Genomic DNA, 72,089 nt, shown 5'->3' with positions numbered 1-72,089 from the left:
GATGGTTATGTTTCCTAACCATAAACAAAAGAGTTGTTATTTGATTAACGGGATCACATCATTAGAAGAATGATGTGATTGACATGACCCATTCCATTAGCTTAGCACCCGATCGTTTAGTATGTTGCTATTGCTTTCTTCATGACTTATACATGTTCCTATGACTATGAGATTATGCAACTCCCGTTTGCCGGAGGAACACTTTGTGTGCTACCAAACGTCACAACGTAACTTGGTGATTATAAAGGAGCTCTACAGGTGTCTCCAAAGGTACATGTTGGGTTAGCGTATTTCGAGATTAGGATTTGTCACTCCGATTGTCCGAGAGGTATCTCTGGGCCCTCTCGGTAATGCACATCACTTAAGCCTTGCAAGCATTGCAACTAATGAGTTAGTTGCAGGATGATGTATTACGGAACGAGTAAAGAGACTTGCCGGTAACGAGATTGAACTAGGTATTGAGATACCGACGATCGAATCTCGGGTAAGTAACATACCGATGACAAAGGGAACAACGTATGTTGTTATGCGGTCTGACCGATAAAGATCTTCGTAGAATATGTGGGAGCCAATATGAGCATCCAGGTTCCGCTATTGGTTATTGACCGGAGACGTGTCTCGGTCATGTCTACATTGTTCTCGAACCCGTAGGGTCCGCACGCTTAAGGTTTCAGTGACAGTTATATTATGAGTTATGAGTTTTGATGTACCGAAGGAGTTCGGAGTCCCGGATTAGATCGGGGACATGACGAGGAGTCTCGAAATGGTCGAGACGTAAAGATCGATATGTTGGACAACTATATTCGGACATCGGAAAGGTTCCGAGTGATTATGGTATTTTTCGGAGTACCGGAGAGTTACGGGAATATGTATTGGGCCTTATTGGGCCATACGGGAAAGAAGGAAAAGGGCCTCAAGGGTGGCCGCACCCCTCCCCTTAGTCTGGTCCGAATTGGACTAGGGAAGGGGGGCGCCCCCTTCCTTCCTTCTCCTTTTCCCTTCCTCTTTTCCTATTCCATATGGGAGGTGGAATCCTACTAGGACTAGGGAGTCCTAGTAGGACTCCACACCTGGCGCGCCACTCCTAGGGCCGGCCTCCTCCCCCCTTGCTCCTTTATATACGGGGGCAGGGGGCACCTCTAGACACACAAGTTGAACTTCAAGATCGTTTTCTTAGCCGTGTGCGGTGCCCCCCTCCACCATAGTCCTCGATAATATTGTAGTGGTGCTTAGGCGAAGCCCTATGACAGTAGAACATCAAGATCGTCACCACGCCGTCGTTCTGACGGAATTCTTCCCCGACACTTTGCTGGATCGGAGTCCGGGGATCGTCATCGAGCTGAACGTGTGCTAGAACTCGGAGGTGCCGTAGTTTCGGTGCTTGATCGGTCGGGCCGTGAAGACGTACGACTACATCAACCACGTTGTCATAACGCTTCTGCTGTCGGTCTACGAAGGTACGTAGACAACACTCTCCCCTCTAGTTGCTATGCATCACCATGATCTTGCGTGTGCGTAGGAAATTTTTTGAAATTACTACGTTCCCCAACAGTGGCATCCGAGCCTAGGTTTTATGCGTTGATGTTGTGCACGAGTAGAACACAAGTGAGTTATGGGCGATATAAGTCATACTGCTTACCAGCATGTCATACTTTGGTTCGGCGGTATTGTTGGATGAAGCGGCCCGGACCGACATTACGCGTACGCTTACGCGAGACTGGTTCTACCGACGTGCTTTGCACATAGGTGGCTGGCGGGTGTCAGTTTCTCCAACTTTAGTTGAACCGAGTGTGGCTACGCCCGGTCCTTGCGAAGGTTAAAACAACACTAACTTGACAAACTATCGTTGTGGTTTTGATGCGTAGGTAAGAACGGTTCTTGCTCAGCCCGTAGCAGCCACGTAAAACTTGCAACAACAAAGTAGAGGACGTCTAACTTGTTTTTGCAGGGCATGTTGTGATGTGATATGGTCAAGACGTGATGAGATATAAGTTGTTGTATAAGATGATCATGTTTTGTTGAAGTTATCGGCAACTGGCAGAAGCCTTATGGTTGTATCTTTATTGCATAAGATGCAAGCGCCAAATAATTGCTTTACTTTATCGCTATGCGATAGCAATAGTTGCAAGAGCAGTAGTTGGCGAGACGACCATGTGACGACACATTGGTATAGATCAAGATGATGGAGATCATGGTGTCATGCCGGTAACGATGGAAATCATGACGATACTTTGGAGATAGAGATCAAAGGCACAAGATGATGATGGCCATATCATGTCACATATTTTGATTGCATGTGATGTTTATTTTTTATGCATCTTATCTTGCTTTGATTGATGGTAGCATTTTAAGATGATCTCTCGCTAATTATCAAGAAGTGTTCTCCCTGAGTATGCACCATTGCGAAAGTTCTTCATGCTGAGACACCACGTGATGATCGGGTGTGATAGGCTCTACGTTCAAATACAAAGGGTGCAAAATAGTTGCACACGCGGAATACTCAGGTTATACTTGACGAGCCAAGCATATACAGATATGGCCTCGGAACACGGAGACCGAAAGGTCAAGCGTGAGTCATATAGTAGATATGATCAACATAGTGATGTTCACCAATGAAGCTACTCCATCTCACGTGATGATCGGGCATGGTTTAGTTGATTTGGATCACGTGATCACTTAGAAGATTAGAGGGATGTCTTTCTAAGTGGGAGTTCTTAAGTAATATGATTAATTGAACTTTAATTTATCATGAACTTAGTCCTGGTAGTATTAGCATATCTATGTTGTAGATCAATAGCTCGCGTTTAGCTCCCCTGTTTTATTTTTGATATGTTCCTAGAGAAAACTAAGTTGAAAGATGTTAGTAGCAATGATGCGGATTGGATCCGTGATCTGAGGTTTATCCTCATTGCTGCACAGAAGAATTATGTCCTTGATGCACTGCTAGGTGACAGACCTATTGCAGGAGCAGATGCAGACGTTATGAACATTTGGCTAGCTCAATATGATGACTACTTGATAGTTTAGTGCACCATGCTTAACGGCTTAGAATCGGGACTTCAAAGACGTTTTGAACGTCATGGACCATATGAGATGTTCCAGGAGTTGAAGTTAATATTTCAAGCAAATACCCGAGTTGAGAGATATGAAGTCTCCAACAAGTTCTATAGCTAAAAGATGGAGGAGAATCGCTCAAGCAGTGAGCATGTGTCAGATTGTCTGGGCACTACAATCGCTTGAATCAAGTGGGAGTTAATCTTCCAGATAAGATAGTGATTGACAGAATTCTCTAGTCATCACCACCAAGTTAGTAGAACTTCGTGATGAACTATAATATGCAAGGGATAACGGAAACGGTTCCAAGCTCTTCGTGATGCTGAAATCAATGAAGGTAGAAATCAAGAAAAGCATCAAGTGTTGATGGTAAACAAAACCACTAGTTTCAAGTAAAGGGACAAAGGGAAGAAAGGGAAACTTCAAGAAGAATGGCAAGCAAGTTGCTGCTCAAGTGAAAAACCCAAGTCTGGACCTAAGCCTGAAACTGAGTGGTTCTACTGCAAAGGGACTGGTCACTGGAAGCGGAACTACCCCAAGTAATTGGCGGATAAGAAGGATGGAAAAGTGAACATAGGTATATTTGATATACATGTAATTGATGTGTACTTTACTAGTGTTTATAGCAACCCCACAGTATTTGATACTGGTTCAGTTGCTAAGAGTAGTAACATGAAACGGGAGTTGCAGAATGAACAGAGACTAGTTAAGGGCGAGGTGACGATGTGTGTTGGAAGTAGTTCCAAGATTGATATGATCATCATCGCACACTCCCTATACTTTCGGGATTAGTGTTGAACCTAAATAAGTGTTATTTGGTGTTTGCGTTGAGCATGAATATGATTTGATCATGTTTATTGCAATACGGTTATTCATTTAAGTAAGAGAATGAATTGTTGTTCTGTTTACATGAATAAAACCTTATATGGTTACACACCCAATGAAAATGGTTCGTTGGATCTCGATAGTAGTGATACACATATTCATAATGTTGAAGCCAAAAGATGCAGAGTTGATAATGATAGTGCGACTTATTTGTGGCACTGCCATTTAGGTCATATCGGTGTAAAGCGCATGAAGAAACTCCATACTGATGGACTTTTGGAACCACTTGATTATGAATCACTTGGTACTTGCGAACCGTGCCTCATGGGCAAGATGACTAAAACGCCGTTCTCTGGTACTATGGAGAGAGTAATAGATTTGTTGGAAATCATACATACTGATGTATGTGATCCGATGAATATTGAGGCTCGTGGCAGGTATCATTATTTTCTAATCTTCACAAGATGATTTGAGCAGATATGAGTATATCTACATGATGAAACACAAGTCTAAAATATTTGAAAAGTTCAAAGAATTTCAGAGTGAAGTGGAGAATCATCGTAACAAAAATAAAAGTTCCTACAATATGATCGCAGAAGTAAAATATTTGAGTTACGAGTTTGGCCTTCAGTTAAAACAATGTGAAATAGTTTCACTACTCTCGCCACCTGAAACACCACAATGTAATGGTGTGTCCGAACGTCATAACCGTACTTTATTAGATATGGTGCGATCTATGATGTCTCTTACCGATCTACCACTATCGTTTTGGGGTTATGCATTAGAGACAGCTGCATTCACGTTAAATAGGGCACCATCTAAATCTGTTGAGACGACACAATCTGAATTGTGGTTTGGCAAGAAACCAAAGTTGTCGTTTCTTAAAGTTTGGGGTTGTGATGCTTATATGAAAAAGTTTCATCCTGATAAGCTCAAACCCAAATCGGAGAAATATGTCTTCATAGGATACCCAAAGGAGACTGTTGGGTACACCTTCTATCACAGATCCGAAGGCAAATTATTCATTGCTGAGAATGGATCCTTTCTAGAGAAGGAGTTTCTCTCGAAAGAAGTGAGTGGGAGGAAAGTAGAACTTGATGAGGTAACTGTACCTGCTCCCTTATTGGAAAGTAGTTCATCACAGAAATCTGTTCCTGTGACTACTAGACCGATTAGTGAGGAAGCTAATGATGATGATCATGTAACTTCAGATCAAGTTACTACTGAACCTCGTAGGTAAACCAGAGTGAGATCCGCACCAGAGTGGTAGGGTAATCCAGTTTTGGAGGTCATGTTACTTGACCATGACGAGCCTACGAACTATGAGGAAGCGATGATGAACCCAGATTCCGCGAAATGGCTTGAGGCCATGAAATCTGAGATGAGATCCATGTATGAGAACAAAGTATGGACTTTGATTGACTTGCCCAATGATCGGTGAGCCATTGAGATTAAATGGATCTTCAAGAGGAAGACGGACGCTGATAGTAGTGTTACTATCTACAAAGCTAGAATTGTCGCAAAAAGGTTTTTCAACAAGTTCAAGGTGTTGACTACGATGAGAGTTTCTCACTCGTATCTATGCTTAAGTCTGTCCGAATCATGTTAGCAATTGCCGCATTTTATGAAATCCGGCAAATGGATAAACAAAACTGCATTCCTTAATGGATTTATTAAAGAAGAGTTGTATATGATACAACCAGAAGGTTTTGTCAATCCTAAAGGTGCTAACAAAATGTGCAAGCTCCAGCGATCCATCTATGGACTGGTGCAAGCATCTCGGAGTTGGAATATGCGCTTTGATGAGATGATCAAAGCATATAGTTTTATACAGACTTGCGGTGAAGCCTGTATTTACAAGAAAGTGAGTGGGAGCACTACAACATTTCTAATAAGTATATGTGAATGACATATTGTTGATCGGAAATAATGTAGAATTATTCTGCAAAGCATAAAGGAGTGTTTTGAAAGAAGTTTTTCAAAGAAAGACCCCGGTGAAGCTGCTTACATATTAAGCATCAAGATCTATAGAGATAGATCAAGACGCTTGATAAATTTTTTCAATGAGTACATACCTTGACAATATTTTGAAGTAGTTCAAAAATGGAACAGTCAAAGAAAGAGTTCTTGGCTGCGATACAAGGTGTGAAATTGAGTAAGACTCAGAGCCCGACCACGGCAGAAGATAGAAAGAGAATGAAAGTCATTCCCTATGCCTCAGCCATAGGTTCTATAAAGTATGCCATGCTGTGTACTAGATCTATTGTATACCCTACATTGTGTTAAGCAAGGGAGTACAATAGTGATCTAAGAGTAGATCACTGGACATTGGTCAAAATTATCCTTAGTGGAATAAGGAAATATTTCTCGATTATGGAGGTGACAAAAGGTTCATCGTAAAAGGTTATGTCGATGCAAGTTTTGACACAGATCTGGATGACTCTAAGTCTCGATCTAGATACATATTGAAAGTGGGAGCAATTAGCTAAAGTAGCTTCGTGCAGAGCATTGTAGACATAGAATTCGCAAAATACTTACGGATCTGTATGTGACAGACCCGTTGACTAAAAATATCTCACAAGCAAAACATGATCACACCTTAGTACTCTTTGGGTGTTAATCACATAAATGATGTGAACTAGATTATTGACTCTAGTAAACCCTTTGGGTATAGGTCACATGACGATGTGAACTATGGGTATTAATCACATGGTGATGTGAACTCTTAGTGTTGAATCACATGGCGATGTGAACTAGATTATTGACTCTAGTGCAAGTGGGAGACCGAAGGAAATATGCCCTAGAGGCAATAATAATGTTATTATTTATTTCCTTATATCATGATAAATGTTTATTATTCATGCTAGAATTGTATTAACCGGAAACATAATACATGTGTGAATACATAGACAAACAGAGTGTCACTAGTATGCCTCTACTTGACTAGCTCGTTAATAGAAGATGGTTATGTTTCCTAACCATAAACAAAAGAGTTGTTATTTGATTAACGGGATCACATCATTAGAAGAATGATGTTATTGACATGACCCATTCCATTAGCTTAGCACCCGATCGTTTAGTATGTTGCTATTGCTTTCTTCATGACTTATACATGTTCCTATGACTATGAGATTATGCAACTCCCGTTTGCTGGAGGAACACTTTGTGTGCTACCAAACATCACAACGTAACTGGGTGATTATAAATGAGCTCTACAGGTGTCTCCAAAGGTACATGTTGGGTTGGCGTATTTCGAGATTAGGATTTGTCACTCCGATTGTCGGAGAGGTATCTCTGGGCCCTCTCGGTAATGCACATCACTTAAGTCTTGCAAGCATTGCAACTAATGAGTTAGTTGTAGTATGATGTATTACGGAACGAGTAAAGAGACTTGCCGGTAACGGGATTGAACTAGGTATTGAGATACCGACGATCGAATCTCGGGCAAGTAACATACCGATGACAAAGGGAACAACATATGTTGTTATGCGGTCTGACCGATAAAGATCTTCGTAGAATATGTGGGGGCCAATATGAGCATCCAGGTTCTGCTATTGGTTATTGACCGGAGACGTGTCTCGGTCATGTCTACATTGTTCTCGAACCCGTAGGGTCCGCATGCTTAAGGTTTCGATGACAGTTATATTATGAGTTTATGAGTTTTGATGTACCGAAGGAGTTCGGAGTCCCGGATGAGATCGGGGACATGACGAGGAGTCTCGAAATGGTCGAGACATAAAGATCGATATATTGGACGACTATATTCGGACATCGGAAAGGTTCCGAGTGATTCGGGTATTTTTCGGAGTACCGGAGAGTTACGGGAATACGTATTGGGCCTTATTGGGCCATACGGGAAAGAAGGAAAAGGGCCTCAAGGGTGGCCGCACCCCTCCCCTTAGTCTGGTCCGAATTGGACTAGGGAAGGGGGGCGCCCCCTTCCTTCCTTCTCCTTTTCCCTTCCTCTTTTCCTATTCCATATGGGAGGTGGAATCCTACTAGGACTAGGGAGTCCTAGTAGGACTCCACACCTAGCGCGCCTCTCCTAGGGCCGGCCTCCTCCCCCCTTTCTCCTTTATATACGGGGGCAGGGGGGCACCTCTAGACACACAAGTTGATCTTCAAGATCGTTCTCTTAGCCGTGTGCGGCGCCCCCCTCCACCATAGTCCTCGATAATATTGTAGTGGTGCTTAGGCGAAGCCCTGCGACAGTAGAACATCAAGATCGTCACCACGCCGTCGTGCTGACGGAACTCTTCCCCGACACTTTGCTGGATCGGAGTCCGGGGATCGTCATCGAGCTGAACGTGTGCTAGAACTCGGAGGTGCCGTAGTTTTGGTGCTTGATCCGTCGGGCCGTGAAGACGTACGACTACATCAACCGCGTTGTCATAACGCTTCCGCTGTCGGTCTACGAAGGTACGTAGACAACACTCTCCCCTCTCGTTGCTATGCATCACCATGATCTTGCGTGTGCGTAGGAAATTTTTTGAAATTACTATGTTCCCCAACAACAAGGAGTGGCAAGAGCCTAAGCTTGGGGATGCACATGGCACCCCCAAGATACTCCAAGGACACCAAAAATTTAAAGCTTGGGGATGCCCCGGAAGGCATCCCCTCTTTTCGTCCACTTCCATCGGCAATTTACTTGGAGCTATATTTTTATTCACCAACATGATATGTGTTTTGCTTGGAGCGTCTTGTATTATTTGTGTCTTTGTTAGCTAGTATACCACAATCATCCTTGTTGTACACACCTTTTGAGAGAGCCATACATGAATTAAAATTTGATAGAATACTCTATGTGCTTCACTTATATCTTTTGAGCTAGATAATTTTGCTCTATGTGCTTCACTTATATCTTTTGAGCTAGATAATTTTGCTCTATGTGCTTCACTTAGATCTTTTAGAGCATGGTGGTGGATTTGTTTTAAAGAAACTATTGATCTCTCATGCTTCACTTAAATTATTTTGAGAGTCTCTTAATAGCATGGTAATTTTCCTAATAATAATATGCTTGGTATTCTAGATTTGTGAAACTTTCTTTTGAATGTGTTGAATACTAAGAAAAGATTGAAGCATTATAATTGTTTTGAGATATGGAGGTGATAATATTGAAGTCATGCTAGTTGAGTAGTTGTGAATTTAAAGAATACTTGTGTTGAAGTTTGTGATTCCCGTAGCATGCGCGTATGGTGAACCGTTATGCGATGAAGTCGGAGCATGATTTATTTATTGATTGTCTTCCTTATGAGTGGCGGTCGGGGACGAGCGATGGTCTTTTCCTACCAATCTACCCCCCTAGGAGCATGCGCGTAATACTTTGCTTTGATAACTTCTAAATTTTTGCAATAAATATATGAGTTCTTTATGACTAATGTTGAGTCCATGGATTATACGCACTCCCACCCTTCCACCCTTGCTAGCCTCTCTAAATACCGCACAACTTTCGCCGGTATCATACACCTACCATATACCTTCCTCAAAACAGCCACCATACCTACCTATTATGGCATTTCCATAGCCATTCTAAGATATATTGCCATGCAACTTTCCACCATCTAGTTCATCATGACACATCCATCATTGTCATATTGCTTAGCATGATCATGTAGTTGACATAGTATTTGTGGCAAAGCTACCATTCATAATTCTTTCATACTTGTCACTCGTGATTCATTGCATATCCCAGTACACCACCGGAGGCATTCATATAGAGTCATACTTTGTTTTAGTATCAAGTTGTAATCATTGAGTTGTAAATAAATAGAAGTGTGATGATCATCATTCAATAGAGCATTGTCCCCCAAAAAAAGAAGAGAAAGGCCAAAGAAAAAAAGAAGGCCCAAAAAAATATAAATAAATAAAAAGGGGAAATGCTACTATCCTTTTTTCCACACTTGTGCTTCAAAGTAGCACCATGTTCTTCATATAGCAAGTCCCATATTTTGTGCTTCAAAGTAGCACCATGTTCTTCATATAGAGAGTCTCATATGTTGTCACTTTCATATACTAGTGGGAATTTTATGTTATAGAACTTGGCTTGTATATTCCAATGATGGGCTTCCTCAAATTGCCCTAGGTCTTCGTGAGCAAGCAAGTTGGATGCACACCCACTAGTTTCTTTTGTTGAGCTTTCATACATTTATAGCTCTAGTGCATCAGTTGCATGGCAATCCCTACTCACTCACATTGATATCTATTGATGGGCATCTCCATAGCCCATTGATACGCCTAGTTGATGTGAGACTATCTTCTCCTTTTTTGTCTTCTCCACAACCACCATTCTATTCCACCTATAGTGCTATATCCATGGCTCACGCTCATGTATTGCGTGAAGATTGAAAAAGTTAGAGTATGAAACAATTGCTTGGCTTGTCATCGGGGTTGTGCATGATTTAAATACTTTGTGTGGGGAAGATGGAGCATAGCTAGACTATATGATTTTGTAGGGATAACTTTCTTTGGCCATGTTATTTTGAGAAGACATAATTGCTTTGTTAGTATGCTTGAAGTATTATTATTTCCTATGTCAATATAAAATTTTGTCTTGAATCTTTCTAATCTGAATATTCATACCACAATTAAGAAGATTTGCATTGAAATTATGCCAAGTAGCACTCCGCATCAAAAATTCTATTTTTATCATTTACCTACTCGAGGACGAGTAGGAATTAAGCTTGGGGATGCCTGATACGTCTCCAACGTATCTATAATTTTTGATTGCTCCATGCTATATTATCTACTGTTTTGGACTATATTGGGCTTTATTTTTCACTTTTATATTATTTTTGGGACTAACCTATTAACCGGAGGCCCAGCCCAGAATTGCTGTTTTTTTGCCTATTTCAGTGTTTTTGGAAACGTGATTTTCTCACCGAATGTGATCCAGGAGACTTGGACCCTACTGCAAGGGATCAAAGAGGTGGTCACGAGGGTGGGGTGCGCCCCCCCTAGGGCGCGCCCCCTGCCTCGTTGGCCCCTCGGTGCTCCACCGACGTACTCCTTCCTCCTATATATACACACGTACCCCCAAACGATCAGAACAGGAGCCAAAAACCTAATTCCACCGCCGCAACTTTCTGTATCCACGAGATCCCATCTCGGGGCCTCTTCCGAAGCTCCGCCGGAAGAGGGCCGTCATCACGGAGGGCTTCTACATCATCCTAGCCCCTCCGATGAAGTGTGAGTAGTTTACCTCAGACCTTTCGGTCCATAGTTAGTACCTAGATGGCTTCTTCTCTTTCTTTGAATCTCAATACAAAGTTCTCCCCCTCTCTTGTGGAGATCTATTTGATCTAATCTTCTTTTTGCGGTGTGTTTGTTGAGACCGATGAATTGTGGGTTTATGATCAAGTCTATCTATGAATAATATTTGAATCTTCTCTGAATTCTTTTATGCATGATTGGTTATCTTTGCAAGTCTCTTCGAATTATCCGTTTGGTTTGGCCAACTAGATTGGTAGTTCTTGCCATGGGAGAAGTGCTTAGCTTTGGGTTCGATCTTGCGGTGTCCTTACCCAGTGACAGAAGGGGCAGCAAGGCACGTATTGTATCATTGCCATCGAGGATAACAAGAAGGGGTTTATTTCATATTGCATGAATTTATCTCTCTACATCGTGTCATCTTGCTTAAAGCGTTACTCTGTTTTCAACTTAATACTCTAGATGCATGCTGGATAGCGGTCGATGAGTGGAGTAATAGTAGTAGATGCAGAATCGTTTCGATCTACTTGTCACGGACGTGATGCCTATATACATGATCATGCCTAGATATTCTCATAATTATGCACAATTCTATCAATTGCTCAACAGTAATTTGTTCACCCACCGTAGAATACTTATGCTCTTGAGAGAAGCCACTAGCGAAACCTATGGCCCCCGGGTCTATTCTCATCATATCAATCTCCATCACTTCTATATTGTTTTGCTATTTACTTCGCCTTTACTTTTTTGCTTTGCATCTTTATATCAAAAATACCAAAAATATTATATCTATCAAATCTCACTCTCGTAAGTGACCGTGAAGGGCTTGACAACCCCTAATCGCGTTGATTACGAGTAGCTATTGCTTTGTGCAGGTACGAGGGACTTGAGCATGGGCTCCTACTGGATTGATACCTTGGTTCTCAAAAACTGAGGGAAATACTTACGCTAGTCTGCTGCATCATCCCTTCCTCTTCGGGGAAAACCAACGCAAGCTCAAGACATAGCACGCGCCACCGCGCCGCCTTGGCCACTACGGCTGCGCCCGCCGCCCGCATGCCCGCTAGGCCCCTGGGGCCTATGACAGATGGGCCCCATGCCCAGAACGTTTAAAAAAGAGAGGATTTTTTAAAAATAATAAAAAATAAAATTAATAATTAATTAATTAAATAAATTAATCTTAATTAATTAATTAAAATAATTAATTAAACTAATTAATCTTGATTAGATTATCCTAATCAATTAACTAAACCCTAATTAACCTAACAGAGTATGACAGGTGGGTCCCACTAGACCCACGCGTCAGTTTGACCTAGTCAACCCCTGTTGACTGCTAACGTCAGCATGACATCATGCTGATGTCTTAAATCCAATTTCGAATTAAATTAAATAATTAATTAAATTCCAGAAATTAATAAAATCTTTAGAAAATCACATCTTTTAATCCGTAACTCGGATTAAATTATTTTCAACATGAAAGTTGCTCAGAACGACGAGACGAATCCGTATACGCAGCCCGTTCGTCCGCCACGCATCCCTATCATAGCAAACACGCAACTTTCCCCCTCCGGTTCATCTGTCCAAAAACGTGAAACACTGGGAATACTTTCCCGGATGTTTTCCCCCTTCACCGGTACCACCTCGTACCGCGTTAGGGCACACCTAGCATCACGCTTTGTCTTTTCATGCATCGTCATGCATTTGTTTTCATTATATTTATTGTTTCTTCCCCCTCTTCTCTGCTAGACACAGAGACCGACGCTGCTGCTACCCAGTACGACTACGGTGTTGACGACCCCTCTCTCTTGCCAGAGCAACCAGGCAAGCCCCCCCCCCTTGATCACCAGATATCGCCTACTCTCCTCTATACTGCTTGCATTAGAATAGTGTAGTATGTTACTGCTTTCCATTAATCCTATTCTGATGCATAGCCTGTCATTGTTGCTACAACTGTTGATACCTTACCTGCAATCCTAAATGCTTAGTATAAGATGCTAGATTATCATCAGTGGCCCTACATTCTTGTTTGTCTGCCATGCTATACTATCGGGCCGTGATCACTTGGGAGGTGGTCACGGGTATATACTTATACATAATATATGATACTTGTGGTGATTAAAGTCGGGTCGGCTCGTAGAAGTACCCGCGAGTGATTCCGATGTTGGGGGCTGAAGGGGCAGGTGGCTCCGTCCCGGTAGAGGTGGGCCTGAGTTCCCGAAGGCCCCCGACTGTTACTTTGTGGCGGAGCGATAGGGCAGGTAGAGACCACCTAGGAGAGAGGTGGGCCTGGCCCTGGTCGGCGTCCGTGGTTATTTCAAAATAACACGCTTAACGAGATCTTGGTATTTGATCTGAGTCTGGCTACTGGCCTATATGCACTAACCATCTACGCGGGGACAGTTATGGGCACTCGACATCGTGGTATCAGCCGAAGCCTTCGTGACGTCAGCGACTGAGCGGCGCGCGCTGGGTTGGACCGCGTAATGCAACTTCCTTTGTAATGGAGGTTGCTAGGTCTGCTCTCCGGCCGCGTATGCAATGTGTAGGTGTGCAATGGGCGATGGGCCTAGACCCCTGCGCCATAGGATTTAGACCGGCATGATGACCTCTCTGTTGTGCCTAGGTAGGGCTGCGACGTGTTGATCTTCCGAGGCCGGGCATGACCCTGAAAAGTGTGTCCGGACAAAGGGGATCGAGCGTGTTGGGAAATGTGGTGCACCCCTGCAGGGAAGTTGATCTATTCGAATAGCCGTGTCCCTCGGTAAAAGGACGACCCGGAGTTGTACCTTGACCTTATGACAACTAGAACCGGATACTTAATAAAACACACCCTTCCAAGTGCCATATACAACCGGTGATCGCTCTCTCACAGGGCGACGAGGGGAGGATCATCGGTTAGGATTATGCTATGCGATGCTACTTGGTGAACTTACCATCTACTCTCTTCTCCTGCTGCAAGACGAAGGTTACCAGAAGCGTAGTCTTCGATAGGACTAGCTATCCCCCTCTTATTCCGGCATTCTGCAGTTCAGTCCACCTATGATACCCTTATTCCATTTGATACCAGTGCATACATATGTAGTGTAGCTCTTTGCTTGCGAGTACTTTGGATGAGTACTCACAGTTGCTTTGCTCCCTCTTTTCCCCCTTTCTATACCCGATTGTTGCGACCAGACGATGGAGCCCAGGAACCAGACGCCATTGTCGATGACGACTACTACTACTCGGGAGGTGCCTACTACTACGTGCAGCCCGCTGACGACGGTCAAGAGTAGTTTAGGAGGATCTCAGGCAGGAGGCCTGCGCCTCTTTCGATCTGTATCCTAGTTTGTGCTAGCCTTCTTAAGGCAAACTTGTTTAACTTATGTCTGTACTCAGATATTGTTGCTTCCGCTGACTCGTCTATGATCGAGCTCTTGTATTCGAGCCTTCGAGGCCCCTGGCTTGTAATTTGATGCTTGTATGACTTATTTTATTTGTAGAGTTGTGTTGTGATATCTTCCCGTAAGTCCATGATCTTAATCGTACACGTTTGCGTGTATGATTAGTGTACGATTGAATCGGGGGCGTCACAGGTTACTTGCTAGTTTTTTTTCTTGCTAGCATCTACAAAAATGTTCATGAATTTAAAAACCTTTGACCATTGTCCAGCAAATGTTGACTGTCGACTTTAAAAACGTAAATTTGAAAATAGTTCATCAAAATAAAATAAAACAAAATTTTAGAAGTTCAGGACTAGAAAATGTTAGTGATATTACAAAGTTCGTGAAAATGAAAAGGTTCACGAATTTTTTTTAAAAATTCACAAAAAAGTTTGCCAATTTAAAAAAAATAATGAATTTGGAAAAAAAATCACGACTTGGCAAAGCTCGTAACTAGGACAAAAACAACTACATGCCTAGTTGGGAGTCAAGGATGGACTTGCAACTTGGAAAACAAAAAAAATTGGCCCAATTACGAGTTGAGGGTGGGCTTACAACTAAGACGGAAACAACTACGGGGCCTAGTTGGGAATTGAGGCTGGGCATGCAACTGAGGCAAAAATAATTATGGGGTTGAGTTGCGAGTTGAGGATTGACTTGCAACTGGGATAACAACAAAACTATGATCCTAGTTCTGAGTCGAGGGTGGACTTGCAACTAGGACAACTATGAAACTACGAGCCCAGTTGTGAGTCAAGGGTTAACTTGCAATTGGGATGAAACAAACAATGAGCCCAGTTGAGAGTGAAAGAAGGCCTTGCAACTGGGATGAAAAACAAAGCACATGCCTAGTTATGAGTCGAGGGTAGGCTTGCAGTTGGGAGAACTACGAGCCCAGTTGCAAGTCGAGGGAGGACATACAACTGGGACAAGTACGAACTACGAGCCCAGTTACAAATCAAGGGTCGACTTGCAGTTGAGATGAAACAAGTTTTGGTCCTAATTGCGAGTCAAGGGTGGACTTACAACTGGGATGAAAGACAAAACACATGCCCAGTTGCGAGTCAAGGGTGGGCTTGCAAGTAGGATAAAACAAACTACTGTCCTAATTGCGAGTCAAGGATGGACTTGTAACTAGGAAAACAACAAACTATGAGCTCAGTTGGGAGTTGAGGGTTGACTTGTAACTGGGATGCAAACAAACTACGGGTCCAATTACGAGTCGAGAGTGGACTTGTAACTAGGACAACTCTGAGCCTAGTTGTGAGTTGAGAGTGGAGTTACAACTTGAATGCGTTCATCAATGCGACGCGCTCGTTTGAATGTGTTCATAGGGGCACTTCATCCACTAATAATGGCTATAATAGCCCACCAGAGCCCTACGCGTTTTTCACGCTGAAACGGGGCGTGCCAGTCAGTAAATCTGCGTCTCTAGGTTCATAAATTGCCACGATGCGATGACGTTGCGTCTGCGTTGGATGGCTACGCGCGCATGCATGTGTAATGCCCCGAGACCGATATGCCACGTGTCTTCCAGTTATTCGCTGTTGTTGCCTTGTCATTTTCTTGCGTGTCATGCATTTCATATCATGTCATCATGTGCATTTCATTTGCATACGTGTTCGTCTCATGCATCCGATCATTTTCCCCGTTGTCCATTTTGCGATCCGGCGCTCCTATGTCCGCCAGCGTCCTCCTTTTGCCTCTTTCGTGTGCGCGTGCTAAACGTTCTCGGATTGGACCGAGATTTGCCAAGCGGCCTTGGTATACTACCGGTGGACTGCCTGTCAAGTTTTGTGCCATTTGGACTTAGTTTGATACTCCAACGGTTAACCGAGGAGCCGTAAAGGCCTCGTGTGTGTTGCAGCCCAACACCCCTCCAAAGTGGCCCAAAACCCACCTAAACCTCCTCCATCCTCTCGGTCGTTCGATCACGATCGCGTGGCCGAAAACCGTGCTCAATTTGGAGTCCCCTAGCTCCCTCTACCTATATATATATATGTGTCTCCCTTCGAATTTCTCGCGCAGATCAAACCCTAGCCAACTCCCTCCTCGCGCCGCCGGACACGTCCAACTCCGACCGGACATGTCCAGCCTCCACCTCAACTCCACCAACCAGAAGACGCCACGTCACCCCGCCGCCGCTCTCCACCAACCAGGAGACGCCACCTCATCTCGCGCCCGCCTCCTCTCTCTCCTCCCCGCCGCCAGGCCCGCCGGGCCCATCGCGGGCCCTTACGGCCCGGGGCGCCGCCCGCTGTGGCCAACCGCGCCCGCGCCTCCTCCTTCGCCGTGCCTCCTCGCCGGGCGTCCCGCGCCACCGCTCGTCCTTCGCCGGCGCGCCTCGCCGCGCACCCACGCCGCTGCCTCGGCGGTCGTGCTCCGCCGTCCCGCCGCCGCACGACGATCCTCGCCGGCGACCTTCACCGCGCCGCCTTGCTCCTCCGCCGCTGCTAACCACCACTGCGCCGGTGCTCCGCGCCCTGCCGCCGGCCGAGCTCGTCACCGCGTCGTCCTCCTCGCCAGAGAAGGCCACCTCGCCGGAGAAGGCCACCTCGCCGGAGTTGACCTTGATTCGCGTGAAGAACCCTAGATCTGAGATCTGAGGAGGGGTAAAATCCACCAAGTCCCTTCTCTGTAACTTTTTCAGGCCCTATTCATCATGCCATATCTCTATCACCTTTGCTCCGTTTTGCGTGCATGAGATATCAAATTGTTCGTCCGGATGTGCACTTCATTTCATTCCATTGCACCATGTTCATTTGAGTTCATCTTGATGCCCTAAATGTTGTTGCAAGAGTGCTATGTAATGTTAGTTTCAGATTCTTAACAGATATTGGTCATTTGTCATTTTGCCATGTTTAATGTGTGCCTCCTATGAACTTGAGCCCTACATGTGTTTTGTTATATGCTATGCCATCTTTACAGGGGTGTATGCCATGTATTTTTTGTGATCAATGTGGTGACTAGCACAAGCATGCAAAGTAGCTCTCGTGATGTTGCTGATTTCAGGGACTTATAATTCTTCTAAGTCATTTTCCTGATGTTATTTTTATGCCATGTGTTCTTGTTGCTACAGAGTGATCCATGCCTCTTTTGAGCATGTTCAATAAGGATGTTTTGGAGATATTGTTATGCTCTATTCATCCATGTCTTTGATTGCAATTATGGAGTACCCTAGCATGACTCAATCTTGCTCTACTTTTGCTATAAAATATTCATGGCAGATTGTTTACATGTTATTCAATTTTGCCAAGGTTGTTGTAGTTGATCCTTGCATGCTATGAGAGTGTTCTTGCCATGGTTAGCTTATTTATCATGTCTTCTTGCTGGGTGTATGCTTAGTTTGTCATGAAATGCCTTGTGGTGAGTGCATCGAGCTTGCAAACATGCTTACGTAACTCTGTTTTGCCCTGTTCCAGTTTTCTGCTAAGTCTGAATCTGTTAACGCAACTTGCTATGTTTACATGGGTGCCATTGTATTTCCTGATCCCTTTTGGCTTATGGTCAGTAAGGGACTTTTGTTATATGCTTTGAGTAGCTTCATGCCATGCCTTGCTTTGCCATGATAAGTTACTGTAGCACGTTGTTATCTTGCTCTAAACTTTGCTTCCTGATGTTAAATCCTGACATGTTAATTTCACTAAGTCTGTGAACCTGTTATCTTTTGCACTTTTGCCATGCTTGTTTGTACCTGCTATTGAGTGATCTAGCCGTAGCTCAGTGTTCACCTTTTGTCAAGCATCTTGAGTGGATCACTGCCATGTACTTTGTTGCTATGTTAGAGTGCAGTAGCTTATTTTTCTTGATGCATTTAGATGGCATCGTGCTGTTAATCGCAGCTTTGTGCCATTATTGTTTTGCTTGCCATTTGCAAACCGTGCATCCGTTTCCGGTGATCTTTATATCGATTTCGACCGAAATAAACTCATATTTCCAGCGGCACTCTTGGTTTCCAAGTTGAGGCCTGGTCAATCTTTTCCTTCCGGAGCATGCATATGCATTGCATATCACATCCCGCATATCATGCCATGTTTTTGCATCATGTTGCTTGCGCGTTGCACCATGGTTGATGGTTGTCCCCTTTGCTTGTGTTCTTGCTTTGGGTAGAGCCGGGAGATGAGTTCGTGTTCAAGGTACCCGTTGAGTACGCTTACGAGGATCAAGCTTTCGTCTTCTCGGAGAACTTTGCAGGCAAGATGACCATACCCTCAAAATCACTTGTATCTTTGCTTGCTAGTTGCTTGCTCTATTGCTATGCCTATGCTACGATACCTACCACATGCTTATCATGCCTCCCATATTGCCATGTCAAGCCTCTAACCCACCTTGTCCTAGCAAACCGTTGTTTGGCTATGTTACCGCTTTGCTCAGCCCCTCTTATAGCGTTGTTAGTTGCAGGTGAAGATTGGAGTTTGTTCCATGTTGGAACATGATTATTGTTGGGATATCACAATATCTCTTATTTAATTAACGCATCTATATACTTGGTAAAGGGTGGAAGGCTCGGCCTTATGCCTGGTGTTTTGTTCCACTCTTGCCGCCCTAGTTTCCGTCATACCGATGTTATGTTCCTTGATTTTGCGTTCCTTACGCGGTTGGGTTATAATGGGAACCCCTTGACAGTCCGCTTTGAATAAAACTCCTCCAGCAAGGCCCAACATTGGTTTTACCATTTGCCACCTAGCCTTTTTTCCCTTGGGTTCTGCAGACTCAAGGGTCATCTTTATTTTAACCCCCCCGGGCTAGTGCTTCTCAAAGTGTTGGTCCAACCTGAGCGATGTCTGGCGCCCCCTGGGCAACCAGGGTCTATGCCAACCCGATGTCTGGCTCATCCGGTGTGCCCTGAGAACGGGATATGTGCAGCTCCTATCGGGATTTGTCGGCACATCTGGGTGGCTTTGCTGGTCTTGTTTTACCATTGTCGAAATGTCTTGTAACCAGGATTCCGAGCCTGATCGGGTCTTCCTGGGAGAAGGAATATCCTTCGTTGATCGTGAAAGCTTGTGATGGGCTAAGTTGGGACACCCCTGCAGGGTTTTGATCTTTCGAAAGATGTGCCCGCGGTTATGGGTAGATGGGAATTTGTTAATGTCCGGTTGTAGAGAACTTGACACTTAACTTAATTAAAATGCATCAACCACGTGTGTAGCCGTGATGGTCTCTTCTCGACAGGATCCGGGAAGTGAACACGGTGTTGGAGTTATGCTTGAACGTAAGTAGTTTCAGGATCACTTCTTGATCATAGATTCTCGAACGTGCTTTGCCTCCTCTTCTCGCTCTCTTTTGCGTAAGTTAGCCACCATATATGCTAGTGCTTGCTGCAGCTCCACCTCATACCTTTTCCTTCCCATAAGCTTAAATAGTCTTGATCGCGAGGGTGTGAGATTGCTGAGTCCTCGTGACTCACAGTTTACTTCCAAAACCAGTTTCAGGTGCCGTTGATACCAATGCAGGTGACACAACCGAGCTCAAGGAGGAGCTCGATGAAGATCTTGTTCTTTGTGTTGTTTCGTTTCGGTTGCTCAGTAGTGGAGCCCAGTCGGGGCGATCAGGGATCTAGCATTAGGGGTAGTCTTCTTTTATTTCGGTTCTGTAGTCAGACCTTGTTTGTATCTGGATGATGTAATGCTATATTCATGTCTTGTGTGGAGTGGCGATTGTAAGCCAACTATGTACCACTTTTCTTATTCAGTACATGGGATGTGTAAAGATTACCCCTCTTGCGACATTGCCTACAATGCGGTTATGCCTCTAAGTGGTGCTCCGACACGTAGGAGGTATAGCCGCATCGTGGGTGTTACAAGTTGGTAATCAGAGCCTTCCCCGACTTAGGAGCCCCCTGCTTGATCGAATCGCTGGCGTTGTTGAGTCTAGAAAAATGTTTTGAGTCTTATAGGATTATATATATCAGAGAGTAGGATTCTTTTTACTCCTCGGTCCCTTCGTCGCTCTGGTGAGGCATCCTGACATAGAGTTTTGACTCTTCTCTTCTCCAATTTCACTAATTTTTTTAGGATCACGCGGGTATCTTGGAATCGTTCCGATGGTTTTGTGATGAGAACATTGTTCTTGGTGCCTCCTGACATTTAGGGGTTGTGGCAGTGTCCTGGGGAGTTGAGCTCCGAGGTGTTGTCGTCACAATTTTATCGTTGCAATTCTGGAATACCTAAGTTTGCCGACATCGGAAATCTCTTTTATGCAGTTGTTGGTGAGATAACCTCGATGCCACCTAGTACTGGGGCGGGAGTTCGGGAGTATTGCCATAACTTGTATAACGGATGCTTTTTGAAGGTTGAGGTAAATGATTTCCGAAGGTTTCTTGGTTATGTGTTGAAGGATGGATACAGCTGGATGTAGGATTTGCTAGTTTTGGGTGAGATATTATGCTTCCCCTGTATCCCCAACACCTGATTGCATAACCAGAAAGTTTCGGGAGTTTATAAGTGGGAATTCAAGTAGCTCGTAGGATATCTTTCCGACATATGTATGATATGAAATTGGGGTTCGACGTCTAGTGGTCCGCCTATCCATGGTTGGTTTTACACTGGTCTCGTTGGGTCTTAAAGACTCCTTGGCTGTGCTGACTCGGGGACGCTTCGCATGTCATGTGCACTACCTTGTACATGATGGTGCTGTACGATCGAGCCCGTGTGGGCCCCACCACAAAAACTTTGGACGAAATCTCTATCATATGTTTGTTCCGGCTTATTCTGCAAGCCAATCCTTTGTTTTGTTTTGAGTGTGGTATTCGAGTTGCTTCGAAGTCAAGTGTTGATGCCATACCTTTCCTAAGCGGTGTTCTCATATTTCTATGTGAATACTAATCCTTCTCGATCATCGAGTTTGTCATTTCAATTTCTTTTCAACCGGTGTGCTTCTCTTCCAGTGGATCTGATCATTTCAACATCAACAAGATCTATTACTAGTTCTTCTCAACGGGGTTGGTTTCATTCGTCCCAAATTGTCCTTGTTTTCCCACCCACCCATCCCCTTTTTCTTCAAGGAATCGGATTTCTTTATCAAGTATCCATCTTATGGATGTGAAGTTTCTTCATTCTTTTCGTTCAATGTTTTTATCTGGTGATTCTCTGGAAGATTCTAATGGAGCTTCAAGTTCGTCAGTCTTCACTCATTTTCTTCTCCGGTGGGTCCAAGTCAAGCTTTGTTGATCATATCCTTTCCTCGTTTCAAATGTCTTCTCTTGCCGATGCACCTCTTAATCATTCCACGCTCGCTATTCTGTTGTTCCGGAGTGCTCAGGATATCTCGAAGATTCGTGTTTTCACTCTACATTCGTTCAAGCTCTTTTGAGGATATTATCTCATTCAAGCCATTTAACTCAACCGGTGCAATCTATCTTTTAAATCGCTCAACGGTGTTTTATTTTAAGTGGGCCCTAACCCACATGTCTTTTCCCAGGATCTTACCTGACTCTTCTAAATTTTCTCGGAGCTATTCTCGAATCTTTTAAAGTTTGACGCAAGAATGAATTTTCATCAGTCAATTGCCTTCTCCAATATCGTTTTCAAATTCTTTTCATCGTTGGTTCAACCTTTCTAATTTTAATTCTGGAGTGCCTCAACAATTCTTGGTGGTGTTTCTCGTCGTCATTCTCGGATTTTGAAGACCGAAGAAGAGTTTTTCCTCCATATCTTATCCGTTCTCTCAGAGATTAGTGGATCTAGTTTGAGGCCGTCCTCTCATAATTGTTTTTGATAGTGAGAATTCTTTTCACCCACCCGGAGCAATTCATGAGTTGTTTCCATTTCTTTCCTCCGAAGGCCATCTTTTCAAATATTATTCATTCCAGCTTTCAGCTCTTGTTCTTCAATCATACCGGTGCTTAAATCAAGTATTCTCTAATCAGCTCATGATCTCTTCGTTCTCATGGATCTAAATTCTCTCAAGCATCTTCATTTATTTGCTAATCCTTCCCGGTGTTTTTTCATGTTTTATTCATTCTTTTTCAATTCTTACGGTGGTTCGTAGAAGTATTTTCTCAAGTTTGCGCTATATCTATCTTAATCCTTTCTACGGGAATAAGGATTATGCCAAATCCATTGTTTGTCATCAATTAAATTGGTGAGTGATACGCATAACATAATTCTTATTCGTGTTTCATCCAAGTGATTAATTCCTTATTCAGGAGGCTCATCAAATTCTCGGTTTCAATTGTTTCATCTTTTCTTTTCCGAAGTTCCAACCTCTCTCAATTATATGACCATGATGACTCATCTAAATCATCGCAAGGTTTCACCTTGTGTTTTCAACTTCTCTTTCCTTTTGTTTGATCATTCTTTTTTACCGGAGTTCTTCATGGAGGCTATACATGATGGCTCATCAAGGATTTAATTCCTTTTCGAAGTGTTCATCGAGATTCTTTTCAGAGGAGCTCAAGTATTCTTCATCTTTCATAATGAAGTCCAATTCTTCCTACCTTATCATTTGAGGTGGTATTATGTCATTCTTGATATTTTGAGTTCATGTTTCATGATTCACATGTCGTAAGAATGAGATATTTTAAATCCATCAACCTCTTCGTTGGAATTATCTTGGGTTATATTTCACCTAAAGCCTTCCCTAAAGATTGTTGCTATCTATGGTGCTTATAAATGACCCAAGTTCTTCATTTATCCTCCCGGTGAAATAGTTCTCGTCTCCTTTTTGATATCAATCCAATCTATTGTTTTCCGTTAGTGGCGGAATTTCACCTCATAGTTTTGAGATGTTCTTCATAAGCCCACAACAAACTTACTCTCTTCATTGTTGGTTTTTCCAACAACTCCGTTCGACCCTTCTCTTAAGGATGCCTTTTCAAGCTCTTTTGTGACAGAAGTTGGCATTTTCTTCTCCATTCTCTTATTTCAATGATCTATCTTCTATTTTTTGTTCCGGAGGCTTCGTGATGTTGCTCTCCTCACTCATCATCTCGAATTGTGAGGATCGTGTTCTTTTCGTGCTTATCCATTTAACCAGAATGTTGTGCCCTCTGCTCAAGTTCTATTCATCTTATAAAGTTTCATATCACTTTTCAACCGGAGTGCTGCCCGAATTTGTTCTTCCTTGTTCCTCTTTTCTAATGGAGTGTTTTGAATTTTGTTCTTCTGTGTTGTATTCTTTTCTCGAAGTTGTTTAACCTCGCAAGGTTCTTTGGTTTCACTCGTTTGTCAAAGAAGCAACTTAGTTTACCTCTCGTCTTCCTCTTCCGCTTTCCCTCCGGTGCCATTCTAGATCTCGGGTCGAGATCCTCTCGTAGTGGTGGAGTGTTGTAACGCTCCGAGACCGATGTGCCAGGTGTCTTCCAGTTATTCGCTGTTGTTGCCTTGTCATTTTCTTGCGTGTCATGCATTTCATATCATGTCATCATGTGCATTTCATTTGCATACGTCTTCGTCTCATGCATCCGAGCATTTTCCCCGTTGTCCATTTTGCAATCCGGCGCTCCTATGTCCTCCGGCGTCCTCCTTTTGCCTCTTCCGTGTGCGGGTGTTAAACGTTCTCGGATTGGACTGAGATTTGCCAAGCGGCCTTGATATACTACCGGTGGACCGCATGTCAAGTTTCGTGCCATTTGGACTTCGTTTGAGACTCCAACGGTTAACCGAGGAGCCGTAAAGGCCTCGTGTGTGTTGCAGACCAACACCCCTCCAAAGTGGCCCAAAACCCACCAAAACCTCCTCCATCCTCTCGTTCGTTCGATCACGATCGCGTGGCCGAAAACCGTGCTCAATTTGGAGTCCCCTAGCTCCCTCTACCTATATATATATGTGTCTCCCTCCGAATTTCTCGCGCAGATCAAACCCTAGCCAACTCCCTCCTCGCGACGCCGGACACGTCCAACTCCGGCCGGACATGTCCAGCCTCCACCTCAACTCCACCAACCAGAAGACGCCACGTCACCCCGCCGCCGCTCTCCACCAACCAGGAGACGCCACCTCATCCCGCACCCGCCTCCTCTCTCTCCTCCCCGCCGCCAGGCCCACCGGACCCATCGCGGGCCCTCCCGGCCCGGGGCGCCGCCCACCGCGGCCAACCGCGCCCGTGCCTCCTCCTTCGCCGCGCCTCCTCGCCGGGCGTCCCGCGCCACCGCTCGTCCTTCGCCGGCGCGCCTCGCCGCGCCCCCACGCCGCTGCCTCACCGGCCGTGCTCCGCCGTCCCATCGCCGCACGACGATCCTTGTCGGCGACCTTCACCGCGCCACCTTGCTACTCCGCCACCGCCAACCACCACCACGCCGGTGCTCCGCGCCCTGCCGCCGGCCGAGCTCGTCGCCGCGTCGTCCTCCTCGCCGGAGTTGACCTCGGTTCGCGTGAAGAACCCTAGATCTGAGATCTGAGGAGGGGTAAAATCCACCAAGTCCCTTCTTTGTATCTTTTTCAGGCCCTATTCACCATGCCATATCTCTGTCACCTTTGCTCCGTTTTGCGTGCATGAGATATCAAATTATTCGTCTGGATGTGCACTTCATTTCATTCCATTGCATCATGTTCATTTGAGTTCATCTTGATGCCCTAAATGCTGTTGCAAGAGTGCTATGTAATGTTAGTGTCAGATTCTTAACAGATATTGGTCATTTATCATTTTTTCCATGTTTAATGTGTGCCTTCTATGAACTTGAGCCCTACATGTGTTTTGTTATATGCCATGCCATCTTTACAGGGGTGTATGCCATGTATTTTTTGTGATCAATGTGGTGACTAGCACAAGCATGCAAAGTAGCTCTCGTGATGTTGCTGATTTCAGGGACTTAGAATTCTTCTAAGTCATTTTCCTGATGTTATTTTTATGCCATGTGTTCTTGTTGCTACAGAGTGATCCATGCCTCTTTTGAGCATGTTCAGTAAGGATGTTTTGGAGATATTGTTATTCTGTATTCATCCATGTCTTTGATTGCAATTATGGAGTACCCTAGCATGACTCAATCTTGCTCTACTTTTGCTATAAAATGTTCCTGGCAGATTGTTTACATGTTATTCAATTTTGCCAAGGTTGTTGTAGTTGATCCTTGCATGCTATGAGAGTGTTCTTGCCATGGTTAGCTTATTTATCATGTCTTCTTGCTGGGTGTATGCTTAGTTTGTCATGCAATGCCTTGTGGTGAGTGCATCGAGCTTGCAAACATGCTTACGTAACTCTGTTTTGCCCTGTTTCGGTTTTCTGCTAAGTCTGAATCTGTTAACGCAACTTGCTATGTTTACATGGGTGCCATTGTATTTCCTGATCCCTTTTGGCTTATGGTCAGTAAGGGACTTTTGTTATATGTTTTGAGTAGCTTCATGCCATGCCTTGTCTCGCCATGATATGTTCCTGTAGCATGTTGTTATCTTGCTCTAAACTTTGCTTCTTGATGTTAAATCCTGACATGTTGTTAATTTCACTAAGTCTGTGAACCTGTTATATTTTGCACTTTTTCCATGATTTTTGTACCTGCTATTGGGTGATCTAGCCGTAGCTCAGTGTTCATCTTTTGTCAAGCATCTTGAGTGGATCACTGCCATGTACTTTGTTGCTATGTTAGAGTGCAGTAGCTTATTTTTCTTGATGCATTTAGATGGCATCGTGCTGTTAATCGCAGCTTTGTGCCATTATTGTTTTGCTTGCCATTTGCAAACCGTGCATCCGATTCGGGTGATCTTTATATCGATTTCGACCGACATAAACTCATCTTTCCAGCGGCACTCTTGGTTTTCCAAGTTGAGGCCTGGTTCAATCTTTTTCTTCCGGAGCATGCATATGCATTGCATACCACATTTCGCATATCATGCCATGTTTTTCCATCATGTTGCTTGCGCATTGCACCATGGTTGATGGTTGTCCCCTTTTCTTGTGTTCTTGCTTTGGGTAGAGCCGGGAGACGAGTTCGTGTTCGAGGTACCCGTTGAGTACACTTACGAGGATCAAGCTTTCGTCTTCTCGGAGAACTTTGCAGGCAAGATGACCATACCCTCGAAATCACTTGTATCTTTGCTTGCTAGTTTCTCGCTCTATTGCTATGCCTATGCTACGATACCTACCACATGCTTATCATGCCTCCCATATTGCCATGTCAAGCCTCTAACCCACCTTGTCCTAGCAAACCGTTGTTTGGCTATGTTACCGTTTTTCTCAGCCCCTCTTATAGCGTTGTTAGTTGCAGGTGAAGATTGGAGTTTGTTCCATGTTGGAACATGATTATTGTTGGGATATCACAATATCTCTTATTTAATTAACGCATCTATATACTTGGTAAAGGGTGGAAGGCTCGGCCTTATGCCTGGTGTTTTGTTCCACTCTTGCCGCCCTAGTTGTCGTCATACCGGTGTTATGTTCCTTGATTTTGCGTTCCTTATGCGGTTGGGTTATAATGGGAACCCCTTGACAGTCCGCTTTGAATAAAACTCCTCCAGCAAGGCCCAACATTGGTTTTACCATTTGCCACCTAGCCTTTTTTTCCCTTGGGTTCTGCAGACTCAAGGGTCATCTTTATTTTAACCCCCCCGGGCTAGTGCTTCTCAAAGTGTTGGTCCAACCTGAGCGATGTCTGGCGCCCCCTGGGCAACCAGGGTCTATGCCAACCCGACGCCTGGCTCATCCGGTGTGCCCTGAGAACGGGATATGTGCAGCTCCTATCGGGATTTGTCGGCACATCTGGGTCGCTTTGCTGGTCTTGTTTTACCATTGTCGAAATGTCTTGTAACCGGGATTCCGAGCCTGATCGGATCTTCCTGGGAGAAGGAATATCCTTCGTTGACCATGAGAGCTTGTGATGGGCTAAGTTGGGACCCCCTTCAGGGTTTTGATCTTTCGAAAGCCGTGCCCGTGGTTATGGGCAGATGGGAATTTGTTAATGTCTGGTTGTAGAGAACTTGACACTTAACTTAATTAAAATGCACCAACCGCGTGTTGAGCCGTGATGGTCTCTTCTCGGCGGGATCCGGGAAGTGAACACGGTGTTGGAGTTATGCTTGAACGTAAGTAGTTTTAGGATCACTTCTTGATCATAGATTCTCGAACGTGCTTTGCCTCCTCTTCTCGCTCTCTTTTGCGTAAGTTAGCCACCATATATGCTAGTGCTTGCTGCAGCTCCACCTCATACCTTTTCCTTCCCATAAGCTTAAATAGTCTTGATCCCGAGGGTGTGAGATTGCTGAGTCCCCTTGAGGGAGTCCTGGATTAGGGGTGTTCAGGTAGCCGTACTATACCTTCAGTCGGACTCCTGGACTATGAAGATACAAGATTGAAGACTTCGTCCCGTGTCCGGATGGGACTTTCCTTGGCGTGGAAGACAAGCTTGTAACCGACTTTATGTAAACCTAACCCTATCCGGTGTCTATATAAACCGGAGGGTTGTAGTCCATAGGCAACCAACTCCATACACAACAATCATACCATAGGCTAGCTTCTAGGGTTTAGCCTCCTTGATCTCGTGGTAGATCTACTCTTGTACTACCCATATCATCAATATTAATCAAGCAGGAGTAGGGTATTACCTCCATCGAGAGGGCCCGAACCTGCGTAAAACAAAGTGTTCCCTGCCTCCTGTTACCATCCGGCCTAGACGCACAGTTCGGGACCCCCTACCCGAGATCCGCCGGTTTTGACACCGACATTGGTGCTTTCATTGAGAGTTCCTCTGTGTCGTCGCCTTTAGGCCCGATGGCTCCTTTGATCATCAACAATAATACGGTCCAGGGTGAGACTCTGCTCCCCGGATGGATCTTCGTCTTCGGCGGCTTTGCTCTGCGGGCCAATTCACTCGGCCACCTGGAGCAGATCGAAAGCTACGCCCCTGGCCATCAGGTCAGGTTTGGAAGCCTAAACTACACGGCTGACATCCACGGGGACTTGATCTTCGACGGATTCGAGCCACAGCCAAGTGCGCCGCATTGTCTCGATGGGCATGATATAGCTCTGCCGCCGAACAGCGCCTTGGAGGCCGCATACGCATCGGTTTCGACCATTGATTCAGAGCCTACTACGCCGATCGAGGATTAGCGGTTGGACACTGCCTCAGGGGCTGCGATGTCAGAGGCGATCGAGCCGAACGCTAGCCCCGCACTCTGCACTACCCGTGACTCCAAGGATCCGGACTCCTCCCCGGACTTCGAACCCCCCGCGCCCCTGCAATCGAATCCGATTGGGCGCCGAAAATGGAGTTCACCGCCGCAGACATCTTTCAGCATTCGCCTTTTGGCGACATCCTGAATTCTCCTAAGTCTCTCTCTTTATCAGGAGAGCCCTGGCTGGACTACGGTCAGCGAGGGTGGAATACGGACGATGAGGAAATTCAAAGCCCACCCACCACCCACTTTGTAGCCACTGTCGATGATCTAACCGACATGCTTGACTTCAGCTCCGAAGACATCGACGGCATGGACGACGATGTAGGAGACGAACAGGAACCAGCACCTATAGGGCGCCGGAAGGCCACCTCGTCATATGACATATATATATGGTGGATACTCCAAAAGATGGAGATGGCGATGGAACAGTGGGGGATAACGCCCCCAAGAAACAGCCAAAGCGCCGGCGTCAGCGGTGCCGCTCTAAATCCCGCCAACGTAAAAACGGTGATTCCGGCACGGGAGACATTACTACCCCGGATAGCGCCGAAGAACACCCACCTCAGCAAGATTCGGCGCAGGAAGATGGAGAAGCCAGCCCTCATAAGAGAGCGGCAAACCGAGAGGTCGAGGATGATAACTATACGCCTCCCTCCGAAGATGAGGCAAGCCTCGATGACGACGAATTCGTCATACCATCAGACCTCGCCGAACAAGAGCGTTTTAAATGCAGGCTTTTAGCCACGGCAAGCAGCCTCAAGAAAAAGCAGCAACAGCTTAAAGCTGCCCAAGATTTGCTAGCTGACAGATGGACTGAAGTCCTTGCGGCCGAAGAGTATGAACTCGAATGCCCCTCCAAGAGTTACCCAATGCGCAGGCCGCTACCCCAATCAGAGGAGGAAGCACCTACATCACCAGCGCATGACATGGCAGACCGGCCACCTCGCGGCCGCGACAGAGAGGCCTCTCGGCCCTCCACCCAAGCCATGCCCCGACGCCGCTCAACTAAGGCACGGGAAAATGCGCCCGACCTGCGAGACATACTAGAGGATAAGACAAGACAAACAAGATCGATCTACGGATCGCGCAGGCGCCCTACAACATGTGATAATGATCTTCATGCCGGATACAACAAATCCGGCCGGGCCGAACACAACAGACATAGCTCTTCCGAGCTGCGTCGTGATATAGCCCAGTACAGAGGCGCCGCATACCCGCTATGCTTCACGAATGAAGTAATGGATTATAAAATCCCAGAGGGTTTCAAACCCGTAAACATCGAATCATACGATGGCACAACAGACCCGGCGGTATGGATCGATGATTATCTCCTTCACATCCACATGGCACGCGGCGATGATCTACACGCCATCAAATACCTCCCGCTCAAACTTAAAGGACCGGCCCGACATTGGCTTAACAGCTTGCCAGCAGACTCAATCGGTTCTTGGGAGGACCTGGAAGCCGCATTCCTCGACAACTTCCAGGGCACTTACGTGCGACCGCCGGATGCCGACGACTTAAGCCACATAATTCAGCAGCCAGAAGAATCGGCCAGACAATTCTGGACACGGTTCCTAACAAAGAAAAACCAGATAGTCGACTGTCCGGACGCAGAGGCCCTAGCAGCCTTCAAGCATAACATCCGCGACGAGTGGCTTGCCCGGCACCTGGGACAGGAAAAGTCGAAATCCATGGCAGCCCTCAAGACACTCATGACCCGCTTTTGCGCGGGAGAAGACAGGTGGCTAGCTCGCAGTAACAACTTATGAAAGAACCCTGGTAATTCGGATACCAAGGACAAAAGTGGCAAGACACGTCGAAATAAGCAAAAACACCACGTTAACAGCGACAACAATGAAGACACGGCAGTCAATGCCGGATTCAAAGGCTATAAATCCGGTCAACGGAAAAAGCCATTCAAAAAGAATACTCAGGGCCCGTCTAGTTTGGACCGAATACTCGACCGCTTGTGCCAGATACATGGCACCCCCGAAAGGCCAGCCAATCACACTAACATGGATTGTTGGGTGTTCAAGCAGGCAGGGAAGTTAAGGGACGAAAACAGAGACAAGGGGCTGCACAGCGACGACGAGGAGCCCAAGCCGCCGAACAACAATGGACAGAAGGGCTTTCCCCCACAAGTGCGGACGGTGAACATGATATACGCAACCCACATTCCCAAGCGGGAGCGGAAGCGTGCGCTACGGGACGTATACGCGATAGAGCCAGTCGCCCCAAAGTTCAACCCATGGTCCTCCTGCCCGATCACTTTTGATCGAAGGGACCATCCCACTAGCATCCGTCATGGCGGCTTCGCCGCATTGGTTCTTGACCCAATCATCGACGGATTTCATCTCACAAGAGACCTCATGGACGGCGACAGTAGCCTGAACCTGCTTTATCAGGATACAGTGCGGAAAATGGGCATAGATCCCTCAAGGATTAAGCCCACAAGAACGACCTTTAAAGGCGTTATACCAGGTGTAGAAGCCAACTATACAGGCTCAGTAACACTTGACGTGGTCTACGGATCCCCGGACAATTTCCGAAGCAAAGAGTTAATCTTCGATATAGTCCCGTTTCGCAGTGGCTATCACGCCCTGCTCGGACGAACCGCATTCGCAAAGTTTAATGCGGTGCCGCACTACGCATATCTCAAGCTCAAGATGCCAGGCCCTCGAGGAGTAATTACGGTCAACAGAAACACCGAACGCTCCCTCCGTACGGAGGAGCATACGGCGGCTCTCGCAGCGGAGGTACATAGTAGCTTTCTCAAGCAATTCTCTAGTCCGGCCATTAAAAAGTCAGACACTGCCAAGCGCGCCCGGAGTAACCCACAGCAGAACAGCCTGGCACACCCAGAGCAAGCGTAACAATGCGGCCCCAACCCCAGCTTTCGCGACATAGCGAAACCAGTACCTCGCGTACATAACTATGCCCTTGAAATACCATGGGCACAGGGGAAGGGGCACAATAACGGCACGCCCAAAATATGGCTTAAAACGTACTAGGGGCTGCCGGATTCTTTTTTTCATTTTTTCTTACTTTCAGGACTCCATACTTCGGACGACCTGTTCGGCAATTCGACTGCCGCACAAACGATGCAAGATCCAGGGAGGCAGACAAGCCATGCCGCATTATGGAACTCCCAGGTGGTCTCTGTTACGAGCGGTATACCTGTTTTAAATACAATTCCGCGGCCTGCCCCTGGTCAGGACATACTGAATAGTCCAAATATCTTTTTGCTTATCACACTCCTTGTATCGTTCGGCTTTGATAAATAGCCTCTCTATAAACAATGCATAGCTTTTGTCTATTTTCTGCATTACTCTCTTTTATATATGTTCATTAATGACATGTTGCACCCGTACACTGTGGTACGGCAAGTACGCCAGGGGGCTTCAGTACCCTTTAATATGGTGTGAGAAGTTCGTACACTTTCACAAGTGCGGCACCCCGAACTTATAGCACTATATGAATCGGCTCCGAATCATGATTTGGGTCAATAGTTGGGTTTGCCCGGCTCCTATGTTTTGGTGCCTTACGTTCCACTATATCGGCTAAGGTAGCACTAGGAGAACCACTGCGATTGTGCCCCGGTTGAGCTGGGTTAAGCACCTCAGTAGAGAAACCTAAAACTGACTGTCATGATGAGGCGAGAGACCGGTCGCTGTTCGAGAGGTTTTCCGAGTCCCTAAAGACTTATGCCGCTTCGAGCGAGGAGCCGGATTTTATCCGGCCAAGGCGTGGATAGCGCCTCGAACTCGGTCTTCCGAACTAGGGGCTTCGCTGAAATTTAAAATTATAAAGTTCTATGGCTAAGTGAGAGTGTTCAAGCATTATAGTCCGATTGCCTGGTTCGTTGTGCTGAGCGCCTCCCTCGAAGGACCCAACTATTGGAAAAAGAGCGCTCAGGTTTATCCCGAACACCCTAGCACTAGTGGCATGGGGGCAGAAGCCGACGACTGGCCATCTCTCAATTTTTTGATAAACGGCCGCACAGAAAATAATATTTTAAATTCAACAAGCATTGCTTAAAGCGCCTATGAATAAGTTTTCAGCGCACAGGATAAAAACAAGCGAGTTTATTCAAAAATTACATCATCGGTACATTCATCCGCCACAAGGCGGGCACCTGCAAGAACATCCGTGTAATAGTTCTCGGGCTTGAGATGCTCCTTCCCCGGCGGCGGCCCGTCCCTCACAAGCTTCTCACCATCCAGCTTACCCCAGTGCACCTTCGCACGAGCAAGGGCGCTACGGGCTCTTTCGATGCAGACGGACCGCTTGATGACCTCGAGCCTTGGACAGGCCTCCACCAGCCGCCGCACTAGCCCGAAGTAGCTCCCAGGTAGGGCCTCTCTAGGCCACAACCGAACTATGAAGCCCTTCATGGCCTGTTCGGCCGCCTTGTGGAGCTCGACCAGCTGTTTCAGCTGGTCGCTCAAGGGCAGAGGGTGTCTGGCCTCAGCATACTGAGACCAGAACACCTTCTCCGTCGAGCTGCCCTCTTCAGCTCGGTAGAATGCAGCGGCATCGGATACGTTGCGGGGAAGATCTGCGAACGCCCCTGGAGAGCTCCGGATTCGGGTAAGTAACAAGTAGTTTACTTTTATATTTCTGCTTTGCATAAAGAATGCCTTACCCACTGCTATCTTCTTCATCTCCTCCAACTCTTGGAGGGCCTTTTGGGCTTCGGCCTTGGCAGACTTGGCAGTCTCAAGGGCCGCCGCGAGCTCGGACGCTTGGGTCTTTGACTCAAGCTCCAAACTCTCATGTTTTTTCATGAGAGCCTGAAGCTCTTGCTGCACCTCGCCGACCTGAGCCCCAAGTTTCTCTCGCTCAGTGCGCTCCGCGGCCGTTTTCTTTTCGGCCTCGGACAACGCCTGCTTTAGGGTCGCCACCTCAGTCGTGGCCCCTATAATAAGCAGTGCAATCCTGTTATTTTTTGCAATCACGCCTCTCCATAGGCACTTTTTCTGTAAGGTATTTCCTACCTTCTTTTTCCTCAAGCTGCCGCTTGGCAAGGCCGAGCTCTTTCTCGGTCCACTCGAGTCCCTGTTTCAGGGCACCCACCTCCGCAGTCAGTGCGGCGGTGGCTAGCAGCGAAGCCTGCATATGCATATTGACTCTTTTTGTTAGACTCCTGCGAAATTTACTAGATCCTATATTCGGCTTTTCTTTCCGAACGCCAAACAGAGCATCAGGGCCTACTGTCTATGCGGTAATATTTTTACATATCTTTTACTTACCTCGAAGCCTGTTAGGAGGCTAGCGCAAGCTTTACTCAGTCCGCTCTTGGCAGACTGAACCTTCTGGATCACCGTACTCATAATAGTACGGTGCTCCTCGTTGATGGAGGCGCCGTCAAGCACCTCGAGCAGATTGTCCGGCACCTCCGGTTGGACGGAGGCCGCCGGCTCAGAAGGCTTGCTCCTCTTGGAAGGAGTTTGCCTACCGCGGTCCGGAACTGTTGAAGATTCCGGCGCGGTGTCCGGCACAAAGCCGGACTTGGAGCCCTGGGGGGTCTTGTCCCCTTTACTCCTGGAGTCCGGGAGGTCGCCTTGCGGCTCCTCCAGGACCACCTCCTCCTGCCCCGGAGCTCGTTGCGACGCCACTTCGGCGTCATCCGCAGTGCGGGGGGAGACAGCGGGCGGAACTGAGTTCACGTTCGATGAATCCAGGGAGGCGCTCGACGACTCGTTGAGTTCGGCCCAGGGCGGGCTGCATGATTATATTCGACGTTAGGGAAAGCTGTGCAACAAAAGGAATATCATGAGTTACTCTGGTATCCGAACACTTACGATTTCGCCGGACGCCTGGTCCTGTCCGGCCAGTCCTCTTCGTCCTCGTTGGCGTCGGGGGCGTAGTCAGGCGGAGGGGTTTCCTCTTCTTGGACCCTTCGGCCCCCCTACTGGGGCGGCCTTCCTCTTCTTGCCTCCCCCCGCTGGAGGGGGAGAGGTTTCTTCTTCCTCGTCCTCGTCTCCACGGCAGGGGTGCGTCTCGGACTCGTCGGACGACGAGTCCGACACCACCATATGCCGGGAACTCTTTCGAGTCCCCGTGGCCTTCTTCTTCTTGGCCTTCTTCTCCGGCACCACATAAGGTGCCGGAACCAGCAGCTTCGCTAGTAGAGCGGGGGCTGGGTCTTCGGGCAAGGGAGCCGGATAGTTATTCGATCCGGATTTCGCCCGCCAAGCCTGTCAAAGGTGAGGGAGTTTAGATCCCGCATAGAGTCAAACTATGAAAAAACCTAACATCCTGTAAAAGGTGAAAATAGCCTACCTCGCTAGCATGACGCTGCGAGCTGTATCCGCGGTCCTCGGAAGCGGATGTGGGAGCCTCGACGCCTTTGGTTAGCACCCTCCAGACATCTTCATACGTCGTGTCGAAGAGCCTGTTAAGGGTTCGGTGCTGCGCCGGGTCGAACTCCCACAGATTAAAGCCCCGTTGTTGACACGGGAGGATCCGGCGGACGAGCATAACCTGGACTACATTGACGAGCTTGATCGGCTTGTTCACCAGGGACTGGATGCATGTCTGCAGTCCGGTCACCTCTTTTTCGTCGCCCCACGACAGGCCCATCTCTTTCCAGGACATAAGCCGCGTGGGGGGTCCAGATCGGAACTCGGGGGTTGCGATCCATTTCGAATCGCACGGCTCGGTGATGTAAAACCACCACGATTGCCACCCCTTCAGGGTCTCCACGAAGGAGCCCTCGAGCCATAGGACGTTGGCCATCTTGCCCGCCATGGCGCCTCCGCACTCCGCCTGGCTGCCGCGCACCACCTTGGGCTTGACGTTGAAGGTCTTGAGCCAGAGGCCGAAATGGGGGCGGATGCGGAGGAAAGCCTCGCACACGACGATAAACGCCGAGATGTTGAGGACGAAGTTCGGGGCCAGATCGTGGAAATCCAGGCCATAGTAAAACATGAGCCCCGGACAAATGGATGGAGTGGAAAACCCAGTCCACGGAGAAAGTGGGGAAGGAATACTACCCTCTCGTGGGGCCTTGGGGTGGGGAGAAGCTGCCCCTCCTCGGGAAGCCGGTGCGCGATGTCTTTGGACAAGTATCCGGCCTTCCTTAGCCTTTTGACATGGCCCTCCGTGATGGAGGAGACCATCCACTTGCCTCCCGCTCCGGACATTGCTGGAGAAGGTTGAGGTGGGAAGTGCGGGCTTGGGCGCTGGAGCTCGAGTGCGCAGGAGATGGATAGGCAAAAGAGGAAGAAGGCGTAGGTAAAAGGGTGGATCCTTATCCCCTTATATGGGCGGATGCGGTTGTGCGTCCCCACCAGCCTAGTAAAACTCGCTTGCCTCCCTAGCGCCATGATAAATGGCGTGGTTGGGTTATCGACGTCCGTATTGATGAGAATCCCGTAAAGGGGGTACACGATCTCTGCTTTGACAAGACGTACCAAGGAAACCGCCTCGTAAAACATGCTGAGGTGGAAAAGTAAAAACGATTCAAGTAAAGGACTTGGCCGTAGTGTGATGACGCACTGTGGAATACGTCGGCAGATTAGATTTGTGTCAATGTTATTCTCTCTATGGCAATATGTGGAAACTTATTTTGCAGAGCCAGACACTACTCTTGGTGTTTACAGTCTTCTACGAAGGACTTAGAGGAGGAACCCGCCTTGCAATGCCGAAGACAATTTGCGCGCCGGACTCATCGTCATTGAAGCCTGGTTCAGGGGCTACTGAGGGAGTCCTGGATTAGGGGGTGTTCGGGTAGCCGGACTATACCTTCAGCCGGACTCCTGGACTATGAAGATACAAGATTGAAGACTTCGTCCCGTGTCCGGATGGGACTTTCCTTGGCGTGGAAGGCAAGCTTGGCGATGCGGATATTCAAGATCTCCTACCATTGTAACCGACTTTATGTAACCCTAACCCTATCCGATGTCTATATAAACCGGAGGGTTGTAGTCCGTAGGCAACCAACTCCATACACAACAATCATACCATAGGCTAGCTTCTAGGGTTTAGCCTCCTTGATCTCGTGGTAGATCTACTCTTGTACTACCCATATCATCAATACTAATCAAGCAGGAGTAGGGTATTACCTCCATCGAGAGGGCCCGAACCTGCGTAAAACAAAGTGTTCCCTGCCTCCTGTTACCATCCGGCCTAGACGCACAGTTCGGGACCCCCTACCCGAGATCCGCCAGTTTTGACACCGACACCCCTTGACTCACAGTTTACTTCCAAAACCAGTTTCAGGTGCCGTTGATACCTATGCAGGTGACGCAACCGAGCTCAAGGAGGAGCTCGATGAAGATCTTGTTCTTTGTGTTGTTTTGTTTCAGTTGCTCAGTAGTGGAGCCCAGTCGGGGCGATCGGGGATCTAGCATTAGGGGTAATCTTATTTTATTTCGGTTCCGTAGTCGGACCTTGTTTGTATCTGGATGATGTAATGCTATATTCATGTATTGTGTGGAGTGGCGATTGTAAGCCAACTATGTACCTCTTTTCTTATTTAGTATATGGGATGTGTAAAGATTACCCCTCTTGCAACATTGCCTACAATGCGGTTATGCCTCTAAGTCGTGCTCCGACACGTAGGAGCTATAGCCGCATCGTGGGTGTTACAGCATGGCAACAGGGTGGCTACGCGCATGCATGGCAAGCTGAGACTTAACGGTCCGACGAGTGCCTCCACAAATGAATGCGTTTCATAAAAGAGGTCCAGCCCGCGGCTCGCGATCGCTGTCGATTGTCCCTGCTGCCGCTGCCAGGTGGGCCACTCACGTTGTGCTCGAGCCTTGCCTAAAAAAGGTCCCCTCTAGACAATCAGGTCTCCTCTCGCGGATCGACCATAGAAAACCCTAGCGATCCAAACCCTCCTCGAACAACGATCCGATGGCCCTGATGGTGCGGGGTTTTGAGAAGGTTCCAAAGGTTAGTGTTGAGCATAACTAATTAAAAAAATAAAAAATATGAAACTTTCGCACATCATCGTTTTATGTTACTAAGTTTCTAGGAAAAATAAGAAATTGCGACTACGAATATTTTCATTAAATTTCCTTCACATAACTTAGCTATCACGGACAAGCTTGTATGGTTTTCAAGGGGAATGAGCTAGGGTTTAGGGTTAACCATGTCATAGTTTGTCCAAACTATCCCATATTGGGCATGGGTCCTATATTTGCGCACTAGATGCTTAGTTTTTGTTTTTAGCTTATTTGGAGAAGTAAAAAAAAGCTTAGAAACATGGCAATTTACCCTATAGCTTTGGAGCACATATTTCATGAATATGTGTTTTACTTAACAAAAGTGCTCGGATCGATCACCTAACATGCATAAAAGTTGAGAATGCACTGGAACATCAACACACATCAAAGTACAAATTTGAAATGTGCCTCAAATTTGAAAGTCGGTTCAAATTTGAAACATGGCGCATAGTTTTCAAAGTACATCACACATCAAAATACAAGTGGCATTACATCACACTGATACGTCTCCAACGTATCTATAATTTTTGATTGTTCCATGCTATTATATTATCTATTTTGGATGTTTAATGGGCTTTAATATACTCTTTTATATTATTTCTGAGACTAACCTATTAACCGAAGGCCCAGTGCAAATTGCTGTTTTTTGCCTATTTCAGTGTCTCGCAGAAAAGGAATATCAAACGGAATCCAAATGGAACGAAACCTTCGCGAGGATCTTTCTTGGAACAAACGCAATCTAGGAGACTTGGAGTGAAAGTCAGAGACACAATGAGGCGGCCACGAGGCAGGAGGGCGCGCCCAGGGGGGTAGGCGCGCCCCCACCCTCGTGGGCCCCTCGTAGCTCCACCGACCTACTTCTTTCGCCTATATATACTCTTATACCCTGAAAACATCCAGGGGAGCCACGAAACCACTTTTCCACTACTGTAACCTTCTGTACCCGTGAGATCCCATCTTGGGGCCTTTTTCCAGCGATCTGTTGGAGGGGGATTCGATCACGAAGGGCTTCTACATCAATACCATAGCCTCTCCGATGATGTGTGAGTAGTTTACCACAGACCTTTGGGTCCATAGTTATTAGCTAGATGGCTTCTTATCTCTCTTTGGTTCTCAATACAAAGTTCTCCTCGGTGTTCTTGGAGATCTATTCGATGTAATACTTTTTGCGTTGTGTTTGCCGAGACCCGATGAATTGTGGGTTTATGATCAAGATTATCTATGAACAATATTTGATTCTTATCTGAATTCTTATATGCATGATTTGATATCTTTGCAAGTCTCTTCGAATTATCAGTTTGGTTTGGCCTACTAGATTGATCTTTCTTGCAATGGGAGAAGTGCTTAGCTTTGGGTTCAATCTTGCGGTGTCCTTTCCCAGTGACAGCAGGAGCAACAAGGCACGTATTGTGTTGTTGCCATCGAGGATAAAAAGATGGGGTTTATATCATATTGCTTGAGTTTATCCCTCTACATCATGTCATCTTGCCTAATGCGTTACTCTGTTCTTATGAACTTAATACTCTAGATGCATTCTGGATAGTGGTTGATGTGTGGAGTAATAATAGTAGATGCAGAATCGTTTCGGTCTACTTGACACGAACGTGATGACTATGTTCATGATCATGCCTAGATATTCTCATAACTATGCGTTTTTATATCAATTGCTCGGCAGTAATTTGTTCACCCACCGTAATATATGCTATCTTGAGAGAAGCCACTAGTGAAACCTATGGCCCCTGGGTCTACTTTACGTCATATAAGTTTCCGATCTATAATTCTAGTTTACTATTTATTTTGCAATCTTTACTTTTCAATCTATACAACAAAAATACCAAAACTATTTATCTTATTATCTTTATCAGATCTCACTTTTGCAAGTGGCCGTGAAGGGATTGACAACCCCTTTATCGTGTTGGTTGCAAGGTTCTTGATTGTTTGTGCAGGTACTAGGCGATTTGCGTGTAGTCTCCTATTGGATTGATACCTTGGTTCTCAAAAACTGAGGGAAATACTTATGCTACTTTGCTGCATCACCTTTTTCTCTTCAAGAGAAAACCAACGCATGCTCAAGAGGTAGCAAGAAGGATTTCTGGCGCCGTTGCCAGGGAGATCTACGGTCAAGTCAAGACATACCAAGTACCCATCATAAACTCTTCTCCCTCGCATTACATTATTTGCCATTCGCCTCTCGTTTTCCTCTCCCCCACTTCACCTTTGCCTTTTCTTCGCCCTTCTTCCGTTCGATCTTTTGTTTGCTCGTGTGACCATGTGCCTTCTATTAGCTTGCATCTTCGCTTGCTAAATATCTATTGTTATGGATCCTCATCCTCTTGCTAATCTTTTTAAGAGATCCAATTATGATGAACCAATTGCTAGTGAGTTGAGTGCACTAGATTATCTTTATGGAGTTTTGCTTGAAATCTATGAATCTGAAAATTGTGATGAAGTGCTTTATAAAGTGATTCACGATCAATCTTTGAATAAAAAACATGATTGCAATGATGTTATTATAAATTCTATGAATGTCAATTGTGCTAATAATATGCAAAACCCTAAGCTTGGGATGCTAGTTTTGCTATGTTCACTACTTGTTGCAATGACCATGATTGGGGTGATTCATCTTATGATCTTGAAAATTTATTTAAGCCCCATGATGAATATAAGATTGATAATAATGTTTGCAATATTGAAAGTGGGTTTGGAAGAGTGTCAACTTTAGATCCCACATATTTGAAGAATGATTCGGAGTTTTTAAATCTTGATGCAAAAATTAGTAAAAGTGGGATTGAAGAGGTCAAAACTTGTACGTAGTGTAATAAAAAAATAATTTTCATTGAACAAATAAATCCTACAATAATTTTTTTATAGTAATCCCTCAACAATTTGGAAGAGTTATGTTATTCAACGAACAGGGGATGCCGATACTAATGTTTTCATGAAAAATTCTTCAAAATACACACGACAATTCTTTCAACCAACACGGCAATTTTCGACGTAAATTCTTTGTTATGTCAGAAATTTTCATTTGTTTATAAAGGAATTTACATGTACTCCGTATAATTGTTATAAATAATTTGTCATAAAGAACGTTCGCAATTGTCATCCTTTCAGCGAACGGTTGCTGGCCAACAGGGTCCTTAAAATAGGAACCCGGGCGGGCAGGCGACACGCCTCCCTTCCCGATCGGAAAAAACAACCAGCCGGTCGAACCCAACCGAACCGAACCGAACCCAACCAACCAAGGTAGCTCATGGCGGCGGCGCACGCCGCCGGCTCGGAGGTGGCGCGGAGCTGCGAGAAGCCGCCGGCGAACGCGCCCGCCTTGGAGGCCACCAAGACGATGTCGCCGGAGCGCGGCATCCAGTCGCCCGTGAACGGAGGCCCAGGGGAGGAGCCGTCGGGGCAGGCCAAGGTCGTGGAAGAGCGGCGGGAGGATCGGCTCCAAGCGGCCGACGCGGAGCGCAAGGTCTTCGAGGCGGACGAGGGGGCCTTCTTCGACTCGACCAAGGCGGAGAACATCAAGAAGCTGCAGTCGGAGGCGCCCACCGACGACCCGGACGCCGAGCCTGCAGAAGTCAAGAGCAACGGCAAGAACGTCGACGCGACCACGAGCGCCGCCAAGGAGGACGGGAACCCGGTGGAGGAGGACCCCACCAAGGTCCCGGAGGCGGAGGACCCGAGCAGTACCAATGCAGCTGGTACGGCCTGTCTTGTTCCCCACTCGTTATGCTGTAGTTCTTGCCAATCGATAGCTCGGATTTAGGATGTTACGAGATTGGATTTCCCCAAATCGCATTTCATATTTTGATAGCATGTCAGCCCTACATAATAGTAATATATAGGGTTTAAGGTGCAATGGGGGGAGGGGGGGTTGTGGGTTGTGGGTTGCTGTCTTGCTGAGCGCAGGTGCTTAGGAGGAGCCGAGGAGGGACGGTTCTGTCATGTTCCCCACTCAATGTACTCGTTCTTGCCAGTCTAGCTCGGATTCAGTATCTCAATCCGATTGGATTTCCCTAAATCAGATATGCATCTTGATAGCTCGATTCAAGAATTTTGGGAAATGAGAGCTTGAATTGAGGATGTAATCTTGTAGTATATACACAATATATACGGTATAGTATTTCCTTTATAGGAAAATATAATAAAAAACACCTTCGGTTGTTGTGGGTTTGATGTTAATTGAAGTATATTTATTAGTTGATTAAATTAACGATGATGAGTTCGGGACTCGTCGATTTTTCGGTTCCAATAATAACTCTGCTAATGTGCCTATTATTTAGCCTCTGAGGTTTTCCATGGCCTTCAACTGCTCTGTCAAAAACAAAAATCAACTCAATTGCATGTTAAGAGCATGGAATTCATCAAGTACGATTTTTTTTCCTGTTCAGGTACCTCAAGATCTTGGTCAAGCACGGTATTCAAGGCTGGGAAAGCCATCGAGGAATCTAGTAGCTGGCACGCGCCGCTGCAACACAGCAGCGATTTCCTGCGACAGGTTGCGCGCTACGCACCAGCCACAGGACTCCAGCAGGGTTGTCCTGCTGCATTCATCTGGCTGTCTTGGGCCTGCGACAAGGTCAGTGCTTTCCTCGCCGAGGCGGCAACAACTGTGCAGGGTGCATCAGCCCTTGGGCGAATGGTAGGCCGCTGCACGAGTATGATCGGCAACAACCTTAAGGCGGAGCCGGGGGAAGAACCAGAGCCAGACAAGAAAGATGGCACCGCCAAGGTGCTGATCACGTCATGTGACTGTTGAAATTTTGCTAGTAGGTCTTTGGTTCAAAGGTCAACTAAAAATCCGAAATTTTCTTGACACATTCATGCACACATGTGAGTGGAGTGAATGAGGCTAAAGTTTAGTCTCACCCTGAAAGTTGAGAGAGAGCTGCACCTCTCTATAAGGTGGGCTCTTCTACCACTTGTATGAGCATGAGAAGAGGAGACCTACACGCGCGGTCCTCCTCCTCGCTCGCCTCGCCATGCCACGCCTCTATAGAGCTATGCACGTTGTCTATATTTTTGCTGCATGGAAAAATTAATGAGTCATTAATTAATAATTAACGGACGCGTTAATTACTGAACCGTTTCCGATTCTTTTAGATCGTGACGACTCGGACGTGGGGTTTACTCCCACGACCTACCCGGCCCGCATTATATAGTCAGGCAGACGTCTATCCTAGCGGCCGCCGCTTCGTATGGTTTCTCACCACCATTCCAGATCATTGCGCCGCCAAGCAAGTCTTCTCCATCCCTCCTTCCGGCGTGCACCGCGAGAAGGGATAGCAGGCCTCCGGAACCCCGCCTCTCGTGATCCTGTACGGGAGAGGGGCGATCAGGTTTTTGGGGAGTGCACTCGTGCGACTGCTGGCAGCGACGACTTCGCGAACGACGACTTCTTCCCCGACCTCGGCAACCTCGTCCTCGACGACATGGGCGACAACGTCAACGCCGGCGGTGCTGCACCCGCTGCACCGTATGTGATTCTATCCTTCTTGTTCGAGATCGTTGTAGAATTCATGCTTCTAGTATGTGCCCTAGATGTGATATGTTCATCTGCTATGCTAGTTCCCATGATTAGTTTAATCTCTGCTGCTATGGTCATGATTTATCTTCTGTTTATTCGGATTAAATCTCGTAGTAATTTGCTCATATTTCCAACAATCCAAAAACCTGATTATAGGCAATTTACTCCGAGTGATTTTGCTGCGCATCTGAAGCCACCTGCCTTTAAGGGGGCGCAATATAAGAGGTGGCGCACGAGAGCAGTCTACTGGTTTCAGACCATGGGCTGCTATGACGCCACCAAGGGCAAGCCTGAGGGCGATCTTAATCCAGCACAGCTGGAAGCTTTTAAGAAGATCGATACCCTCTTTAAAGGCGCTCTTCTGAGTGTTCTTGATTACTCCATTGTGGATTCATATATGTCGTTTGACAATGGCAAGGACATGTGGGCTGCGCTCGAGGCCAAGTTTGGTGCCTCGGACGCCGGCAGCGAGTTGTACGTCATGGAGCAATTCTATGACTACAAGATGACTGATGAGCGCCCTGTTGTACAGCAGGCTCATGAGATACAGCCGCTCGCAAAAGACCTTGAGTACTTCAAGTGTGTGTTGCCGGACAAATTTGTTGCCGGAGGCATCATTGCCAAGCTTCCACCTTCGTGGAACAATTTTGCTACTTCCCTGAAACACAAGAGATAGGAGTTTTCCGTTGCGGATCTCATTGGTACTCTTGATGTTGAAGAGAAGGCGAGAGCAAAGGACACACATGCTCGAGTTGCTGAGGGAGGTTCTAGTGCCCACATGGTACAGAAGAAGAACTCCCATCCCAACAAGTTCAAAAACAATAAGAACAAAACTGAGGGCAAAGGCAAGTTTGATACAAAGAACAAGCCATCACATTCTACCAACTTCAAGAGGAATTCTCATAAGAAGGGGAAGGGACTTTGCCATGTCTGCGGTGAACCTAATCACTGGGCTCCGAAGTGTCCTAACCGCTTTGAGGAGCGCGAACATGGGAAGAGCGGCAAGTCCGCTAATTTTGTCATCGGTGATACTGATATGAAGGAATCAGGGTACGGTATTTTTCCTACCATCCTTTTAGTATTTCAATCCCCTGATTGGTTAATTGACACCGGTGCCAATGTACATGTTTGTGCTGACGCCTCCATGTTTTCTTCTTACCAGTCAACAGGGACTTCACCCGTCATGATGGGCAACGGGTCACATGCCATCGTTCGAGGTGTTGGTACGGTCGATCTGAAGCTTACTTCGGGGAAGACTGTGCGTCTGAAGAACGTTCATCATGTGCCGTCCATCAATAAAAATCTCGTTAGCGGTTCCCGTTTATGTCGAGATGGTTTTAAGTTGGTTTTCGAATCCAATAAAGTTGTAATTTCTAAGTGTGGACAATTTGTTGGAAAAGGCTATGAGTGCGGAGGCTTGTTCCGCCTATCTTTGTCAGATATTTGCACTAAAGTTATTAATAATGTTTTCCACAATAATGAGTCTGATATTTGGCATTCACGACTCTGTCATATTAACTTTGGTTGCATGACGCGGTTAGCCAATATGAATTTAATTCTAAAAATCTCTACTGTCAAAGGCTCCAAGTGCCAAGTATGTGTGCAAGCTAAGCAACCTCGCAAGTCACATAAGACTGCAGAGGCAAGAGACTTGGCGCCACTAGAGCTTATACATTCTGATCTTTGTGAGATGAATGGCGTGTTGACAAAAGGTGGAAAGAGATACTTCATGACGTTGATTGATGACTCCACTAGATATTGTTATGTGTATCTTCTGAAATCAAAAGATGAGGCTTTGACTTTCTTTAAAAACTATAAAGCTGAGGCAGAGAACCAACTTGATCGAAAAATTAAACGGCTTAGGTCCGATCATGGTGGAGAGTATTTTTCCAATGAATTTGATCTGTTTTGTGCGGAACATGGTATAATCCATGAGAGGACGCCTCCCTACTCACCCCAGTCAAATGGGGTAGCCGAAAGAAAGAACCGAACTCTAACTGATATGGTTAACACCATGTTAGACACTTCGGGTCTATCCAAGGAATGGTGGGGGGAGGCGCTAATGACTGCGTGTCATGTCCTAAACCGAGTTCCCATAAAGCATAAGACCATGACTCCATTTGAGGAATGGGAAAGGAAAAGGTTGAAACTCTCTTACCTACGTACTTGGGGTTGTTTGGCGAAAGTCAATATACCAATTCCCAAGAAGCGCAAGCTTGGACCAAAAACCGTGGATTGTGTTCTTCTGGGCTATGCTTTTCATAGCATCAGCTATAGATTTTTTATAATAAAATCCGAGGTATCCGACATTCATGTTGGTACGATTATGGAATCAAATGATGCAACTTTCTTTGAGGACATATTTCCTATGAAGGATATGTCGAGTTCATCAAATCAGGAGATACCTACTCCATCTAGCGAGGAATTCACTGTAATTCCCGAACCCACCATTGTGATGGAACACGTTGAGAATCCTGTTGAGGGTAACAATGGAACTCCTATGAGGAGTAAGAGACAGAGGACTGCAAAGTCTTTTGGTGATGATTTCATTGTGTACCTCGTGGATGACACACCCAGGACTATTTCAGAAGCCTATGCATCTCCTGATGTTGACTACTGGAAGGAAGCTGTACGTAGCGAGATGGATTCCATCTTACCTAACAGTACCTAGGAGATCACTGACCGTCCTTATGGGTGCAAACCTATAGGGTGTAAGTGGGTGTTCAAGAAGAAGCTTAGACCTGATGGTACGATTGAAAAGTACAAGGCACGGCTTGTGGCCAAGGGTTATTCCCAGAAAGAAGGTGAAGACTTCTTTGATACTTACTCACCCGTGGCTAGACTGACCACAATTCGGGTGCTACTATCACTGGCTGCCTCACATGGTCTTCTCGTTCATCAAATGGACGTTAAGACGGCTTTCCTCAATGGAGAGTTGAAGGAGGAAATTTACATGGATCAGCCAGATGGTTTTGTAGTACCTGGTCAGGAAGGAAAGGTGTGCAAGTTATTAAAGTCTTTATATGGCCTTAAACAAGCTCCTAAGGAGTGACATGAGAAGTTCGAAAGAACATTAAGTGCTGCCGGCTTTGTAGTAAACGATGGTGACAAGTGCGTGTACTATCGCTATGGTGGGGGCGAAGGAGTTATTCTTTGTCTGTATGTCAACGACATATTGATCTTTGGAACCAAACTTGATTTAATCAAGGAGGTTAAGGATTTCTTATCTCACTGTTTTGAGATGAAGGATCTAGGAGTAGCTGATGTTATCTTAAACATCAAGCTGTTGAGAGATGAGAATGGTGGGATCACACTGCTTCAGTCTCACTATGTGGAAAAGGTCTTGAGTCGTTTTGGGTATAGCGACCACACGCCTTCTCCAACTCCATATGATGCTAGTGTGTTGCTTCGAAAGAATCGACGGATTGCTAGAGATCAACTGAGGTATTCTCGGATTATTGGCTCGCTTATGTATTTGGCAAGTGCCACGAGGCCTGGCATCTCTTTTGCTGTGAGCAAGCTGAGTCGGGTTGTGTCAAAACCGGGAGATGATCATTGGCATGCGCTTGAGAGAGTTATGCGCTATTTGAAAGGCACCGCGAGCTATGGGATTCACTACACCGGGTATCCAAGGGTACTGGAGGGTTATAGTGACTCAAACTAGATATCTGATAATGATGAGATTAAGGCCACAAGTGGTTATGTTTTTACACTTGGTGGTGGCGCTGTTTCCTGGAAGTCTTGCAAGCAGACCATCTTAACGAGGTCAACTATGGAAGCAGAACTCACAGCATTAGACACTGCCACTGTTGAAGCAGAGTGGCTTCATGAACTCTTGATGGACTTACCTATGGTTGAAAAACCAATACCCCCTATCCTGATGAACTGTGATAATCAAACTGCGATCGTCAAGATAAACAGTTCTAAGGACAATATGAAGTCCTCAAGGCATGTGAAGAGGAGACTAAAATCTGTCAGAAAATTGAGGAACTCCGGAGTTATTATGTTGGATTATATCCAAACATTGAAAAACTTGGCAGATCCCTTCACAAAGGGTCTATCACGTAATGTGATAGATAATGCATCGATGGAGATGGGTTTGAGACCCACCGCATGAGTTGTCCATAGTGGTAACCCACTCTATGTGATCGGAGATCCCGTGAAGTAGAAGTGGCAGACAAGCTGTTGGTCAGCTGGGAGGAGAGTATCCCCATATTAATTATCCCACTCCGTGAAGATGCAATACTCTCCTGATATGCATGGCAGGTTGATACTTATCTTAATGTGTTCCAAGTGGCTTATTTGGGTAAGCAGAGATGTTGTCCTGCAGAACATCTTCTGAAGAACACACCTATATGAATTTGACTGTTAACGTCGCAGTCTGTGAGAATTGGGTGTTCTCTAATAAATTCATGAAAGGCCCTGGAGTATGACGTATACGCTCCACCCGCGGGGAAGCCTTGCGGCAGCCCAGTATCGGTCAAGAATTTGTGTGAAACTACTTTCACGGAAAACTTGTAGTTCAAGGCATAGTCCACTATTCAAGTTGTGATCTAGTGTAGCATAAATTTCTAAGTGGAAGTTCAACTTCACAGTCTCCACTAAGCACCGATATATAAAACAATGTTTTGGAACTAAATGATGAGATGTGCCAATGAGACTTTGTGGGGGATTGTTGGAATTTTGCTAGTAGGCCTTTGGCCCAAAGCCCAACTAAAATTCTGAAATTCTCTTGGCCCATTCATGCACACATGTGAGTGGAGTGAGTGAGGCTAAAGTTTAGTCCCACCCCGGAAGTTGAGAGAGAGTTGCACCTCTTTATAAGGTGAGCTCTTCTAACACTTGTATGAGCATGAGAAGAGGAGACCTACACGCGCGCTCCTCCTCCTCGCTCGCCTCGCCACGCCACGCCTCGCCTCGTCACGACGCGCCGCGGGTTACGGGATTGAGCCGAGCCGAGGACAGAGCTATGCACGTTGTCTATATTTTTGCTGCATGGGAAAATTAATGAGTCATTAATTAATAATTAACGAACGCGTTAATTACTGAACCGTTTCCGATTCTTTTGGATCGTGACGACGGCCAAGCAAGTCTTCTCCATCCCTCCTTCCGGTGTGCATCGCGAGAAGGGACAGCAGGCCTCCGGAACCCCGCCTCTTGTGATCCTGTACGGGAGAGGGGCAATCAGGTTTTTGGGGAGCGCACTCGCGCGACTGCTGGAAGCGACGACTTCGCGAACGACGACTTCTTTCCCGACCTCGGCAACCTCGTCCTCGACAACATGGGTGATAACGTCAACGCCGGCGGTGCTGCACACGCTGCACCGTATGTGATTCTATCCTTCCTGTTCGAGATCGTGGTAGAATTCATGCTTCTAGTATGTGCCCTAGATGTGATATGTTCATCTGCTATGCTAGTTCGCATGATTAGTTTAATCTCTGCTGCTGTGGTCATGATTTATCTTCTGTTTATTCGGATTAAATCTCGTAGTAATTTTCTCATATTTCCAACAATCCAAAAACCTGATTATAGGCAATTTACTCCGAGTGGTTTTGCTGCGCATCTGAAGCCGCCTGCCTTTAAGGGGGCGCAATATAAGAGGTGGCGCACGAGAGCAGTCTACTGGTTTCAGACCATGGGCTGCTATGATGCCACCAAGGGCAAGCCTGAGGGCGATCTTAATCCAGCACAGCTGGAAGCTTTTGAGAAGATCGATACCCTCTTTAAAGGCGCTCTTCTGAGTGTTCTTGATTACTCCATTGTGGATTCGTATATGTCGTTTGACAACGGCAAGGACATGTGGGCTGCGCTCGAGGCCAAGTTTGGTGCCTCGGACGCCGGCAGCGAGTTGTACGTCATGGAGCAATTCTATGACTACAAGATGACTGATGAGCGCCCTGTTGTACAGCAGGCTCATGAGATACAGTCGCTCGCAAAAGACCTTGAGTACTTCAAGTGTGTGTTGCCGGACAAATTTGTTGCCGGAGGCATCATTGCCAAGCTTCCACCTTCGTGGAACAATTTTGCTACTTCCCTGAAACACAAGAGATAGGAGTTTTCTCTTGCGGATCTCATTGGTACTCTTGATGTTGAAGAGAAGGCGAGAGCAAAGGACACACATGCTCGAGTTGCTGAGGGAGGTTCTAGTGCCCACATGGTACAGAAGAAGAACTCCCATCCCAACAAGTTCAAAAACAATAAGAACAAAACTGAGGGCAAAGGCAAGTTTGATACAAAGAACAAGCCATCACATTCTACCAACTTCAAGAGGAATTCTCATAAGAAGGGGAAGGGACTTTGCCATGTCTGCGGTGAACCTAATCACTGGGCTCCGAAGTGTCCTAACCGCTTTGAGGAGCGCGAACATGGGAAGAGCGGCAAGTCCGCTAATTTTGTCATCGGTGATACTGATATGAAGGAATCAGGGTACGATATTTTTCCTACCATCCTTTTAGTATTTCAATCCCCTGATTGGTTAATTGACACCGGTGCCAATGTACATGTTTGTGCTGACGCCTCCATGTTTTCTTCTTACCAGTCCACAGGGACTTCACCCGTCATGATGGGCAACGGGTCACATGCCATCGTTCGAGGTGTTGGTACGGTCGATCTGAAGCTTACTTCGGGGAAGACTGTGCGTTTGAAGAACGTTCATCATGTGCCGTCCATCAATAAAAATCTCGTTAGCGGTTCCCGTTTATGTCGAGATGGTTTTAAGTTGGTTTTCGAATCCAATAAAGTTGTAATTTCTAAGTGTGGACAATTTGTTGGAAAAGGCTATGAGTGCGGAGGCTTGTTCCGCCTATCTTTGTCAGATATTTGCACTAAAGTTATTAATAATGTTTGCCACAATAATGAGTCTGATATTTGGCATTCACGACTCTGTCATATTAACTTTGGTTGCATGACGCGGTTAGACAATATGAATTTAATTCCGAAAATCTCTACTGTCAAAGTCTCCAAGTGCCAAGTATGTGTGCAAGCTAAGCAACCTCGCAAGTCACATAAGACTGCAGAGGCAAGAGACTTGGCGCCACTAGAGCTTATACATTCTGATCTTTGTGAGATGAATGGCGTGTTGACAAAAGGTGGAAAGAGATACTTCATGACGTTGATTGATGACTCCACTAGATATTGTTATGTGTATCTTCTGAAATCAAAAGATGAGGCTTTGACTTTCTTTAAAAACTATAAAGCTGAGGCAGAGAACCAACTTGATCGAAAAATTAAACGGCTTAGGTCCGATCGTGGTGGAGAGTATTTTTCCAATGAATTTGATCTGTTTTGTGCGGAACATGGTATAATCCATGAGAGGACGCCTCCCTACTCACCCCAGTCAAATGGGTAGGCGAAAGAAAGAACCAAACTCTAACTGATATGGTTAACACCATGTTAGACACTTCGGGTCTATCCAAGAAATGGTGGGGGGAGGCGCTAATGACTGCGTGTCATGTCCTAAACCGAGTTCCCACAAAGCATAAGACCATGACTCCATTTGAGGAATGGGAAAGGAAAATGTTGAAACTCTCTTACCTATGTACTTGGGGTTGTTTGGCGAAAGTCAATATTCCAATTCCCAAGAAGCGCAAGCTTGGACCAAAAACCGTGGATTGTGTTCTTCTGGGCTATGCTTTTCATAGCATCGGCTATAGATTTTTGATAATAAAATCTGAGGTATCCGACATGCATGTTGGTACGATTATGGAATCAAATGATGCAACTTTCTTTGAGGACATATTTCATATGAAGGATAAGTCGAGTTCATCAAATTAGGAGATACCTACTCCATCTAGTGAGGAATTCAATGTAATTCCTGAACCCACCATTGCGATGGAACACGTAGAGAATCCTGTAGAGGGTAACAATGGAACTCCTGTGAGGAGTAAGAGACAGAGGACTGCAAAGTCTTTTGGTGATGATTTCATTGTGTACCTCGTGGATGACACACCCAAGACTATTTCAGAAGCCTATGCATCTCCTGATGCTGACTACTGGAAGGAAGCTGTACGTAGCAAGATGGATTCCATCTTAGCTACCGGTACCTGGGAGATCACTAACCGTCCTTATGGGTGCAAACCTTTAGGATGTAAGTGGGTGTTCAAGAAGAAGCTTAGACCTGATGGTACGATTGAAAAGTACAAGGCACGACTTGTGGCCAAGGGTTATACCCAGAAAGAAGGTGAAGACTTCTTTGATACTTACTCACCGGTGGCTAGACTGACCACAATTCGGTTGCTACTATCACTGGCTGCCTCACATGGTCTTCTCGTTCATCAAATGGACGTTAAGACGGCTTTCCTCAATGGAGAGTTGAAGGAAGAAATTTACATGGATCAGCCAGATAGTTTTGTAGTACCTGGTCAGGAAGGAAAGGTGTGCAAGTTATTAAAGTCTTTATATGGCCTTAAACAAGCTCCTAAGGAGTGGCATGAGAAGTTCAAAAGAACATTAATTGCTGTCGGCTTTGTAGTAAACGATGGTGACAAGTGCGTGTACTATCGCTATGGTGGGGGCGAAGGAGTTATTCTTTGTCTGTATGTCGACGACATATTGGTCTTTGGAACCAAACTTGATTTAATCAAGGAGGTTAAGGATTTCTTATCTCGCTGTTTTGAGATGAAGGATCTAGGAGTAGCTGATGTTATCTTAAACATCAAGCTGTTGAGAGATGAGAATGGTGGGATCACACTGCTTCAGTCTCGTTATGTGGAAAAGGTCTTGAGTCGTTTTGGGTATAGCGACTGCACGCCTTCTCCAACTCCATATGATGCTAGTGTGTTGCTTCGAAAGAATCGACGGATTGCTAGAGATCAACTAAGGTATTCTCAGATTATTGGCTCGCTTATGTATTTGGCGAGTGCCACGAGGCCTGACATCTCTTTTGCTGTGAGCAAGCTGAGCCGGTTTGTGTCAAAACCGGGAGATGATCATTGGCATGCGCTTGAGAGAGTTATGCACTATTTGAAAGGCACCGCGAGCTATGGGATTCACTACACCGGGTATCCAAGGGTATTGGAGGGTTATAGTGACTCAAACTGGATATCTGATGCTGATGAGATTAAGGCCACAGGTGGTTATGTTTTCACACTTGGGTGGTGGCGCTGTTTCCTGGAAGTCTTGCAAGCAGACCATCTTAACGAGGTCAACTATGGAAGCAGAACTCACAGCATTAGACACTGCCACTGTTGAAGCAGAGTGGCTTCGTGAACTCTTGATGGACTTGCCTATGGTTGAAAAACCAATACCCCCTATCCTGATGAACTGTGATAATCAAACTGCGATCGTCAAGATAAACAGTTCTCAGGACAATATGAAGTCCTCAAGGCATGTGAAGAGGAGACTAAAATCTGTCAGAAAATTGAGGAACTCCGGAGTTATTACGTTGGATTATATCCAAACGTCGAAAAACTTGGCAGATCCCTTCACAAAGGGTCTATCACGTAATGTGATAGATAATGCATCGATGGAGATGGGTTTGAGACCCACCGCATGAGTTGTCCATAGTGGTAACCCACTCTATGCGATCGGAGATCCCGTGAAGTAGAAGTGGCAGACAAGCTGTTGGTCAGCTGGGAGGAGAGTATCCCTATATTAATTATCCCACTCCGTGAAGATGCAATACTCTCCTGATCTGCATGGCAGGTTGATACTTATCTTAATGTGTTCCAAGTGGCTTATTCGGGTAAGCAGAGATGTTGTCCTGCAGAACATCTTCTAAGGAACACACCTATATGAATTTGACTGTTAACGTCGCAGTCTGTGAGAATTGGGTGTTCTCTAATAAATTCATGAAAGGCCCTGGAGTATGACGTATACGCTCCACCCGCGGGGAAGCCTTGCGGCAGCCCAGTATCGGTCAAGAATTTGTGTGAAACTACTTTCACAGAAAACTTGTAGTTCAAGGCATAGTCCACTATTCAAGTTGTGATCTAGTGTAGCATAAATTTCTAAGTGGAAGTTCAACTTCACAGTCTCCACTAAGCACCGATATATAAAACAATGTTTTGTAACTAAATGATGAGATGTGCCAATGAGACTTTGGGGGGGATTGTTGGAATTTTGCTAGTAGGCCTTTGGCCCAAAGCCCAACTAAAATTCTGAAATTCTCTTGGCCCATTCATGCACACATGTGAGTGGAGTGAGTGAGGCTAAAGTTTAGTCCCACCCCGGAAGTTGAGAGAGAGCTGCACCTCTTTATAAGGTGAGCTCTTCTAACACTTGTATGAGCATGAGAAGAGGAGACCTACACGCGCGCTCCTCCTCCTCGCTCGCCTCGCCAGGCCACGCCTCGCCTCGGCACGACGCGCCGCGGGTTGCGGGATTGAGCCGAGCCGAGGACAGAGCTATGCACGTTGTCTATATTTTCGCTGCATGGGAAAATTAATGAGTTATTAATTAATAATTAATGAACGCGTTAATTACTGAACCGTTTCTGATTCTTTTGGATCGTGACGACTCGAACGTGGGGTTTACTCCCATGACCTACCCGGCCCACACTATATAGTCAGGCAGACGTCTACCCTAGCCTCCGCCGCTTCGTATGGTTTCTCACCACCGTTCCAGATCATTGCGCCGCCAAGCAAGTCTTCTCCATCCCTCCTTCCGGCATGCACCGCGAGAAGGGACAGCAGGCCTCCGGAACCCCGCCTCTCATGATCCTGAACGGGAGAGGGGCGATCAGGTTTTTGGGGAGCGCACTCGCGCGACTGCTGGCAGCGACGACTTCACGAATGACGACTTCTTCGCCGACCTCGGCAACCTCGTCCTCGACGACATGTGCGACAACGTCAACACCGGCGGTGCTGCACCCGCTGCACCGTATGTGATTCTATCCTTCCTGTTCGAGATCGTGGTAGAATTCATGCTTCTAGTATGTGCCCTAGATGTGATATGTTCATCTGCTATGCTAGTTCGCATGATTAGTTTAATCTCTGTTGATGTGGTCATGATTTATCTTCTGTTTATTCGGATTAAATCTCGTAGTAATTTGCTCATATTTCCAACAATCCAAAAACCTGATTATAGGCAATTTACTCCGAGTGGTTTTGCTGCGCATCTGAAGCCGCCTGCCTTTAAGGGGGCGCAATATAAGAGGTGGCGCATGAGAGCAGTCTACTGGTTCCAGACCATGGGCTGCTATGATGCCACCAAGGGCAAGCCTGAGGGCGATCTTAATCCAGCACAGCTGGAGCTTTTGAGAAGATCGATACCCTCTTTAAAGGCGCTCTTCTAGGTGTTCTTGATGACTCCATTGTGGATTCGTATATATCATTTGACAACGGCAAGGACATGTGGGCTGCGCTCGAGGCCAAGTTTGGTGCCTCGGACGCCGGCAGCGAGTTGTACGTCATGGAGCAATTCTATGACTACAAGATGACTGATGAGCGCCCTGTTGTACAGCAGGCTCATGAGATACAGTCGCTCGCAAAAGAACTTGAGTACTTCAAGTGTGTGTGGCCGGACAAATTCGTTGCCGGAGGCATCATTGCCAAGCTTCCACCTTTGTGGAACAATTTTGCTACTTCCCTGAAACACAACAGACAGGAGTTTTCCGTTGCGGATCTCATTGGTACTCTTGATGTTGAAGAGAAGGCAAGAGCAAAGGACACACGTGCTCGAGTTGCTGAGGGAGGTTCTAGTGCCCACATGGTACAGAAGAAGAACTCCTAGCCCAACAAGTTCAAAAACAATAAGAACAAAACTCAGGGCAAAGGCATGTTTGATACAAAGAACAAGCCATCACATTCTACCAACTTCAAGAAGAATTCTCATAAGGGGAAGGGACTTTGCCATGTTTGCGGTGATCCTAATCACTGGGCTCCGAAGTGTCCTAACCGCTTTGAGGAGCGCGAACATGAGAAGAGCGGCAAGTCCGCTAATGTTGTCATCGGTGATACTGATATGAAGGAATCAGGGTACGGTATTTTTCCTACCATCCTTTCAGTATTTCAATCCCCTGATTGGTTAATTGACACCGGTGCCAATGTACATGTTTGTGCTGACGCCTCCATGTTTTCTCCTTACCAGGCAACAGGTACTTCACCCGTGCTGATGGGCAACAGGTCACATGCCATCGTTCTTGGTGTTGGTACGGTCGATCTGAAGTTTACTTCGGGGAAGACTGTGCGTCTGTAGAACGTTCATCATGTGCCGTCCATTAATAAAAATCTCGTTAGCGGTTCCCGTTTATGTCGAGATGGTTTTAAGTTGGTTTTCGAATCCAATAAAGTTGTAATTTCTAAGTGTGGACAATTTTTTGGAAAAGGCTATGAGTGCGGAGGCTTGTTTCACCTATCTTTGTCAGATATTTGCACTAAAGTTATTAATAATGTTTGCCACAATAATGAGTCTGATATTTGGCATGATTAGTTTAATCTTTGGTGTTGTGGTCATGATTTATCTTCTGTTTATTTGGATTAAATCTCGTAGTAATTTGCTCATATTTCCAACAATCCAAAAACCTGATTATAGGCAATTTACTCCGAGTGGTTTTGCTGCGCATCTGAAGCAGCCTGCCTTTAAGGGGGCGCAATATAAGAGGTGGCGCACGAGAGCAGTCTACTGGTTCCAGACCATGGGCTGCTATGATGCCACCAAGGGCAAGCCTGAGGGCGATCTTAATCCAGCACAGCTGGAAGCTTTTGAGAAGATCGATACCCTCTTTAAAGGCGCTCTTCTGAGTGTTCTTGATGACTCCATTGTGGATTCGTATATGTCGTTTGACAACGGCAAGGACATGTGGGCTGCGCTCGAGGCCAAGTTTGGTGCCTCGGACGCCGGCAGCGAGTTGTAAGTCATGGAGCAATTCTATGACTACAAGATGGCTGATGAGCGCCCTGTTGTACAGCAGGCTCATGAGATATAGTCGCTCGCAAAAGAACTTGAGTACTTCAAGTGTGTGTTGCCGGACAAGTTTGTTGCCGGAGGCATCATTGCCAAGCTTCCACCTTTGTGGAACAATTTTGCTACTTCCCTGAAACATAAGAGACAGGAGTTTTCCGTTGCGGATCTCATTGGTACTCTTGATGTTGAAGAGAAGGCAAGAGCAAAGGACACACGTGCTCGAGTTGCTGAGGGAGGTTCTAGTGCCCACATGGTACGGAAGAAGAACTCCCAGCCCAACAAGTTCAAAAACAATAAGAACAAAACTCAGGGCAAAGGCAAGTGTGATACAAAGAACAAGCCATCACATTCTACCAACTTCAAGAAGAATTCTCATAAGAAGGGGAAGGGACTTTGCCATGTCTGCGATGATCCTAATCACTAGGATCCGAAGTGTCCTAACCGCTTTGAGGAGCGCGAACATGAGAAGAGCGGCAAGTCCGCTAATGTTGTCATCGGTGATACTGATATGAAGGAATCAGGGTACGGTATTTTTCCTACCACCCTTTCAGTATTTCAACCCCCTGATTGGTTAATTGACACCGGTGCCAATGTACATGTTTGTGCTGACGCCTCCATGTTTTCTTCTTACCAGGCAACAGGGACTTCACTCCTGCTGATGGGCAATGGGTCACATGCCATCGTTCGAGGTGTCGGTACGGTCGATCTGAAGTTTACTTCGGGGAAGACTGTGCGTCTGAAGAACGTTCATCATGTGCCGTCCATCAATAAAAATCTCATTAGCGGTTCCCGTTTATGTCGAGATGGTTTTAAGTTGGTTTTCGAATCCAATAAAGTTGTAATTTCTAAGTGTGGACAATTTTTTGGAAAAGGCTATGAGTGCGGAGGCTTGTTTCACCTATCTTTGTCAGATATTTGCACTAAAGTTATTAATAATGTTTGCCACAATAATGAGTCTGATATTTGGCATTCACGACTCTGTCATATTAACTTTGGTTGCATGACGCGGTTAGCCAATATGAATTTAATTCCGAAAATCTCTACTGTCAAAGGCTCCAAGTGCCAAGTATGTGTGCAAGCTAAGCAACCTCGCAAGTCATTTAAGACTGCAGAGGCAAGAGACTTGGCGCCACTAGAGCTTATACATTCTGATCTTTGTGAGATGAATGGCGTGTTGACAAAAGGTGGAAAGAGATACTTCATGACGTTGATTGATGACTCCACTAGATATTGTTATGTGTATCTTCTGAAATCAAAATATGAGGCTTTGACTTTCTTTAAAAACTATAAAGTTGAGGCAGAGAACCAACTTGATCGAAAAATTAAACGGCTTAGCTCCGATCGTGGTGGAGAGTATTTTTCCAATGAATTTGATCTGTTTTGTGCGGAACATGGTATAATCATTGAGAGGACGCCTCCCTACTCACCCCAGTCAAATGGGGTAGCCGAAAGAAAGAACCGAACTCTAACTGATATGGTTAACACCATGTTAGACACTTCGGGTCTATCCAAGGAATGGTGGGGGGGGGGAGGCGCTAATGACTGCATGTCATGTCCTAAACCGAGTTCCCACAAAGCATAAGACCATGACTCCATTTGAGGAATGGGAAAGGAAAATGTTGATACTCTCTTACCTACGTACTTGGGGTTGTTTGGCAAAAGTCAATATACCAATTCCCAAGAAGCGCAAACTTGGACCAAAAACCGTGGATTGTGTTCTTCTGGGCTATGCTTTTCATAGCATCGGCTATAGATTTTTGATAATAAAATCTGAGGTATCCGACTTGCATGTAGGTACGACTATGGAATCAAATGATGCAACTTTCTTTGAGGACATATTTCCTATGGAGGATATGTCGAGTTCATCAAATCAGGAGATACCTACTCCATCTAGTGAGGAATTCACTGTAATTCCTGAACCCACCATTGTGATGGAACACGTTGAGAATCCTGTTGAGGGTATCAATGGAACTCCTGTGAGGAGTAAGAGACCGAGGACTGCAAAGTCTTTTGGTGATGATTTCATTGTGTACCTCGTGGATGACACACCCAGGACTATTTCAGAAGCCTATGCATCTCCTGATGCTGACTACTGGAAGGAAGCTGTACGTAGCGAGATGGATTCCATCTTAGCTAACGGTACCTAGGAGATCACTGACCATCCTTATGGATGCAAACCTATAGGATGTAAGTGGGTGTTCAAGAAGAAGCTTGGACCTGATGGTACTATTGAAAAGTACAAGGCACGGCTTCTGGCCAAGGGTTATACCCAGAAAGAAGGTGAAGACTTCTTTGATACTTACTCACCCGTGGCTAGACTGACCACAATTCGGGTGCTACTATCACTGGCTGCCTCACATGGTCTTCTCGTTCATCAAATGGACGTTAAGACGGCTTTCCTCAATGGAGAGTTGAAGGAGGAAATTTACATGGATTAGCCAGATGGTTTTATAGTACCTGGTCAGGAAGGAAAGGTGTGCAAGTTATTAAAGTCTTTATATGGCCTTAAAGAAGCTCCTAAGGAGTGGCATGAGAAGTTCGAAAGAACATTAACTGCTGCCGGCTTTGTAGTAAACGATGGTGACAAGTGCGTGTACTATCGCTATGATGGGGGCGAAGGAGTTATTCTTTGTCTGTATGTCGATGACATATTGATCTTTGGAACCAAACTTGATTTAATCAAGGAGGTTAAGGATTTCTTATCTCGCTGTTTTGAGATGAAGGATCTAGGAGTAGCTGATGTTATCTTAAACATCAAGCTGTTGAGAGATGAGAATGGTGGGATCACACTGCTTCAGTCTCATTATGTGGAAAAGGTCTTGAGTCATTTTGGGTATAGCGACTGCACGCCTTCTCCAACTCCATATGATGCTAGTGTGTTGCTTCGAAAGAATCGACGGATTGCTAGAGATCAACTGAGGTATTCTCAGATTATTGGCTCGCTTATGTATTTGGCGAGTGCCACGAGGCCTGACATCTCTTTTGCTGTGAGCAAGCTGAGCCGGTTTGTGTCAAAACCGGGAGATGATCATTGGCATGCGCTTGAGAGAGTTACGTGCTATTTGAAAGGCACCGCGAGCTATGGGATTCACTACACCTGGAATCCAAGGGTACTGGAGGGTTATAGTGACTCAAACTAGATATCTGATAATGATGAGATTAAGGCCACAAGTGGTTATGTTTTTACACTTGGTGGTGGCGCTGTTTCCTGGAAGTCTTGCAAGCAGACCATCTTAACGAGGTCAACTATGGAAGCAGAACTCACAGCATTAGACACTGCCACTGTTGAAGCAGAGTGGCTTCGTGAACTCTTGATGGACTTACCTATGGTTGAAAAACCAATACCCCCTATCCTGATGAACTGTGATAATCGAACTGCGATCGTCAAGATAAACAGTTCTAAGGACAATATGAAGTCCTCAAGGCATGTGAAGAGGAGACTAAAATCTGTCAGAAAATTGAGGAACTCTGGAGTTATTACGTTGGATTATATCCAAACGTCGAAAAACTTGGCAGATTCCTTCACAAAGGGTCTATCATGTAATGTGATAGATAATGCATCGATGGAGATGGGTTTGAGACCCACCGCATGAGTTGTCCATAGTGGTAACCCACTCTATGTGATCGGAGATCCCGTGAAGTAGAAGTGGGAGACAAGCTGTTGGTCAGCTAGGAGAAGAGTACCCCTATATTAATTATCCCACTCCATGAAGATGCAATACTCTCCTGATCTACATGGCAGGTTGATACTTATCTTAATGTGTTCCAAGTGGCTTATTCGGGTAAGCAGAGATGTTGTCCTGCAGAACATCTTCTGAGGAACACACCTATATGAATTTGACTGTTAACGTCGCAGTCTATGAGAATTGGGTGTTCTCTAATAAATTCATGAAAGGCCCTGGAGTATGACGTATACGCTCCACCCGCGGGAAAGCCTTGCGGCAGCCCAGTATCGGTCAAGAATTTGTGTGAAACTAGTTTCACAGAAAACTTGTAGTTCAAGGCATAGTCCACTATTCAAGTTGTGATCTAGTGTAGCATAAATTTCTAAGTGGAAGTTCAACTTCACAGTCTCCACTAAGCACCGATATATAAAACAATGTTTTGGAACTAAATGATGAGATGTGCCAATGAGACTTTGTGGGGGATTGTGGGAATTTTGCTAGTAGGCCTTTGGCCCAAAGCCCAACTAAAATTCAGAAATTCTCTTGGCCCATTCATGCACACATGTGAGTGGAGTGAGTGAGGCTAAAGTTTAGTCCCACCCCGGAAGTTGAGAGAGAGTTGCACCTCTTTATAAGGTGAGCTCTTCTACCACTTGTATGAGCATGAGAAGAGGAGACCTACACGCGCGCTCCTCCTCCTCGCTCACCTCGCCACGCTACACCTCGTCACGACGCACCGCGCCGCGGGTTGCGGGATTGAGCCGAGCCGAGGACAGAGCTATGCACGTTGTCTATATTTTTGCTGCATGGGAAAATTAATGAGTCATTAATTAATAATTAATGAACGCGTTAATTACTGAACCGTTTCTGATTCTTTTGGATCGTGACGACTCGGACGTGGGGTTTACTCCCACGACCTACCCGGCCCACACTATATAGTCAGGCAGACGTCTACCCTAGCCTCCGCCGCTTCGTATGGTTTCTCACCACCGTTCCAGATCATTGCGCCGCCAAGCAAGTCTTCTCCATCCCTCCTTCCGGCGTGCACCGCGAGAAGGGACAGCAGACCTCCGGAACCCCGCCTCTCATGATCCTGTACGGGAGAGGGGCAATCAGGTTTTTGGGGAGCGCACTCGCGCGACTGCTCGCAGTGACAACTTCATGAATGACGACTTCTTCGCCGACCTCGGCAACCTCGTCCTCGACGACATGTGCGACAACGTCAACGCCGGCGGTGCTGCACCCGCTGCACCGTATGTGATTCTATCCTTCCTGTTCGAGATCGTGGTAGAATTCATGCTTCTAGTATGTGCCCTAGATGTGATATGTTCATCTGCTATGCTAGTTCGCATGATTAGTTTAATCTCTGTTGATGTGGTCATGATTTATCTTCTGTTTATTCGGATTAAATCTCGTAGTAATTTGCTCATATTTCCAACAATCCAAAAACCTGATTATAGGCAATTTACTCCGAGTGGTTTTGCTGCGCATCTGAAGCCGCCTGCCTTTAAGGGGGCGCAATATAAGAGGTGGCGCATGAGAGCAGTCTACTGGTTCCAGACCATGGGCTGCTATGATGCCACCAAGGGCAAGCCTGAGGGCGATCTTAATCCAGCACAGCTGGAGCTTTTGAGAAGATCGATACCCTCTTTAAAGGCGCTCTTCTAGGTGTTCTTGATGACTCCATTGTGGATTCGTATATATCATTTGACAACGGCAAGGACATGTGGGCTGCGCTCGAGGCCAAGTTTGGTGCCTCGGACGCCGGCAGCGAGTTGTACGTCATGGAGCAATTCTATGACTACAAGATGACTGATGAGCGCCCTGTTGTACAGCAGGCTCATGAGATACAGTCGCTCGCAAAAGAACTTGAGTACTTCAAGTGTGTGTGGCCGGACAAATTCGTTGCCGGAGGCATCATTGCCAAGCTTCCACCTTTGTGGAACAATTTTGCTACTTCCCTGAAACACAACAGACAGGAGTTTTCCGTTGCGGATCTCATTGGTACTCTTGATGTTGAAGAGAAGGCAAGAGCAAAGGACACACGTGCTCGAGTTGCTGAGGGAGGTTCTAGTGCCCACATGGTACAGAAGAAGAACTCCTAGCCCAACAAGTTCAAAAACAATAAGAACAAAACTCAGGGCAAAGGCATGTTTGATACAAAGAACAAGCCATCACATTCTACCAACTTCAAGAAGAATTCTCATAAGGGGAAGGGACTTTGCCATGTTTGCGGTGATCCTAATCACTGGGCTCCGAAGTGTCCTAACCGCTTTGAGGAGCGCGAACATGAGAAGAGCGGCAAGTCCGCTAATGTTGTCATCGGTGATACTGATATGAAGGAATCAGGGTACGGTATTTTTCCTACCATCCTTTCAGTATTTCAATCCCCTGATTGGTTAATTGACACCGGTGCCAATGTACATGTTTGTGCTGACGCCTCCATGTTTTCTCCTTACCAGGCAACAGGTACTTCACCCGTGCTGATGGGCAACAGGTCACATGCCATCGTTCTTGGTGTTGGTACGGTCGATCTGAAGTTTACTTCGGGGAAGACTGTGCGTCTGTAGAACGTTCATCATGTGCCGTCCATCAATAAAAATCTCGTTAGCGGTTCCCGTTTATGTCGAGATGGTTTTAAGTTGGTTTTCGAATCCAATAAAGTTGTAATTTCTAAGTGTGGACAATTTGTTGGAAAAGGCTATGAGTGCGGAGGCTTGTTCCGCCTATCTTTGTCATATATTTGCACTAAAGTTATTAATAATGTTTGCCACAATAATGAGTCTGATATTTGGCATTCACGACTCTGTCATATTAACTTTGGTTGCATGACGCGGTTAGACAATATGAATTTAATTCCGAAAATCTCTACTGTCAAAGCCTCCAAGTGCCAAGTATGTGTGCAAGCTAAGCAACCTCACAAGTCACATAAGACTGCAGAGGCAAGAGACTTGGCACCACTAGAGCTTATACATTCTGATCTTTGTGAGATGAATGGCGTGTTGACAAAAGGTGGAAAGAGATACTTCATGACGTTGATTGATGACTCCACTAGATATTGTTATGTGTATCTTCTGAAATCAAAAGATGAGGCTTTGACTTTCTTTAAAAACTATAAAGCAGAGCCAGAGAACCAACTTGATCGAAAAATTAAACGGCTTAGGTCCGCTTATGTATTTGGCGAGTGCCACGAGGCCTGACATCTCTTTTGCTGTGAGCAGGCTGAGCCGGTTTGTGTCAAAACCGGGAGATGATCATTGGCATGCGCTTGAGAGAGTTATGCGCTATTTGAAAGGCACCGCGAGCTATGGGATTTACTACACCGGGTATCCAAGGGTACTGGAGGGTTATACTGACTCAAACTGGATATCTGATGCTGATGAGATTAAGGCCACAAGTGGTTATGTTTTTACACTTGGTGGTGGCGCTGTTTCCTGGAAGTCTTGCAAGCAGACCATCTTAACGAGGTCAACTATGGAAGCAGAACTCACAGCATTAGACACTGCCACTGTTGAAGCAGAGTGGCTTCGTGAACTCTTGATGGACTTACCTATGGTTGAAAAACCAATACCCCCTATCCTGATGAACTGTGATAATCAAACTGCGATCGTCAAGATAAACAGTTCTAAGGACAATATGAAGTCCTCAAGGCATGTGAAGAGGAGACTAAAATCTGTCAGAAAATTGAGGAACTCCGGAGTTATTACGTTCGATTATATCCAAACGTCGAAAAAATTGGCAGGTCCCTTCACAAAGGGTCTATCACGTAATGTGATTGATAATGCATCGATGGAGATGGGTTTGAGACCCACCACATGAGTTGTCCATGGTGGTAACCCACTCTATGTGATCGGAGATCCCGTGAAGTAGAAGTGGGAGACAAGCTGTTGGTCAGCTGGGAGGAGAGTATCCCTATATTAATTATCCCACTCCATGAAGATGCAATACTCTCCTGATCTGCATGGCAGGTTGATACTTATCTTAATGTGTTCCAAGTGGCTTATTCGGGTAAGCAGAGATGTCCTGCAGAACATCTTCTGAGGAACACACCTATATGAATTTGACTGTTAACGTCGCAGTCTGTGAGAATTGGGTGTTCTCTAATAAATTCATGAAAGGCCCTGGAGTATGACGTATACGCTCCACCCGCGGGGAAGCCTTGCGGCAGCCCAGTATCGGTCAAGAATTTGTGTGAAACTACTTTCACAGAAAACTTGTAGTTCAAGGCATAGTCCACTATTCAAGTTGTGATCTAGTGTAGCATAAATTTCTAAGTGGAAGTTCAACTTCAGAGTCTCCACTAAGCACCGATCTATAAAACAATGTTTTGGAACTAAATGATGAGATGTGCCAATGAGACTTTGTGGGGGATTGTTGGAATTTTGCTAGTAGGCCTTTGGCCCAAAGCCCAACTGAAATTCTGAAATTCTCTTGGCCCATTCTGTTGGAAATATGCCCTAGAGGCAATAATAAAATGATTATTATATTTCCTTGTTCATGATAATTGTCTATTATTCATGCTATAATTGTATTATCCGGAAATCGTAATACATGTGTGAATGCATAGACCACAATGTGTCCCTAGTGAGCCTCTAGTTGACTAGCTCGTTGATCAACAGATAGTCATGGTTTCCTGGCTATGGACATGGGGATGTCATTGATAACGGGATCACATCATTAGGAGAATGATGTGATGGACAAGACCCAAACCTAAGCATAGCACAAAGATCGTGTAGTTCGTTTGCTGTAGCTTTTCTAGATGTCAAGTATCATTTCCTTAGACCATGAGATTGTGCAACTCCCGGATACCGTAGGAGTGCCTTGGGTGTGCCAAACGTCACAACATAACTGGGTGACTATAAAGGTACATTACAGGTATCTCCGAAAGTGTCTGTTGGGTTGGCACGAATCGAGACTGGAATTTGTCACTCCGTATGACGGAGAGGTATCTTTGGGCCCACTCGGTAATGCATCATCATAATGAGCTCAATGTGATCAAGTGGTTGATCACGGGATCATGCATTATGGTACGAGTAAAGTGACTTGCCGGTAACGAGACTGAACAAGGTATTGGGATACCGACGATCGAGTCTCGGGCAAGTAACGTACCGATTGACAAAGGGAATTGAGTACGGGATTGATTAGGTCCTCGACATCGTGGTTCATCCGATGAGATCATCGAGGAGCATGTGGGAGCCAACATGGGTATTGACCAGAGAGTCGTCTCGGTCATGTCTGCTTGTCTCCCGAACCTGTAGGGTCTACACACTTAAGGTTCGGTGACGCTAGGGTTGTATAGATATGAGTATGCAGTAATCCGAAAGTTTTTCGGAGTACCGGATGAGATCCTGGATGTCACGAGGAGTTCCGGAATTGTCCAGAGGTGAAGAATTATATATAGGAAGTGTAGTTTCGGCCATCGGGAAAGTTTCAGGTTCACCGGTATTGTACCGGGACCACCGGATGGGTCCTGGGGGCCCACCGGGTGGGGTCACCCATCCCGGAGGGCCCCATGGGCTGAAGTGGGGAGGGAAACCAGCCCATAGTGGGCTGGTGCGCCCCCCTTGGGCCCCCCATGCGCCTAGGGTTGGGAACCCTAGGGGAGGGGGCGCCTCCACTTGCCTTGGGGGGTACTCCACCCCCTTGGCCGCCGCCCCCCCCTAGGAGATCCCATCTCCTAGGGCCGGCGCACCCCCCTAGGGGGCCTATATAAAGGGGGGAGGGAGGGAAGCTACACCTCAAGTCTTGGCGCCTCCCTCTCCCCTGCTACACCTCTCCCTCTCGCAGAAGCTCGGCGAAGCCCTGCTGCGATCACTGCTGCATCCACCACCACGCCGTCGTGCTGCTAGATCTTCATCAACCTCTCCTTCCCCCTTGTTGGATCAAGAAGGAGGAGACGTCATCCGCTCCGTACGTGTGTTGAACGCGGAGGTGTCGTCCGTTCGGCACTTGGTCATCGGTGATTTGGATCACGGCGAGTACGACTCCATCATCCCCGTTCTCTTGAACGCTTCCGCTCGCGATCTACAAGGTATGTAGATGCACTCTCCTCTCGTTGCTAGTTGACTCCATAGATTGATCTTGGTGAAACGTAGGAATTTTTTTGTTTTCTGCAACGTTCCCCAACAGTGGCATCATGAGCTAGGTCTATGCGTAGTTACTATGCATGAGTAGAACACAAAGTAGTTGTGGGCGTCGATATTGTCAATTTGCTTGCCGTTACTAGTCTTATCTTGATTCGGCGGCATCGTGGGATGAAGCGGCCCGGACCAACCTTACACGTACGCTTACGTGAGACCGGTTCCACCGATTGACATGCACTAGTTGCATAAGCTGGCTGGCGGGTGTCTATCTCTCCCACTTTAGTCGGATCGGATTCGATGAACAGGGTCCTTATGAAGGGTAAATAGAAATTGGCAATTCACGTTGTGGTTTTGGCGTAGGTAAGAAATGTTCTTGCTAGAAACCTATAGCAGCCACGTAAAAACTTGCAACAACAATTAGAGGATGTCTAACTTGTTTTTGCAGCAAGTGTTTTGTGATGTGATATGGCCAAAAGTTGTGATGAATGATGAATGATATATGTGATGTATGAGATTGATCACATTCTTGTAATAGGGATCACGACTTGCATGTCGATGAGTATGACAACCGGCAGGAGCCATATGAGTTGTCTTTATTTATTTATGACCTGCGTGTCAACATAAACGTCATGTAATTACTTTACTTTATTGCTAAAGCGTTAGCCATAGTAGTAGAAGTAATAGATGACGAGACAACTTCAAGAAGACACGATGATGGAGATCATGATGATGGAGATCATGGTGTCATGCCGGTGACAAGATGATCATGGAGCCCCAAGATGGAGATCAAAGGTGCTACATGATATTGGCCATATCATGTCACTATTATTTGATTGCATGTGATGTTTATCATGTTTTTGCATCTTGTTTACTTAGAACGACGGTAGTAAATAAGATGATCCCTCATAATAATTTCAAGAAAGTGTTCCCCCTAACTGTGCGCCGTTGCGACAGTTCGTTGTTTCGAAGCACCACGTGATGATCGGGTGTGATAGATTCCAACGTTCACATACAACGGGTGTAAGACAGATTTACACACGCAATACACTTAGGTTGACTTGACGAGCCTAGCATGTACAGACATGGCCTCGGAACACAGAAGACCGAAAGGTCGAGCATGAGTCGTATAGAAGATATGATCAACATGAAGATGTTCACCGATGTTGACTAGTCTGTCTCACGTGATGATCGGACACGGCCTAGTCAACTCGGATCATGTTATACTTAGATGACTGGAGGGATGTCTATCTAAGTGGGAGTTCATTGAATAATTTCATTAGATGAACTTAATTATCACGAACTTAGTCTAAAAATCTTTACAATATGTCTTGTAGATCAAATGGCCAACGTTGTCCTCAACTTCAACGCGTTCCTAGATAAAACCAAGATGAAAGACGATGGCATCAACTATACGGACTGGGTCCGGAACCTGAGGATCATCCTCATAGCTGCCAAGAAAGATTATGTCCTAGAAGCACCGCTAGGTGACGCACCCGTCCCACAGAACCAAGACGTTATGAATGCTTGGCAGACACGTGCTGATGATTACTCCCTCGTTCAGTGCGGCATGCTTTACAGCTTAGAACCGGGGCTCCAAAAGCGTTTTGAGCGACATGGAGCATATGAGATGTTCGAAGAGCTGAAAATGGTTTTCCAAGCTCATGCCCGGGTCAAGAGATATGAAGTCTCCGACAAGTTCTTGAGCTGTACGATGGAGGAAAATAGTTCTGTCAGTGAGCACATACTCAAAATGCCTGGGTTGCATAACCGCTTGACTCAGCTGGGAGTTAATCTCCCGGATGACGCGGTCATTGACAGAATCCTTCAGTCGCTTCCACCAAGCTACAAGAGCTTTGTGATGAACTTCAATATGCAGGGGATGGAAAAGACCATTCCTGAAGTATTTGCAGTGCTGAAATCAGCAGAGGTAGAAGTCAAAAAGGAACATCAAGTGTTGATGGTGAATAAAACCACTAAGTTCAAGAAAGGCAAGGGTAAGAAGAACTTCAAGAAGGACGGCAAGGGAGTTGCCGCGCCCGGTAAGCAAGCTGCCGGGAAGAAGCCAAAGAATGGACCCAAGCCCGAGACTGAGTGCTTTTATTGCAAGGGAAGTGGTCACTGGAAGCGGAACTGCCCCAAATACTTAGCGCACAAGAAGGCCGGCATCACAAAAGGTATATGTGATATACATGTAATTGATGTGTACCTTACCAGTACTCGTAGTAGCTCCTGGGTATTTGATACCGGTGCGGTTGCTCACATTTGTAACTCAAAGCAGGAGCTGCGGAATAAGCGGAGACTGGCGAAGGACGAGGTGACGATGCGCGTCGGGAATGGTTCCAAGGTCGATGTGAACGCCGTCGGCACGCTACCTCTACATTTACCTACGGGATTAGTTTTAAACCTCAATAATTGTTATTTAGTGCCAGCTTTGAGCATGAACATTGTATCAGGATCTCGTTTAATACGAGATGGCTACTCATTAAATCCGAGAATAATGGCTGTTCTATTTATATGAGAGATATGTTTTATGGTCATGCTCCGATGGTGAATGGTTTATTCTTAATGAATCTCGAGCGTAATGTTACACATATTCATAGTGTGAATACCAAAAGATGTAAGGTTGATAATGATAGTCCCACATACTTGTGGCACTGCCGCCTTGGTCACATAGGTGTCAAACGCATGAAGAAACTCCATGCAGATGGACTTTTAGAGTCTCTTGATTACGAATCATTTGACACGTGCGAACCATGCCTCATGGGTAAAATGACCAAGACTCCGTTCTCAGGAACAATGGAGCGAGCAACCAACTTATTGGAAATCATACATACTGATGTGTGCGGTCCAATGAGTGTTGAGGCTCGCGGTGGTTATCGTTATGTTCTCACCCTCACTGATGACTTGAGTAGATATGGGTATGTCTACTTAATGAAACACAAGTCTGAGACCTTTGAAAAGTTCAAGGAATTTCAGAGTGAGGTTGAGAATCAACGTGACAGGAAAATCAAGTTCTTGCGATCAGATCGTGGGGGAGAATACTTGAGTCACGAATTTGGCACACACTTAAGAAAATGTGGAATAGTTTCACAACTCACGCCGCCTGGAACACCTCAGCGTAATGGTGTGTCCGAACGTCGTAATCGCACTCTATTAGATATGGTGCGATCTATGATGTCTCTTACCGATTTACCGCTATCATTTTGGGGCTATGCTTTAGAGACTGCCACATTCACTTTAAATAGGGCTCCGTCGAAATCCGTTGAGATGACACCGTATGAATTATGGTTTGGGAAGAAACCTAAGCTGTCGTTTCTAAAAGTTTGGGGATGCGATGCTTATGTCAAGAAACTTCAACCTGAAAAGCTCGAACCCAAGTCGGAAAAATGCGTCTTCATAGGATACCCTAAAGAAACTGTTGGGTATACCTTCTACCTCAGATCCGAAGGCAAGATCTTTGTTGCCAAGAATGGGTCCTTTCTAGAGAAGGAGTTTCTCTCGAAAGAAATAAGTGGGAGGAAGGTACAACTTCATGAAGTATTACCTCTTGAACCGGTAAGTGGCGTAGCTCTAGAAAATGTTCCTGAGGTGCTTGCACCGACTAGAGAGGAAGTTGATGATGGTGATCATGAAACTTCAGATCAAGTTTCTACTGAACTTCGTAGGTCCACAAGGACACGTTCCGCACCAGAGTGGTACGGCAACCCTGTCTTGGAAATCATGTTGTTAGACAACGGTGAACCTTCGAACTATGAAGAAGCGATGGCGGGCCCGGATTCCGACAAATGGCTGGAAGCCATGAAATCCGAGATAGGATCCATGTATGAAAACGAAGTATGGACTTTGACTGACTTGCCCGTTGATCGGTGAGCCATAGAAAATAAATGGATCTTTAAGAAGAAGACAGACGCGGATGGTAATGTGACCATCTATAAGGCTCGGCTTGTCGCTAAGGGTTATCGACAAGTTCAAGGGGTTGACTACGATGAGACTTTCTCACCCGTAGCGAAGCTGAAGTCCGTCCGAATCATGTTAGCAATTGCCGCATTCTATGATTATGAGATATGGCAAATGGACGTCAAAACGGCATTCCTTAATGGTTTCCTTAAGGAAGAATTGTATATGATGCAGCCGGAAGGTTTTGTCGATCCTAAGAATGCTGAAAGGTGTGCAAGCTCCAACGCTCGATTTATGGGCTGGTGCAAGCATCTCGGAGTTGGAACATTCGCTTTGATGAGATGATCAAAGCGTTTGGGTTTATGCAGACTTATGGAGAAGCCTGCATTTACAAGAAAGTGAGTGGGAGCTCTGTAGCATTTATCATATTGTATGTGGATGACATACTGTTGATGGGAAATGATATAGAATTCTTGGAAAGCATAAAGGCCTATTTGAACAAGTGTTTTTCAATGAAGGACCTTGGAGAAGCTGCTTATATATTAGGCATCAAGATCTATAGAGATAGATCGAGACGCCTCATTGGTCTTTCACAGAGTACGTACCTTGACAAGATTTTGAAGAAGTTCAAAATGGATCAGTCAAAGAAGGGGTTCTTGCCTGTATTGCAAGGTACTAGATTGAGCTTGGCTCAATGCCCGACCACGGCAGAAGATAGAGAAAAGATGAGTGTCGTCCCCTATGCCTCGGCCATAGGGTCTATCATGTATGCTATGCTGTGTACCAGACCTGATGTAAACCTTGCCGTGAGTTTGATAGGTAGGTACCAAAGTAATCCCGGCATGGAACACTAGATAGCGGTCAAAAATATCCTGAAGTACCTGAAAAGGACTAAGGAAATGTTTCTCGTTTATGGAGGTGACGAAGAGCTCGTCGTAAAGGGTTACGTCGATGCTAGCTTCGACACAGATCTGGATGACTCTAAGTCACAAACCGGATACGTGTATATTTTGAATGGTGGGGCACTAAGCTGGTGCAGTTGCAAGCAAAGCGTTGTGGCGGGATCTACATGTGAAGCGGAGTACATGGCAGCCTCGGAGGCAGCACACGAAGCAGTCTGGGTGAAGGAGTTCATTACCGACCTAGGAGTCATACCCAATGCGTCGGGCCCGATGATTCTCTTCTGTGACAACACTGGAGCTATTGCCCTTGCCAAGGAGCCTAGGTTTCACAGGAAGACCAGGCATATCAAGCGTCGCTTCAACTCCATTCGTGAAAGTGTTCAAAATGGAGACATAGAGATTTGTAAAGTACATACGGACCTGAATGTAGCAGATCCGTTGACTAAACCTCTCCCTAGAGCAAAACATGATCAACACCAGAATTCCATGGGTGTTCGATTCATCACAATGTAACTAGATGATTGACTCTAGTGCAAGTGGGAGACTGTTGGAAATATGCCCTAGAGGCAATAATAAAATGATTATTATATTTCCTTGTTCATGATAATTGTCTATTATTCATGCTATAATTGTATTATCCGGAAATCGTAATACATGTGTGAATACATAGACCACAATGTGTCCCTAGTGAGCCTCTAGTTGACTAGCTCGTTGATCAACAGATAGTCATGGTTTCCTGGCTATGGACATGGGGATGTCATTGATAACGGGATCACATCATTAGGAGAATGATGTTGTCGGTGTCAAAACCGGTGGATCTCGGGTAGGGGGTCCCGAACTGTGCGTCTAGGCCGGATGGTAACAGGAGGCAGGGAACACTTTGTTTTACACAGGTTCGGGCCCTCTCGATGGAGGTAATACCCTACTCCTGCTTGATTAATATTGATGATATGGGTAGTACAAGAGTAGATCTACCACGAGATCAAGGAGGCTAAACCCTAGAAGCTAGCCTATGGTATGATTGTTGTGTATGGAGTTGGTTGCCTACGGACTACAACCCTCCGGTTTATATAGACACCGGATAGGGTTAGGGTTACATAAAGTCGGTTACAATGGTAGGAGATCTTGAATATCCGCATCGCCAAGCTTGCCTTCCACGCCAAGGAAAGTCCCATCCGGACACGGGACAAAGTCTTCAATCTTGTATCTTCATAGTCCAGGAGTCCGGCTGAAGGTATAGTCCGGCTACCCGAACACCCCCTAATCCAGGACTCCCTCAGTAGCCCCTGAACCAGGCTTCAATGACGATGAGTCCGGCGCGCAAATTGTCTTCGGCATTGCAAGGCGGGTTCCTCCTCCAAGTCCTTCGTAGAAGACTGTAAACACCAAGAGTAGTGTCTGGCTCTGCAAAATAAGTTTCCACATATTGCCATAGAGAGAATAACATTGACACAAATCTAATCTGCCGACGTATTCCACAGTGCGTCATCACACTACGGCCAAGTCCTTTACTTGAATTGTTTTTACTTTTCCACCTCAGCATGTTTTACGAGGCGGTTTCCTTGGCACGTCTTGTCAAAGCAGAGATCGTGTACCCCCTTTACGGGATTCTCATCAATACGGACGTCGATAACCCAACCACGCCATTTATCACGGCGCT

The 72,089-nt window shown here is 46.0% G+C and overlaps 1 protein-coding gene across 1 annotated transcript; it reads left to right on the top strand.

Moving 5' to 3' along the window:
• The first annotated feature begins 40,721 nt into the window (after window positions 1-40,721).
• Window positions 40,722-42,271, top strand: LOC125516386 (uncharacterized). The gene is made up of 2 exons (XM_048681855.2): window positions 40,722-41,213; window positions 41,904-42,271. The coding sequence occupies exons 1-2, from the start codon at window positions 40,766-40,768 to the stop codon at window positions 42,269-42,271; spliced, it is 816 nt and encodes a 271-aa protein (XP_048537812.1). The 5' UTR covers window positions 40,722-40,765.
• The last annotated feature ends 29,818 nt before the right edge of the window (window positions 42,272-72,089 follow it).

Source organism: Triticum urartu, chromosome 6A (genome assembly GCF_056163025.1).
Source record: "Triticum urartu cultivar PI428250 chromosome 6A, HENAU_Tu73, whole genome shotgun sequence".
NCBI lineage: Eukaryota > Viridiplantae > Streptophyta > Magnoliopsida > Poales > Poaceae > Triticum > Triticum urartu.
Note: the sequence above shows the minus strand (reverse complement) of the source record. Positions and strands in the feature narration are given on the sequence as shown.

Coding starts and splice junctions, on each gene's coding strand:
- LOC125516386 (XM_048681855.2), top strand. CDS start 40,766: ATGGCGGCGGCGCACGCCGCCGGCTCGGAGGTGGCGCGGAGCTGCGAG. Junction 41,214..41,903: donor GAGCAGTACCAATGCAGCTG/GTACGGCCTGTC, acceptor TTTCCTGTTCAG/GTACCTCAAGATCTTGGTCA.